We start from the raw sequence: 72,089 nt of genomic DNA on the forward strand, positions 1-72,089 counted from the left end.
TCCTGAAAAAAATAATATATCTTGTAATTTTTCATTTTTGTGTCCATAAGAGAGCAACCAAACCCAAACCTTCCTTATTCCTCATTCCAGTGCTAACTTTTGGACCTCTTTTTTGTAAATAAAGTTTATTGTACTGTAATAGTCAAACTTATTAGAGATTTCAAATCTTTTTTAATCTGCACTAATATATTTATAAGGAATGCCACTATTTATTTGCTTTTATGTTCCAGTTGCAAAGTCTTATAGATTTTGAGTGGTCTTGCCTCTCCTTGATTTCCCTAAAAAGCCCTGACATTATTAATGTGTGATTTTGCAAAAGAACTAAAATTTTATTTAGGAATTACTATTTTGTGAGATGATAGAAATGCCTGTATTTTATATGAATAGATGCCCTCATCAAAAAACTTAATTCTATGTAAGAATTGACAGCATAACCTGTCAATGATAATTCAAAGTTAATTCATAATTTTCAATTCAGTTCAGTTCACTCACTCAGTTGTGCCCGACTCTTTGTGATCCTGTGGACTGCAGCAGGCCAGGCCTCCCTGTCCATCACCAACTCCCAGAGTTTACCCAAACTCATGTCCATTGAGTCAGTGATGCCATCCAAGCATCTCATCCTCTGGCATCCCCTTCTCCTCCCACCTTCAATCTTTCCCAGCATCAGGGTCTTCTCAAATGAGTCAGCTCTTCACATCAGGTGGCCAAAAGATTGGAGTTTCAGCTTCTACATCAGTCCTTTCAATGAACACTCAGGACTGATCTCCTTTAGGATGGACTAGTTGGATCTCCCTGCAGTCCAAGGGACTCTCAAGAGTGTTCTCCAATACCACAGTTCAAAAGCATCAATTCTTCTGTGCTCAACTTTCTTTATAGTCCAAATCTCACATCCATACATGACTACTGGAAAAACCATAGTTCTGACTAGATAGACCTTTGTCAGCAAAGTAAAATCACAGAAGCAGAGAATTGGATGGTATCTTGTTGATAAGTTTATTAAACTTTGAGACTAGAAAAGACAACTTCCCTACTATTTGAAGATTTCTAGTGAAGAAACACTCAAAACTTTAAAACACCGCCCATTCAATTGAATTCTTCTAACCATCTATGGTTTCTAAATTTTTTGAAGTATATTTAAGCCTCACTTTTTCATTTTTACTTTCATGTATACTTATATTTTTCTCTGAATTTGCATATTAAAATAGATTCAAAATATTCTTTAATTAGGTAAAATAAGACTTGAGAAGAGTGACTAACAGTTTGTTACAGTGAAAATATAGAGATAGAGAACCAATAAAATTCTCTAAGGAAATAATGGAAAATAAAAATCTGATCTAGATAAAGCAACCCAAATGTTTGTCATCTGACAAATGATAAACACAACATGGTATATCTATGCAATGAAATGTTATTGCACAATATAAGAAATGGTACAATATGGGTAAGTCTTGAAAACATTATGCCAAGTGAAAGAAGTCAATTAAATATACACATACATACATACATACATATTATGACTCTGTTTTATGAAATGTCCAATATAAGCCAATCTATGGAGCAGATAATAGATTAGTGGTTGTCAAGGACAATCAGTAAGGTGTAACGTACAGTGACTACCAGTGGATTTCTTTTTAAGGTGATAAAACTTTTATATTAGATATTTATGGCTGCACACCTCTATAATATACTAAAAACTACTGAATGGTACATATTAAAACATAAATTTTATGATACATAAATTACATCTCAGTAGGTGGCACAGTGGTAAAGAATCTTACTGCAATGAGGGAGACCTGGGATCAATCCCTGGATAGGGATCCCCTGGAGAAGGGAATGGCAACCCACTCCAGTATTCTTGTCTGCAGAATTTCATGGACAGAGGAGCCTGGTGGGCTCCATGGGGTCACAAAGAGTCAGACATGACTGAGTGACTAACACTATTACTACTAAAACTTATAAAACACAAACACAACACAAAAACAGATAAAAAGCAAAGCAAGATCCATGTGGTACCAGCAGCCATGAGAAAGGAAGTAGGGGGATGGCAAAATGAATTTGGATATACTTGAGAGCCTGAGAATTGCACATCATCTACAGACAGATAATACTCTTTAAAATCTTGACAAGCTAATCACAGTACAGCAGCCAAAACTAGGTTAAGGCTGTACACACTCTGATTCAAAGGCATCTGTAAGAAAACTGTCTAAATTCTGTTGTGGAAGACTCTGGACCCTATGGATCCTTGAGACCCAGTAATCAGATGTCCTCTCCAGAACAGTTCAACACTGAGAGAAGCCACAGTATACAGAACTTAAACTGAGAAGGTTCAGAAAGAATCATGAAAGAAAAAGAGAGACAACAGATTTTTAAAATACATGGATATATATATTTTAACATCTATAAAAATAACAACTGAAGTTCTAGGGCCATGAAGTTAGGTATGTTATCTTGATATGTTCTCTTCTTTAAGAGAACAGAAAGGAAGACTAACTTCATTGTACATGAGCAATGGAAAGGACTGTAGCAAATCCCATGCAAATATACTATAATTTAAATACAAAAAAGTAGAATAAATAAATAAACAAATAAAGTTAGAACTGGACATGGGACAACAGACTGATTCCAAATAGGAAAAGGAGTACCTCAAGGCTGTATATTGTCACCTTGCTTATCCAACTTGAATGCAGAGTACATCATGAGGAATGCTGGGCTGGAGGAAGCACAAGCTAGAATTAAGATTGCTGGGAGAAATATCAATAACCTTATATATGCAGATGACACCACCCTTATGGTAGAAAGCAAAGAAGAAGTAAAGAGCCTCCTGATGAAAGCAAAAGAGGAGAGTGAAAAAGTTTGGCTTAAAGCTCAACATTCAGAAAACTAAGATCATGGTATCCATTCCCATCACTTCATGTCAAATAGATAGGGAAACAGTGGAAACAGTGGCTGACTTTATTTTTCTGGGCTCCAAAATCACTGCAGATGGTGATTGCAGCCATGAAATTAAAAGATGCTTACTCCTTGGGAGGAAAGCTATATCCAACCTAGACAGCATATTAAAAAGCAGAGACATTACTTTGTCAACAAAGGTCCGTCTAGTCAAGGCTATGGTTTTTCCAGTAGTCATGTATGGATGTGAGAGTTGGCCTATAAAGAAAGCTGAGCCCAGAAGAATTGATGCTTTTGAACTGTGGTGTTGGAGAAGACTCTTGAGAGTCCCTTGGACTGCAAGGAGATCCAACCAGTCCATCCTAATGGAGATCAGTCCTGGGTGTTCACTGGAAGGAGTGATGTTGAAGCTGCAACTCCAATCCTTTGGCCACCTGATGTGAAGAGCTGACTCATTTGAAAAGACCTTGATGCTGGGATAGATTAAGGGCAGGAGGAAAAGGGGTATGGTTGGATGGCATCACTGATTCAATGGACATGAGTTTGAGTAAACTCTGGGAGTTGGTGATGGACAGGGAGTCCTAGTGTGCTGCAGTTAATGGGGTTGTAAAGAGTCAAACATGACTGAGCTACTGACCTGAACTGAACTGAAAGCAGAATAACTTTCCTCCAACAAATAACAGCACACCAAAAAAACAAAAAACAACAACAAAGAAACAACTGACTATTTCAAAACAAGCTAAAGAAACTTAATAAAAAGACAGAACAATGAAATGAAAACTTAGAAAAACTAGTATATGATATGATTGGAGAAGCCAGAATTGCAAAAGATTTTACATAATATAAGAAACAATTAGAAGGAAAGAAAAAAAAAATTTCAGAAATATAAACTATATTAGAAGTTTTATACTTCCTCTTAAGTAGAAGATGGAAAGTAGGGAACTTTTAATCAAAAAGAAGAGAATAAATATATACAAATTACTTAAAAGATATTGAGAGAGACAAATTAAAGCAAACCAATGAAATGTAATAAACATTAAAAACTATAAGAAACATTTTTTTGAAATGAAAAAGACTTGAAACAACATGCTGAAATGGCAGACTACATATTTGGGGAAATTGACCCAGGAGAACCAAAACGAAACATACCCTGGTAAAGCCACTGGACCTTAAAAGAGAGAATTTTTCTTTGCTTTTAGTCAAAAAGACCAAGAGACTTAAAAGAGGAAGAAAATCAGATTACTACCAAATTATTCAACCTTAACATGCCAGAACAAAATAATATATTTCTGAAACTCAAGGGATGAAAATATGAGCCAAATATGACCTACTTTCAAGTCAATAAACTACAAAGTATTAAAAACAAGGAATACTGTTCTTAATGAGCCCTTCTCTGAAAGCATCTCTGAAAGCATTATATATGAGGATTTGTGTGTGTGTGTGCGCATGTGTGCTCCATTGTGTCTGACTTTTTGTGACTCCATGGACTACTTGTAGGAAATATCAAATATAAACCATACCTAAAATTGGGCTTCCCTGGTGGCTCAGCTGGTAAAGAATCCACCTGGGTTTGATCCCTGGGCTGGGAAATTCCCATGGAGGAGGGAAAGACTATGCACTTCAGTACTCTGGCCTGTAGAATTTCATGGACTGTATAGTCCAGGGGTCTCAAAGAATCGGACACGACTGAGCGACTTTCACTTTCACTTTCTTCATACCTAAAATGAATGATGATTATAAGGAAATTTAGTAGTATATGATGTCTGTATACTGTGAAAATATATTATATACCTACCAAAAAATAATGTGGGGGAATACAGAGAGTAAATGAAAAAGTAAATAAACTCACAGATTGCCTAGTCAATACTAACATAAAGTAAAATAATAATATTTTAAACTAGCTCCTGTGGGGATTCACTATAGTTTTCTCTCTGCTTTCATATGTTTGAAATTATTCATAATAAGAATGCTAATAAAAGAGGTAACTTTGAAGTTTGCAGTTTATAGAGTCGTGCAAAAAAGCAAATGAGAGACAATGAAGACTGGAAACATGTTAGTAAAGAGAGGAATAGAAAGGAGAGAATGGATGTATTATTGGATAGAACTGGCAGAAATCTGTGACCTATGGAGGTAAAAAGGGTAGAAGTGCCAAAGATGACTCCAAGCTTCTGGCTGAGAGGACTTAGTAGATGTGAATATCTTGAGACATGAGACACATGAGGAAGTGATGCAATTAACTTAGACCGAAGCACAGAAGAATATGTTTTGCATAGATGATGATGAGCTATATCTGGAGAGATTAAATTTGTCAAAAATGTTAAGGTAAAATTATATAATTAGGTACCATAATGATTGGAACCCTATGTCCAATTAACAATAAAATCTATCAAATGACTTCAGAATTGACTCACTCTCTTCCTTCCTGTCTACTTTGGTTTGTGAAGCTCTTTCCTCTGTTAATTCATCTTTCCTGCTTCCTCTTCTGTTCTTACATTTTAAGAATGCAATAGAAAAGAATTGGCCTGCCAGTGCAGGAGAGGCAGATTCGACCCCAGGAAGATCCCTTGGAGAAGGAAATGGCAGCCCACTCCAGTATTGTTGCTGGGGATATTCCCATAAACAGAGGAGCCCGGTGGGCTACAGACCATGGGATGGCATAAAAGTCAGTCAGGAGATAGTGACTAAATAACAGCTTAGATATTTAAATTTGTCTGGAAAATGATCTGTCCTGGTTTTACAATTTCGAACAATAAGGGGAAATGTTAAATGTTGTAAATAAACAACTGCCTTCTAATTCTGCTCCCCAGGAGTTGGAGACATGAAGCTCTTTAAATTGTTTACCCTGGCACTTATTTTTCTATTTTGAAATTATAGGCAAATTCTATGAACTCTGAATTTATCAATTAACAAATTACTTATTGTCTCCCATTAAAATAAATGTTTAGTTCTTATACTCACTTATCCTATAATCACAATACAGTTATGTCACATTAATATTATATCAGCATATGATGCTTTCATTATAAGCAGTTAAACGTGGTTACCCTTGACCCAGTCAATGCACTCAAGTTACATTTCGTTCTTTTTAAACAAAGTTGCTTTGTTTTTCATGAAGTTTGTAATGATTACCTCTTTCGTCCATATTTTTAGTTTACTGTGGTCCTTTATAATGTGCCTTGTCTCATCATCCAGTACTCCTTCAATGAAATTTTCTCTTTTTACATTTCTTTAATTGAAAGAAATGAAAGTAAATCAGTGAACTAAATTAACTGTAAGATCAAACATCACATGTTCTATCAGTTTTCCTTAGCCACCAAAAGACCTGGGGAGGCACATGGCTTTCAAAGGATTCTGCATAGTTATGGCCTCAAACACCCCATTACCATAATTCTGAGAATTTACTTCCCGATACTGCATAAGGAGAGGTATGTTGTAGGGTTTACAAGCACAGATTCTGAAGTCAATTCTAACCAGTTCAAATCCTACTCCTTGGGGGGTGTTACAGGATATAAATGAATAATATGTATAAAGTGTCCAAAGTTGTTAGTTTACAAAGGGAAAGACAAAGAGTATTTTTTAAATAAAAATTTTCTTCCTTCATTATATTTAGGGTGTCTTCTTTCTTGGCTCCCTCTACTGTTTTGGAGAAACAGATGTTTCAAGAGCTTCTTGAGAAAGGATGGGAGATACATTGTTGAGATGTTGCATGTTGAAAACTTACTTCTTCTACCCTTACACTTGCTAAAAATTCTAGTTTAAAAATATTTCAATCATACCATTAAGTTAATTAAAATTGCAATAAGTCATGTGATTAAATTCAATGCAATTGGGCAATTAAAGTGTTTTTTAAATCTCAACAAAATAGCTTTAGGATTCCCTGCATCAAAAGCTAACACTAAATTAGTAAATTCTGACACTGAAGAATTTCAATGATTAATGAGAACAGAGAGACACAACAGTGACCCCAAGTATGTTATGAGCTACATTATTGCAAAGGACATGGAACCTGATACACAGAAAATGAGCTACCTATATTCTTTAAAGCTTTCCTGTAATTTAACTATCTCTCAACCACTGAAAACTAAGTCTCCAGGAGTAACAGCCTACATTCATCCTCCCTGTTGATGATAGTGTGTAGGTAATGTACTTGAAAGTCAATTTGGATGTAAATAAAATACTTCACTCTCTCTTTGCTGAGAAAACACAGTCTAACTACCAGCTATCTATCAATATGGTTCAAATTAAGTCCTTTTCCTTAAAATAGAGTGGAAAATCTAGAAACATCAAATATTTCATAATAACAATAACATTAAAGGAAGTTTTTAACCAAAGTAAAAACAACAAGCAAAACCATCAGCATAAACAATTAAAAAAAAAAAAGAACAATTAACCAGAGTACAGGAGATGAAACTAATGAAAATAATAAAATTGAATAGAAGAAAAAGGCTAAAATATTAAAATAAGTAGGTAAAAGATTAATTTTATACTAAGCTTATATTGTACTATTAAAATAAGTGAAACATAAAATAATTTTTAAAGTAAATAATAAATAAGCAAGTAAGAATATTAAATGAGTAAAACTTTAAAAAGATGATAAAATTTTAAACTAAAAATAAGAAAAATGGAATATTTTTTAAAACTCAATTAATAGAGCTCAAAATCTAGTCTCCCACACACAAAACAAAACAATAACATAACTTGATTTTTTTTTTTTAATTAACTCAACTAAGACTGCGCCTCACAGGTCAAACCGTGACTGTGAGGGAGACAGCAGGACGCCGGGCACTGGCCTCTCGAGCAGCAGTCCCGGACACTGCCAGTCAGAGACTCTCACGCAGGAGGGTTCAAAAGCCAGGGGCTCTGAGGGATCGGATGTGCCAGGACGGCTGGCCCCCCGCGTCCTGGCTCCGCTGTGGGCTGTGTAGTGCCCACACCCATGACTGTCCTTGCACGCTGACCCTAGGCGAGGTCCGAGACACCCGCGACCTTAATATACACTCTAAAGAGTAAATGAGACAGAATTGTATAGAAAAAATAAATTGGAGAAAACAGCAAAATATTTAAAAATAGAAATTACATGCTAAGATATATGGCATATGCAGCCACACTCCATTGACAAGATTATATTACATCCATTAAGTATCCATTCTATTACATAAGATTGGATAGGATGGAGGGGGAAAATAATCAAAGAAATAGTGTGAGAAAATACCTGTGAACTGAAGGAAAAAAAAGTCTTTAGATTGAAAATTATCACCAAATGGCAGAAGAAAGTAAAGAAAAAATCACCTGAAAAACATATAAATGTGAAAACATTGACTAGAAAGATAAAAAGAAAATTGCAAATTTTCAGAAAAAATACACACAAAGGAATAGACAATTTCTTATAATATCTTAATTACCAAATTTGATGAAGAATATAAAAATATCTGAATAGAACTGAAAATTAAGATAAACTTGAAAAGGTAATAAAAAATCTTCAACTTTTAAATAAATATTTGATTAAATTCAGCACCTTTCTACGATATTATATTGTCATCCAACATAATCTACAAATGATAAATTAAAATAATTTGAGATTCCAAGATAACAAGCAAGTTTACATGCTTATATGATTCATGTTTATTGTTTCACTTAGCATACTGGCAACATTTTTTATAACTGAGATCTTAGAGAAATGGGACTAGCATACATGTAAGTTTTAGCATATATTGGTACACACTTTTAGAAGGACGGTTTTAAATGTGCATATTCTTGCTCCAAGAAAGGAATCTTACAGAAATACATATACATATATATGTATATGTATATGTATAACATTCCACCATATATCTTATATATGTGTGTGTGTGTGTGTGTGTGTATATATATATATATATATTCGTCAGAGGATGAAATGATTGAATGGCATCACCAATGTGATGGACATGAGTTTGAGAAGGCTCTAGGAGTTGGTGATGGACAGGGAAGCCTCGAGTGCTGTGGTCCATGGGATCACAAAGCATCAGACATGACTGAGCAACTGAATTGAACTGATGAATATGTGCATGTATATATATATGTATACACACACACACATACAATGTATGTTTTTCACAGTATTATAAGAATGAAAATCTGAAAAATGCTACATGCTCATCAATGACAAGTGATTAAGTAAAATATGATATTTTCATCTTAAAACAATCTGAAGGTTTAAAAAGGTAAGTATTTTACTTATAAGTTTGTCTGACATATTTAAATTTTGGTACTAGGCATGGACAGAAGAGCCTGGCAAGCTACAGTCTATAGGGTCACAAAGACTCAGACACAACTGAGCACACACACACTACTACTACATTCATCTATGCAATATATAGGAGAGATACATCAAAAAAGGACTTACACGTTTTTCTCTATAAGCCTTTCATTATGAATGCATTTATTTTCATACTAAGCATATATTTACTGTTTACTTTGGTTAAAATCCTTAAAAACATGTAAAGAAGCATGATAAATGTAGTTTCCAATTTCTTATTATCGTTAATGGTTTATCTTGTAGTATTGTAATTATCCTGTTTTACTGCCTATTAGCTGCTCTAGTGCCAATTACTTTGGTACTGCTTTACTAGGTAAACAGAGTGAAATAAAGTTCACTAATGGTTAGTAATATGATCCAAAAAGTTTAGAAGTGATGAAATGAGCAATATCACTAAACTGCTGAAACTGTGCTGAGATTCACTAAGTGCTATACAAAAGAAAGCAAACAAACAAGAATTCATTACACAGTTGGCTAAGCTCTGCAACTGACAGGCAATCCTCATTGCCATGTGACATTCAGGCTCTCATTAGTGATTTCAGGCCAGCAGAGGAGACAATAAAATTTGATGCCAGCTGTCAAGCTGAAGTTTGAAGAGTTATGATTCTGAATTTATTGTCAAGAATCATATAAGAGTAACATAGGACAAACAGATTTAGAAATGTCTTTACACAAGAAATTAGGTGGCTATGGTCCTAAGTCAAATCCAAAAATCTTAACATCTTAAAAAAAAAATCAGGAAAACACATAAAAAAATGTTATATTAATCCAACTTATATTTTTCAGAATTCTTTGTATAAAAGATAATGATAATCAATGAACAATGGTAATGCCTATAATTGTCCATTATTTTCTCATAAATTTGACTTTAAGAAAATCATACTAGCTATTCTTAGGAATAAGATAGATAAACAAAAGCTCTACAGGTACCTGCAAATAAAATAAAACCTTTAGTAACATCTCTTGAACTGGAATGCAATCAAAATCTAAATCTGTATATCACCATGACTTCCTGGGCTAGGGAAGCAAATAATAGGTCATATTTTTAATCTTTTAGCATGGGGAGAGAGCCTTGTAAAACCAAACAGATTGCCTGGCAAAGGTTTCTGAACTTGATTTTTTTTTTTTTGTAATCACAGAGAACTGCCAGCTATCAATAGAAAATCTAAACCAAAGGATTCATAGAGCTTAATCTATTAAACAGTTGTAGTTAACAAGGCTCTTTCAGTCTAAAGAGAGGTATAATAATATGTTAGAGGTGTTAGTAAAATTTCTAAAACTTACTGTTGGCTTTCTAAAGTTGTGGTTAATATTTTAGCTTCTAGCAATAATTTTATCATGGTCCTATTTACTTATCTTTCTGAAAATAGAATTTATCATTATGTGATGCATAATATAAAGTTCTTTGTTAATTTTTAAAAAAATTCTAAGTAAACTATACTTTTTTCTTCAGAATTTTACTTTCTGTGAATTGCAATAATTATAAAAGCATATCATGTGAAAATCATGAGGTAGTAATTTTAATAATGAAACAAAAGTATTGTAAATGTACTACTATTACATTCTCAAATAACTAAATAATCAAAAATCATAAGATAAAATACATGTATTTATTAACTACATAACATCAAATATTTTTTCACAAAAGAATCTGTTTTTTAAAAATGTGGTCTTAAAATATTCTGCTTTTCAGTTTACTTTAGTATATTAAGTGCCTTACACTAAGCAAGAATCATTTGAAAAAAGCTAAAGATACAGAAAGTGTAAATGCCTAGAGAAGATTGTAATTTTAAATTAAGAAGACAAGCCCAGTAAGATTAAATAATTTTTATAAAGTCACATTTAGAAGAGGAGAAGGTAGATCTAGAGTCTATGGTCTCCTGACTATCACTATATTTTCCCACTCTATTATTATGGACTATCATTTTCAATTAAATGTTAACTATGTTAAAACTTTGTGGGCTTCTCAGGTGGTGTTAGTGGTAAAGAACCCATCTGCCAATGCAGGAGACATAAGAAATGCTGGTTTGACCCGTGGGTTGAGAAGATCCCCTGGAAGAGGGCTTGGCAACCCACTCTAGTATTCTTGCCTGGAGAAGTCCATGGACAGAGGAGCCTGGTGGGCTATGGTCCGTAGAGTCGCAAAAATTGAAGTGACTTAGCACACACAGATGCATGCATGCTAAAACTTTACATAATTGTAAAGTTAGAGAAATTAGAAACAAACTATTGAATATCTTATAAACTGTGTTTATCATTGTTAGTAATCTCATAAATCTTCAGTAAAAAGAACATTTATATTCACAAGTTTATCAGATATCTTGAACTTTAATGAACCACATCATGGGACAGAAAAGCATAAATAAGGTAGACACATAAAGCAAAACTTTAAACTTTTGAGTCTAAAAAGCAAGTTTCATATTATGTAAGCCTCATATTTTAAATTTTTCCAGCCATTATGAACTATTATTCAAGATACCGAAGTTTGTTGAGATTAGTGGTATTGTTCATCAGTCCTAAAATGCAATACTCTGTGTGTAGTCTATTTAAATCTACTCATTCTATTGAATAATTAGCTCTGGAACCCCAAAGAAAATTGCCCTAAAGATAAATATGCACTGAGGCAGAAAGACTGCTTTTTACCTCTTTTAAAATCACCTTAACTTATACCTTTCTTAAACAAGTTAGGACTGGGAACATTCAAAAGTTACTGAATAAGGAACTGTTCACATCATTCAACAAAGAACCTCTTTCACCCATCTAGCTGGTTGTCTCTTCTCAAGACCAGCCCCTACCAACCTTCCACTTAGTCATAAACTATTGTAAGTACAGTTCTTTGAGGCATTGATATAAGGTGATTATGTTCTCAAATTCAAAGCAGTTCAGCTCATTGAAAAGGCTGACTCAGAGCAATGAATGTTTCAGCACTAGGCTCTTCACTAGCAATGAAAACTGTGCTGCTGCCTGTTGTTATAGATCAAGGTCAGCGATTTGCAGGTAAATAGCTCCCCCCACTGGCCCAACCGTCATTCTGCGCTCTGACGTCTAAAACCCAAGTCTCCTACTACCAAGTTTGCAAACAGAACACAGAATGCTAGAGCAGCTAGAAAATTTAGAAACACTGAATTTATAGGTGTCAGCCAGTAACTAAGAGGTGGCAACCCTTTGAGTATTAAGATCTAAATGGAAATTTAACGAGTTGAAGGAATACATATCAATGCCTGTAAATATGAAAACACCTATAAGGGAGAGCAAGACCTGAGACCGGAAAACACACTCTAAAGAGCAGTTTGCAGTTTTGAGAGGATAAAATGATTACAAAAGGAGTACCAGTGATCTCTAAACTTCCATATAGTGGATCCTGGGTCTAGTTGGGCTTTTGTTTTGCTGGTTGGGTATTAAAGTTTAGGGGTTACTCCGTTTGCTTGGGTCAGAATTGTTGTTAAAACTTGCCTTCTCCTAAAGAATATATATGCTTTCAATTTGAGAGGATACTCATCATTAGCCTATCTATGGTGTATATATTTCTTTGTCATGATATTGTGCAGCCAACTTCTTTATTTTACAAGTGAGGAGGTTAGAAAACATGAACTAATTTACTAAAAATGTCCTTTTCTAAGCTCTAGCCAGATCACCTGACACTTAGTCTGGTATTCTATATAGGAGAAGAGTGTTTCTTGCAATGTGTAGTCCCTGGACCAACAGCAACATCATCATACCTGAGACTTGCTAAGAATGCAAATAACAGGCCCACCTCCCAGACCTATCAAATCAGAAACTTGGGGCAAATGAAAGAAATCTGGGTTTAAGCAAGTCTTCCAGATGATTATGATATGCATTAGAGTTGGACACTTTACTTGACATATATAATTACTTTAAATTATTTAATAACATTAATGAATATAATTTAAATTTAAATTTTAAATTTATGTACTAAATTGTAGTGCATAAAATCAACTTATGAGTTATGTTCAAACTGATCCTCTTCAGTCAAAACTGGATAAATTGTTCCCATCAATGCTGACTGTATCCCTTCCAATGTTCCATTCTATTTTGTCCATAAATACTGTTCATTCTTCTGGTTCACTCAAAGTACAATTTCTGTGTATTTTTTTTCTTCTGTAACTCAACTAAGTTGCAGATCAAACTGGTCTTGTCCTATTACTATTTGGTAGAATAGTATTACTATTCTATACAATTATTATTACTATTCTATACAGTTACTATTACTATTCTATATAGTTACTATTACTATTCTATACAATTACTATTTGGTAGAAAGTTGCCTACTTCTACAAAAACAATTTTAACACTTCACCTACTCATTTATAATAATTTATTTCCATTATAAGATTCTAAATGTTTGACAGGCCAAAAGGTGTTGATATACCACCAAATTTGGAGAACTCAGCAGTGGCCACAGGACTGGAAAAGGTCAGTTTTCATTCCAATCCCCAAAAAAGGCAATGCCAAAGAATATTCAAACTATCACACAATTATACTCACTTCATATGATAGCAAGGTAATGCTCAAAATCCAAGCTAGGCTTCAAATGAAAGTAAATTGAGAACTTCCAGATATACAAGCCAGATATAAAAAAGGCAGAGGAACCAGAGATCAAATTGCCAATATCCCTTGGATCATAGACAAAGCAAGGGAATTCCAAAAAACACCTGATTCATTGAGTACACTAAAGCCTTTGATTGTGTGGATCACAAATTCTTAAAGAGATGGGAATTTCACACCACCTTACCTGTCTCCTGAGAAATCTGTGTATAGGACAAGAAGCAACAGTTAGAACCAGACATATAAGAATGGATTGGTTCCAAATTGGGAAAGGAGTACATCAAAGCTGGATATTGTCACCCTGCTTATTTAATTTATATGCCAAGTACATCATGCAGATTGTTGGCTGGATGAATCATAATCTGGAATCAATCAGCAATATTGTTGGAGAAATATCAACAACTTGAGATATGAAGATGATACTACCCTAATGAAAGAAAGTGAAGAGGAACTAAAGAGCCTCTTGGTGGGGTGAAAGAACAGAGTGAAAAAGCTAGCTTAAAATTTAACATTCAAAATCTAAGATCATGGCATCTGACTCCCATCACTTCATGGCAAATATATGGGGAAACAATGGAAACAGTGGCAGATTTTATTTTCTTGGGCTTCAAAATCACAGCAGATGGTGACTGTAGCCATGAAATTAAAAGGCACTTGTTCCTCAGAAGGAAAGCTATGACAAACCCAGACAGCATATTAAAAAGCAGAGATATATCACTTTGATGACAAGTTCAGTTCAGTTCAGTCATTCAGTCATGTCCATCTCTTTGCGACCCCATGGACTGCAGTATGCCAGGCTTCCATTACCAACTCCCAGAGCTTGTTCAAACTCATGTCCATTGAGTCAGTGATGCCATCCAACCATCTCATCCTCTGTCATCCCCTTCTCTGCCGACAAATTTCTGTCTAATCAAAGCTGTAGTTATTTTCTCCAGTAGTCATGTATGGATGTGAGAGTTGGACCATAAAGAAGGTTGAGGGCCAAAGAATTGATGCTTTTGAACTGTGGTGCTGGAGAAGACTTTTGAGAGTCCTTTGAACTGCAAGGAGCTCAAATCAGTCAATCCTAAAGGAAATCAATCCTGACTTGGAAAGACTGATGCTGATGTTGAAGCTCCAGTACTTTGGCCACCTGATACGAAGAGCTGACTCATTGCAAAAGACCCTGATGCTGGGAAAGATCGAGGGCAGGAGGAGAAGGGGAACGACAGAGGATGAGATGGTTGGATGGCATCACTGACTCAAGGGACATGGATTTGGGTGAATTCCAGGAGCTGGTGATGGACAGGGAGGCCTGGTGTGCTGTGGTTCACGGGGTCGCAAAGAGTAGGACATGACTGAGTGACTGAACTGAACTGATCTGAATCTCAATAAATGCAAAAAAAGCCTTTGTCAAAAACCATCACCCATTTATGATTAAAACTCTTCGAAAAATGGATGATGGAGGATGAAATGGTTGGATGGTATCACCAACTCAATGGATATGATTTTGGGTGGACTCTGGGAGTTGGTGATGGACAGGGAGACCTGGCATGCTGCGGTTCATGGGGTCGCAAAGAGTCAGACATGACTGAGCGACTGAACTGAACTGAACTGAAGTCACTAATAATTCTCTGCTCAATTAAAGAGGTTAAAAATTACTGATGTTTCCATCCCTCCCATACCCTACCAAAAGACTTTGTTCTAATTGTTATGGAATGTGGTCAAGGCATCAGAAGTTAAAAAAAAATTACTCAGGTGATCTTTAATGTGAAGTCAAAGCTAAGAACAATGACCTAGAATGATCTCCAAGGCAATATTAAGATTTGTTTAAAAATAACAGTAATCAGACTTTGTTTTAAAATAACAAAATGAGAATATCAGGAATTTGTTTTAAAATAAGAGGAATAACAGGAAGAGAAGGGGATGACAGAGGATGAGATGGTTGGATGGCATCACTGACTCGATGGACATGAGTTTGAGTAAACTCCAGGAGTTGGTGATGGACAGGGAGGCCTGGTGTGCTGCAGTCCATGGGGTCGCAAAGAGTCAGACCCAGCTGAGCGACTGAACTGAACTGAACTGAACTGAACTAAACAGGAATCAGTCTGTACTATTACCTCTACAGGAAACTGGTAAAAAATATCTCTGGTTTAGGTCTACTGAACTGGCTGACTGAGTTTACCATTTTCATATAGAAAGAAGAAAAATATGCTTACAAAGTCAGTGTTTATAAAGCAGTGACAAAGGCAAACATTTCTATTAATCAAAATGCACACTAATCTCCCCTAATATCTTACTTAGATCCTTCCCCAGTTCCACAAATGACATACTGTAGTACTATTTTTACAGACGAAAATCTCGCAAGCCTCTGTCTCAGTTAACAATAGTATTTTGGGATTCCATACAAGATTTATTTGCTTGGCTGGACAGTTTCTCAGAACCACACTCTCGTTCTTTAATGAAAATGCTATTCCTGGCATATCAATCCTTAGTGCCAACTATTTGAATAGATTTCTAATGGACTTCTAATATAATGTTAATACATTCTCACTTAGCACCCTTTTTGAAAAATGTCAAACACTTTGATCATCTGGTCCAGAAGTTTCACACCGGTGCTCTCAGATATGTGAAATGTACTATATTCAAAAAGAAAAAAAAAAAAAGGAAAAAGACACTAACAAAAACAAACAAACAAAAACACCACAGAAAGTCAGTTGTTTCATTTGAGAGATCTCATCTAAAACATGAACTTTTTTTTTTTTAATAGACTGGAATGTTTAGCAACACTGGACATCAACTTTTCATGCTATATGCAAATGAAAACCACAAGTTCTATCTCCAACACTTACTGCTTATACTCTTAAGTCTGCCACAGTCCCTATGAGGATTGCTAATGCCTTTATTAACTGTCTGATTCTTGATATACTACATTTAGCTGGACCTCAGGTTTCATTGATGAGGGTATTAATGCTAAGTGGAAAGATGGGGATAGGGAGAAAATTTAAAGTTGAATTCAGTTAAGGACAGTAAAGAGATTTCTCCCTGTGAAGTCAACCTGATAATCTCATCTTTTTTAAACCCAGTTCTACAAATATGATCAGGGTCCCATGAAAGGATCAATCTTACATTAATTGTACATAGCCCAAACGTGATAAAAAAAGGATGAAGGACAACATGTCCGAGAAGAAAAATGAAAAAAATCTGGTGAAATGAAATTTTAATTTAGAAAAAATTTCCCAGAGTGTAGAGATGGCTTAAAAATTCCAAATGTCAAAATGTGTTTTATAATTCAGAAATGACTAAATAAGTCAATTTATACACATACATGTGCATACATTGTAGGAATTATTTCCTCATAGTGAAATCTTTCTTTGATCTTGCTTAAATTTCAAATGATTGACACTTCCAGTGGCTTTGTTTTATGTTTTATGTCTTTACAAATGCTCTGATCTGAATGAATACAGCTTTTGAAATATATTCCTTGTTATAATCCAAAATATGTCAGATATAGGAATCTAGCCATTCTAATTTTCTTTTGAGCTAACTCTTACTTCACTAACTATATTTTCTTTGACCCCCTTTGATCACTTCCTCTGGTATTTACTATCTACCTTGTCTCCCTTTTAAAACTAGAATGTTCACTTCAGGTAGTTAGCATTCTATGTCTAGGAATCACTAAGGTAAGAAAGAAAACAAACTCTCTCTCTCTTTTCCTCTCATTCTACCAAGGGAAGAGTATTTCTGAGAAACATTTACATACATAAATTTCAGTCTTTTTCTCTTTTCATTGTTTCCCTCAACACTGACAAAGGATCAAAGATTCAAACCTAATCATTTTTAGAACTTCAGGATTTAGCTTTGTACTGTATCAACTTTATCTCATTATCAATTTTTTGACACTGTTGTTTTGGGTTGATTTCAGAGTGAAAGTCATTTCTTTGTCTATTCTAGGTAGAACTAGAGAATATATACTTCATGGAAGAATACCTGGCAACCAATATCAAGGTGTTCTCAGAGAGTATGGTGACAGACTCACCATAGCTTTTCTAGTCAGTAAAAGGAGGGCAAGTGTTCAGGATTTCCAGGAATCACAAATATATTGATTCACTGTTGTTTTGCTAAGTTGCCTCAGTCATGTCTGTCTCTTTGTGACCCCATGGACTGTATCCAGCCAGGCTCCTCAGTCTATGGGATTCTCCAAGCAAGAATACTGGAGTGGGTTGCCATGCCTTTCTCCAGGAGATCGACCCAGAGATCAAACCAGAGTCTCTCATGCCTCCTGAGTTGGCAGGCAAGTTCTTTACAGTTAATACCAGCTTGGAAGCCATTGATATGCACTATCCAGCTATCAATGCACATGAATACATAACCACTCCATTCATATATTAACTTATTTAGTCCAGAGACTCAAAATCTAAGTGCTATTGACATCGTGGGCCAAACAGTTCTTTGTTTTAAGGGACTTTCCTGTGCATTATAAGATGTTTAACAGATCTCTAGCCTTTACCCACTTTCTGCCTGTAGCACCCCCAAAGTCACATGCTGATAATCAAGAATGCTTCCAAAAAAAAAAAAGAATGCTTCCAGACACTGCCAAATGTCCCTTGGAGGGAAAAACCACCCCTACTGAGACCATTAATTTAGTCTGTTTTAAATGAATATGGTTACACATTTCCAAGAGACAGATTCTGGAAATGAACTTTAATGAAAGTTTTTGAAAGAGTATTCATATCTAGTAATAGTTTTTAAGATTTATTTATGGATGTGCTGGGTCCTCGTTGTTGCAGGTGAGGGCCACTCGCTAGTTGCATTCTGGAGGCTTGTTACTGCAATGGTTTCTCTTGTTATGGAGCACAGGCCTTAGCATATGGGATTCAACAGTCAGGGTTCCTGGGCTTTATAGGGAAAGCTAAGTAGCTGTGGTGTGCAGACTTGGTTGTTACACAGCATGTGGGATATTCCTAGACCAGAGATCCAACCTGTGTCCCCTGTCTTGTCAGGTGGATGCTTTATCACCGAGCTGCCAGGGTGTACTGGCAGAAGTACTGTTTGAGTTAAATTGTAAATCACTATAGACATCACAAGTAAATAGTTAGGGAGCATCAATATTCAAATTCTATTCTTTTTGGCCCTATTAAAATTAGATACAGGATCAGACTTAAGTGATGGCTTAATCATGCATGACATGTTTTTAGGGAGTTGGAAAGTTAATTTTAAACCAAAAAATGTCTATCTACTGATTATAATTTGCACTGTTTTTAAATTGCTTAATTTATAAAACTAAAGACATTTTGGCTTAACAAGATTTTTTATATTTCAAAATATAAATGTCATGGTAATGATAAATGTTTGATTCATTCTCAGTTTTACCTTGATTTGTATATTCTGATTTGTGTTTTTACTACTTCTGTAGTTAAGATACACATACCAATAGCATGTCTTTTTGACAGAGTCAGAAGATAATGAAAGGTTAAAATTTATTCCTGTATGTCTTTTAAAGGAAAGAAGATTGTAATGACAATGTTGAACTTTAGCTAAGATCTGTGCTCCCAGAAAACAGAAAAAGTAAAGACACCACCCAACCATTTGTGTTCAGAGAAATAGCAGACCATATTGCCCATGCACATTCTGAGATGAAATCCATCTCCATCCTTTTACAATCACTCCTCTGCTTTATGAAACCACTAGTTGTCTTCTTGTTTGAGACATTCACCAGTGATGAATCTTCTCCCTACTGTAAAAGTCAGAATAAAATCACATCTTTAATTGACTGGTATATTCTTGTCTTTCACAATGTCTTTCATGGTGCCTTTTCATTTTTTTTGTTTGTATTGCTTTTTCCTTCATTTTATTTTTATTTACTTGTATTTAGGTGGAGTGAGTGGAGGAGTCCAGCAATCTCTAAAGATAATGAGGCAATCTCACAAACTATGTTTGAGCAATCATTTGTCATTTAATAAGATTCCCAGATTATTCATATGCACATTCTAATTTGAATTGCAGTATCTAAAACTTTTCCTAAGCATTACTTGTAGTAGTATATAAGTTGTTGCATTTTCTATCTTTCCTAGCTTTTATTTATATCTTTTGCTATTAGAATTCAAAGTGGGTAAAAGTATACTTGAACCACAATGAATATCATCATTTCTATACCATATCAGGTTCTTTCATATTAGCCTTTGTATATGTTTCTCAGCCTAAAATGATTTCCTCTCTTATCAAATCCTACTCATTATAATACATCATTATACATATTTTTTTCCACTAGATCATGACCATACTGGAAGCTGAGACTATGTTTTCTTTATCTTATCACTAGCACTTAGGAAAACAATTGGAACATAGTGCATGCAGATACTGTTTCTGGTGATTGGATAGGACTCCAAGACAAGCAAGATATAGAAGGTTCTGACCCACAATTAGCAATTTCACATCATGATATATACTTTGAAGTAATAATAGCCATGAAGTTGATAAAACTGATATTTAGAAAGCATCTGGTTTACATACAAGAAAGCCCCTTTAAAGACAGGTTATTTGAGCTAAGACTGAAAAGGGCCTGATGCATATATATGGAGAGGTAAGTGACAGTGTGTCATAAGCAGAGGGAAGAAGGGCTAAGACCCAGAAGAAAGTAGTATTTTCAGCTTACAGAACGGAGGCCAGTATGGTTGAATCATGAAAGGTTGATGAGGATAAAAGAGAAGAGTGAAAACGCTGGCTTGAAATTCAACATTAAAAAATCTAAGATCACGGCATCCAGTGCCTTCACTTCATGGTGAATAGATGACGGAAAAGTGGAAGCAGTAACAGATTTTCTTTTCTCGGGCTCCAGAATCACCGCAGATGGTGACTGCAGCCACAAAATTAAAGTACGCTTGCTCCTTGGAAGAAAAGCTATGACCAACCTAGACAGAGTATTAAAAAGCAGAGACATTACTTTGCTGACAAAGGTCCATATACACAAAACCATGGCTTTTCCAGTAGTCATGTACAGATGTGAGAGTTGGACCATAAAGAAGGCTGAGTGCCCAAGAATTGATATTTTTGAACAATGGTGCTAGAGAAGGCTCTTGAGAATCCCTTGGACAGCAAGGAGATCAAACCAGTCAATCCTAAAGACAATCAATATTCATTGGAAGAACTGATACTTAAGCTGAAGTTCCAATATTTGGCCACCTGATGCAAAGAGCAACTCACTGGAAAAGACCCTGATGCTGGGAAAGATTGAGGGCAGGAGAAGAAGGGTGCGACAGAGGGTGAGATGATAATATAGCACCATTGACTCAGTGGGCATGAATTTGAGCAAACTCTGTAAGACAATGGAGGACAAGGGAGCCTAGTGTACTGCAGACCATGGGGTCACAAGGAGTTGGACACGACTTAGTGACAGAACAATAACAACAACAATGGGAGTATTATGAACTAAGAATGGAGAACGAGATTTAAATTTAAAACATTACTATTACTGCTGTATGCAGGAAGGAGGGGAGGAAAGAGTAAAAACAGAAAAAAAAAGTAAGATAGAATATAGCAAAGATCAACTTTACCTAATTTGTAATTTTTCTTGAATCAGTAGTGTAAAAGGATAAAATGACATTCCAAAATAAAAGCATTCACTGCATAGAGGGAAAAGCAGGCATAGTCAAGAGAAGACATCTCTTGTCATCTCTTTACCTTGTCATCTCTTGTCTCTTGTCAAAACATCTCACGTGTCACCAGGAGTTTGTCTGCCAGAGACTAAGAATAAGGTCTTTTAGACTGGTACTTCTCACATATCAATGTGCATTGGATCATCAGGCAATCTTGTTAAAATGCAGATTTTGATTCAATAGGCCTGAAATAGGGCTCCAGGCTCTTCACTTTTAACCAGCTGTCTGTTGAGACTAATACTGGTATTCTGCAGACACATTTGCAGTAACAAGGTTTTAGATGACGGCCAAACCAAGGTAAAAAGATATAATATGCTATGAAAAGGAACAAAGGATTAAGGGGTTTTGAAAACAAAATTGAATACTATGATGATTGGTTTCAAGAATTCTCTACGGATATATCAAAGTAGTCAGGCACCAGGGCTTGAACAAATTTGGTTCTGATTTATGTAAGCTACTGTTAGAGATGGAAAAGGAAATGGCAACCGCTCCAGTCCATGGGGTCGCAAAGAGTCAGACACGACTGAGTGACTTCACTTTCTTTCTTTCTGTAGTTCCTTTCAGAGGAGGAAATGGCAGCCCACTCCAGTGTTCTTGCCTGGAGAATCCCACGGACAGAGAGGCCTGGTGGGCTACAACCTATGGGGTTGCAAAGAGTCGGACACGACTAAGCAGCTAAAACACACACACACACACACACACACACAGTTAGAGAGTGGCCAACTTTTTTTTCTCTAATTATTACAATTCCCTATTCTGATACCTTTAAAAGAGACATGGAGTCTCAAAACCACTTTAAGACTTACTGGTTTTTCAGTTCCTATAGTCAGTCTTGTGAAATCATCTCATAAAACATTACTGTAGGTATTTCCTTTGACCCCTCAGGTGGGCCAAAGACACAGATATTCTATTCTCTAGTACTCTGTGGTGGGGCTCAGTGATTCTTAAAACCATTTCCTCCTTAAAAGAATCACTTATCTACTAATTAGTTGTTGCTAGAACACTGACAGAACTGGGGAAATACACGGGCATGAATAAAGATAAACACACTTTTACTAAAATGTATTTTTAAAAAATTAGTTTTACATCACATAGTTTTATACAGAATGAGTAAAGTAATGAAGTTAACCTTAGAAGAAATAAAGATTGACATTCTGACATTACAGCTTAATTTATTGATTTGGACCTATATAAGGCACCATAATACTTAAAAATGGACAGTCAAGTTTAGGAATTAGTCACATTAAGTTTAACATTTACTTTCTACTAATTGAAGATAGTGATTAAATGAATGGCTTCTAGTTTCTCTCATGGTGTCTTGAGTTTTGTAGTATATATTTCAAAGACTATTCTAAATCAGATGCTATTTTTATGATTAATATACTTTCAAGCTACAGACATTATCTCAATGTTTTATATATTATATACTCCTAGGTTTCTCTCAGTAAAACTGTCAAAATAACACACTGGAGATTAACAAATTTTCTATATTTTCTAACACATTTGGGAAATAATGCAGTTATAGGTAAGAAATCCTTGTTTTCAATATTACACAGACAAAGATATCACAATTAAGAACAAATTGCAGTGAATGCCACGCTTTAGAAATTTGCAATTCTAACAAAAGCACATCATGATTTTTTTTTAAAAAAAGGTTAATACACAGCATTAGTATTTTGAAATTCATATATTCATCTTCATTTAACTTTATAAAAACTAGCATCGAATATCAAAATGGTACCTTCTGTTTGGCAAATTAGAATTCATTGTTTTTGGAAATTTTAATCAATTAATATTACTCATCCATTTTCCTTTCTGAAATATCTTCAAACTTAACATTTCTTTGTTCCTTTCTTTACAAAGTACCCAGCATTTTACTTCTCATTCACCATAGTGAATAATACCAGAGTGAGCACAAAGTTAAGCACACTAAATTTCAACTCAGAACGTTCGTTAAATTCAATATACAGGTCAAACAGAAAGACCTCCAGGTCATCTGAAAACTTTTCAGAGACAGTCAAATGTTAAAAAAAAAAATAGAGATTAATTTGACTACAGTAATGTGGACTATCCCTTGATAACAGTGCCTGTTACTGACACACATTCATCTACTTCACCTCAGGCCTTTCAACCAACGGCTTCTAGTCTTCTTTCTTATAATTTATTGATGGGTTGAGTTAATAAAGGTAGGTCAATCTTATGACTGACAGTTAAAATGGATTTAAGATGATCTTCACACAGCCTTTTAGAAATATATCTAAAGCTGTGATTTGAATATAGGAGAAAATAACAAAGTGAGAAGCCTCAAAAAAGAAAGAAAATGGCCCAAGAAGTAGGAGGAATTCATTATAGAATAGGCACTGTTATGTCATGTTAAACTTTGGAAATGCTGTTTGAAATTATAATTTGTATTTTCTTTAAGATTATATAATTTCTTTTTCTTTTTTTTTTTTTTCAGAATATCTAAACTCAGTTTAATACTCAGAAGTCAAGACTGTGAGCTTTTAACCTTAGTTAACTTTTTTTTTTTTTTTAATTTTTATTAGTTGGAGGCTAATTACTTTACATCATTACAGTAGTTTTTGTTATACATTGATATGAATTAGCCATGGATTTACATGTATTCCCCATCCCAGTCCCCCCTCCCACCCCCCTCTCCACCCAATCCCTCTGGGTCTTCCCAGTGCACCAGGCCCGAGCACTTGTCTCATGTACCCAACCTGAGCTGGTTATCCGTTTCACCCTAGATAATATACATGTTTCAATGCTGTTCTCCTGAAACATCCCACCCTCTCCTTCTCCCAGAGTCCACAAGTCTGTTCCATATATCTGAGTCTCTTTTTCTGTTTTGCATATAGGGTTATCGTTACCATCTTTCTAAAGTCCATATATATGTGTTAGTATACTGTAATGGTCTTTATCTTTCTGGCTTACTTCGCTCTCTATAATGGGCTCCAGTTTCATCCATCTCATTAGAACTGATTCAAATGAATTCTTTTTAATGGCTGAGTAGTATTCCATGGTGTATATGTACCACAGCTTCCTCATCCATTCGTCTGCTGATGGGCATCTGGGTTGCTTCCATGTCCTGGCTATTATAAACAGTGCTGCGATGAACATTGGGGTGCATGTGTCTCTTTCAGATCTGGTTTCCTTGGTGTGTATGCCCAGAAGTGGGATTGCTGGGTCATATGGCAGTTCTATTTCCAGCTTTTTAAGAAATCTCCACACTGTTTTCCATAGTGGCTGTACTAATTTGCATTCCCACCAACAGTGTAAGAGGGTTCCCTTTTCTCCACACCCTCTCCAGCATTTATTGCTTGTAGACTTTTGGATAGCAGCCATCCTGACTGGCGTGTAATGGTACCTCATTGTGGTTTTGATTTGCATTTCTCTGATAATGAGTGATGTTGAGCATCTTTTCATGTGTTTGTTAGCCATTTGTATGTCTTCCTTGGAGAAATGTCTGTTGAGTTCTTTGGCCCATTTTTTGATTGGGTCATTTATTTTTCTGGAGTTGAGCTGGAGGAGTTGCTTGTATATTTTTGAGATTAATCCTTTGTCTGTTGCTTCATTTGCTATTATTTTCTCCCAATCTGAGGGCTGTCTTTTCACCTTGCTTATAGTTTCCTTTGTTGTGCAAAAGCTTTTAAGTTTCATTAGGTCCCATTTGTTTATTTTTGCTTTTATTTCTGAAATTCTGGGATGTGGGTCATAGAGGATCCTGCTGTGATTTATGTCGGAGAGTGTTTTGCCTATGTTCTCCTCTAGGAGTCTTATAGTTTCTGGTCTTACATTTAGATCTTTAATCCATTTTGAGTTTATTTTTGTGTATGGTGTTAGAAAGTGTTCTAGTTTCATTCTTTTACAGGTGGTTGACCAGTTTTCCCAGCACCACTTGTTAAAGAGGTTATCTTTTTCCCATTGTATATCCTTGCCTCCTTTGTCGAAGATAAGGTGACCATAGGTTCGTGGACTTATCTCTGGGCTTTCTATTCTGTTCCATTGATCTATATTTCTGTCTTTGTGCCAGTACCATACTGTCTTGATGACTGTGGCTTTGTAGTATAGTCTGAAGTCAGGCAGATTGATTCCTCCAGTTCCATTCTTCTTTCTCAGGATTACTTTGGCTATTCGAGGTTTTTTGTAAGATTATATAATTTCAAAGAAGTAAATATCAATTTTGATTCTATTGGAATATATTTACAACATATTTTCTAGTTTTCCCAATATAGACACAATTGGCTGAAAGAATTCTTGAGACTTCCCAGATATACAGTAGGGATTTAAAAGGCCATCCTTAGGATTTCTGTTATTTATGAAAATCAAAGCAGAAAACATCTCCTAATTTTCAAGTGTTAATTATTCAAGGCCTCTCATATTGAGGATTATGTAACTTTTACATGTAACACAGAGTACTCATGGCCTATATTCATGTTTGAGATTCACTGCTTTGTTAAATTTTTTTAGTGTGGGTATTCCTTTTCCTAACTTTGAATAATAAGTCATTTAGGTTCCTAAAAGTTTTCAACTCACTCTCAAATGATACAAATGATACAAAGTAGCCTGGAGTCACAAAATGTTTAATAATTAAAAGTCTATATTTAATAATTAAATGTAATTAGCCTTCAACTAATAAAAATAATTGGGAAAAAATTTTAAAAAATTAAATGTGAACTTTTGAATATTTCTTTTGGTCAAGACAGAGTAACAGAAACCTAATTCACCTTCCCACCTGAACCAAACAACTGAGTTTCATATATAAGGTTTTTTAAGACAATGAGAATAAGACAGTGGACAGTAATATTTGAGAGAAAAGACCAAATAAGTAAGAGAAAAAAATAAGCTTCAATTCAGATTAACAGCTTACACAAAAATTGACTAAAATTGGATCATGATTTAAATGTGAGAATTAAAACTGCAAAACTTCTGGAAAAAAATAGATAAAAATCTTTGTGCCCTTGAGTGAGACAAAGATTTCTTAGATGCAATACCAAAACCAAGATCAAAGAAACATCAAGTTGATGTTTCTTTATCACAATTTAAAAACTCCTGTTCTTAAAAGACACTGGTGAAAGAATGAGAAGACAAGCAGAGACAGACAGAGGGACAATACTTGTAAACCATACAACTGATAAAGGACTTGGGTATAGAATATATAAAGTACTCTCAAAAACAGTAAGAAAACAAGCAACTTAAATTAGTAAAGATTTGAACTTTGCCATTGAAGATACACAAATGGTAAATATAGTTATGAAAAAGATTATGACAAAGATTTGTGAATAGAGGCTAGGCTCATGAAAAGGTGGTCAACATTTGTCACTATGGAAACTATACACATATTTGAACAGATAACATTTAAAAGACAGACCAAACCAAGTATGATGAATGAGGTAGAGCAACTGGAATTCTCACACACTACTAGTAGGAATGTAAATTGGTAAAACTACTTTGGAAAATGGCAATAAAAAGTCTGGCAGTTTCCTAAAAAGTTTCCTAAACATAAAAATTCCTTATGATCCAGCCATTTCACTTAGATATCTTCCCAAGAAACATGCCAGTGAAGTGACTTGTACACGGATATTCAGGACATTTTTATTTGTAATAGACCCCAAATGCAAACAATCTAAATATCCATCAATAGGCTCATGGATGAACAAAGTATAGTATAGTTATATGATCGAAAACTACTTAGCAGCAAATGGAATGAATTGCTGATACATACAATAATATGGTTAAGTCTCAAAATACTCAAACTGAGTGTGGAATACTAAAAGAGTTTATAATGTATTTATCCATTAACATAAAATTCTAGAAAATGCAAACTAAAGTGACCAAAAGCAGAACAGTGCTCATCTGAAACAGAGAAGGAAAAGAGTAGAAAAAAGGGAGGGATAAAAATAAGACATGGGAAAACTTTGGGGAGTAATGAATACACTCAATATCATGAGTATACTGATGGTTCATGGGTATGTACATATGGTAAAATAATAAATTGTATACTTTTTACATACACCGTTGACTGGATGTCAATTATATCCCAATAAGATTGTTGAAACAAAAAGTGATCATTTTAAGATGTTTCTGGTTTCACTCACAATGTTCTAAATATTCCACTTCTTTCAAACAATTTGACCCTTTTATTTTCATTTAAGGAAATATGCTTCCATATGGCAACAAATAGTTAGGGCTGATTGCCTTTTAGGAAGGGAATATAGGTGGCTTCTTTTTTCTCACTCAATAGCTAATGTTTTTGACACTTGGGATAGGACTGAGAGTAACTAAGAGGTGTAAAATGTTCTGATTTGATTGCTAATATCATGTAATGGATTGGCAGCTTCTGGGTCTGACAGAAATTTAAAGCTTTTTCTCTCAAGGACACTTCTGTAGCTTCTTTAGAGTTGAACTGTCCAATATGGTGGAATTTACCTATTTGAAGCTACTGAGCACTTGAACTATGGTTTGAAATGTGGTTACTAGTAAAATGCACACCAATATCAATAGAAGGAAAACAAATGCAAAGTATCTCATTGATACTTTTCATTTTGACTATAATATTTAAATAAAAATATATTAAATACCATATATTTCCAATTAGAAAAATAGAAAACAATTTAAATTAGTAAATGCCTTTAAAATAATTGCACTTATTTCTTTTCCATTTTTAAAAATGTGGCTACTAGAAAGTTTAAAATTACATATGCGGGTTCACATTATAACGGACAGCACTGCTCCAGTTAATCCCTTCTTAGGCATCCTCATACAATTGCCTCGGCATTGGCAGTGCTCTTTTTTTAGCTGCTTACTTCAAAGACCCCCTTGGCTTATGCCCCACTGATACACCCCTTACACTTCCTCCCAGAGTCTCTTTACATTGGAAGGCAGAAACTCTAGGCTGACATTCCCTCTGTGGGTTCCTGAGCTAGAACTTGGGATCTGTGATGGAAACTATGATGCACAGGCCAGATTACCCTTCAAGAAAGAAAGATTTAATCCCCAACTTAGTTGGAGGGTTTACTCTATCAGCCCTCTTTGAGGATGTCTTACCTGTGGTCACACTTCCTTCCATGGACAACCAGTGTCCAAAGACTGATTAACAAGGGGATATAATGGACCTGCCCTCTAGTACTATTTCAGGTAAACTCTGAAGAGACATTCAGCCTCACAGATCAACTTCTTGCTCAGCCCAAAACTTCCACAGGTGTTGATCTTAACAGTATTCAATAGTAAAAGCATTTTTCACAAGCTACCCAATCTTTGTTCCAGAATTTGCTTCCTGGGAAGGCAACGTTCAACACTGTGGCACATTAACTCAAGAAAAACAAGTATAGATTCTTTCCACAAAAAATAAGTTCACTCCATTGACACTAGTCCCTTTAGCCTAGTTTGTCTTGCCTCAAGCACCAGCCCATTAAACCTCTCAGTTACCAAGGAAACACATCAAGCTCTTAGAGCAACCTCACTGAAATCCTTCTCATTAGACTTGAGGCTAAGTGCAGACATTCTTCTTCCAACTTAATGGGAAGATGGAATTTATAGCACAACTCTCTCTAAATGAATTCTTTTCAAAAATCCTCTCCTTATATTATACTCTTCTGTCAGTTATACTCCTGTATATAATCAGTTATATTTTATGCCTCAAAATAAATTGAGGCAAGAAAGTATAAAGGAGAATTAAGCATTCAGTTACTCATATACAGTCTGATAGTTCCATGTTTCCTCTTTTATAAAAATACCAGAATAATACAAACACAGTAAAATTATCACAAGACCAAGTGCTCATCAAAGAAAGTTTGTGCAGATTCAAATTACAGTTTTAAATAACTTTTCAATATTACAAATTTATAGTTATTATTAAAAATACTTCAAATTTTCTTTTTTGAATGACAGCATTCTTAAATTTACAAAATGCACATGCAGAAACAAATCTGTATAAGACTAGAAGAAAAGACTAAGAGCCAACCTGAGTCACATCCTCAGTTCAGTTCAGTCGCTCAGTCGTGTCTGACTCTTTATGACTCCATGGACTGAAGCACGCCAGGCTTCCCTATCCATCACCAGTTCCCAGAGCTTGCCCAAACTCATGTCCATCAAGTCAATGATGCCATCGTACCATCACATCCTCTGTCATCCGCTTTCAATCTTTCAAATGAGGCAGTTCTTCGCATCAGGTGGCCAAAGTATTGGAGTTTCAGCTTCAGCATCATTCCTTCCAATGAATATTTTGGACTGATTTACTTTAGGATGGACTGGTTGGATCTCCTTGCAGGCCAAGGGACTCTCAGGAGTCTTCTCCAACACCACAGTTCAAAAGCATCATTTCTTCGGGGCTCAGCTTTCTTCACAGTCCAACTCTCACATCCATACATGACCACTGGAAAAACCATAGCCTTCACTAGACAGACCTTTGTTGACAAAGCGATGTCTCTGCTTTTCAATATGCTGTCTAGGTTGGTCATAGCTTTCCTTCCAAGTAGTAAATGTCTTTTAATTTCATGGCTGCAATCACTATCTGCAGTGATTTTGGAGCCCCCAAAAATAAAGTAAGCCACTGTTTCCACTGTTTCCCCATCTATTTGCCATGAATTGATGGAACCGGATGCCATGATCTTAGTTTTCTGAATGTTGAGCTTTAAGCCAACTTTTTCACTCTCCTCTTTCACTTTCATCAAGAGGCTCTTTAGTTCCTCTTCACTTTCTGCCATAAGGGTGGTGTCATCTGCATATCTGAGGTTACTGATACTTCTTCTGGCAATCTTGATTCCAGCTTGTGCTTTCTCTAGCCCAGCATTTCTCATGATGTACTCTGCATATCAGTTAAATAAGCAGGGTGACAATATACAGCCTTGACATACCCTTTTTCCTATTTGAACCAGTCTGTTGTTCCATGTCCAGTTCTAACTGTTGCTTCTGGGCCTGCATACAGGTTTCTCAAGAGGCAGATTAGGTGGTCTGGTATTTCCATCTCTTGAAGAATTTCCCACAGTTTATTGTGATACACACAGTCCAAGGCTTTGGCATAGTCAATAAAGCAGAAATAGATGTTTTTCTGGAACTCTTACTTTTTTGATGATCCAGCGGATATTGGCAATTTAATCTCTGGTTCCTCTGCCTTTTCTCAAACCAGCTTGAACATCTGGAAGTTCACGGTTCATGTATTGCTGAAGCCTGGCTTGAAGAATTTTAAGCATTACTTTACTAGCGTGTGAAATGAGTGCAATTGTGTGGTAGTTTGAGCATTCTTTGGAATTGCCTTTCTTAGGGATTGGAATGAAAATGACCTTTTCCAGTCCTGTGACCACTGCTGAGTTTTCCAAATTTGCTGGTATATTGAGTGCAGCACTTTCACAGCATCAACTTTCAGGATTTGAAATAGCTTGATTTCAAATCAATAGGTGATTCTATCACCTCCACTAGCTTTGTTCATAGTGATGCTTCCTAAGGCCCATTTGACTTTGCATTTCATAGTATAAAAGGTAGAAATTCTATCATCCACTTTAATACTGTGTTTTATTTGCAAATAAACTTTTATGCTATTTTATTAGTTTTTTACCCACAAGATCCTGGAACATATCCAAGACAAGTATTGCTTCCTTTAGTGGTCTCAGAAGTTTAAGTAACTTGTTTAACATTACATAATCTGTAAGTACAAGATAAATTTAGAATTCAGGTATTTTCATTTACATATCACTAACCATTTCATTCCTTATTTGTGACTAAACTTATTTTTCTTATTAGCATCATCTCTCCTCTCAATTCTGGCTACATAATTTTATCATAGAATTTAGCACTTGATTCTAACAGTAATTGTTTTCTAATTATTATAGTTTAGGTTTTTTTTGTAAACAAGTATGTTATTTTCCCATTTTCTTCATTGTGAGAAAGTTTAGCTAATTTAATAAAGTCTCTGGAATATTTTTACATATTTTATGTCTAACAATTGTGTACCTACAGTAATGGGTTTTAAAAAGCTACTTTGCATTTCATATTATTCAGTATCAACTCTGTGTATGTGTTAGTGACTTAGTCATGTCTGACTCTTTGTGACCCCATGGGCTGTAGCCTGCCAGGTTCCTCTATCCATGGGATTCTCCAGGCAAGAATACTGGAGTGGATTGCCACCTCCTTCTCCAGGGAGTATCAACTCTATAACATTATTAAGTCATGATGAAAAATGAAATATGCTTACTAAAATATTATTGCATCTAACTTAAAGTATTTTTAAAATATTTTAAATCTTTTTCAAAATTGGATTTTATATGGAGTAACACTTTGAGAATTAGTATCATTAAGCCTTGTATTTCAATTTTAATGCCATTGCAAACTTTGATGACATGCGTCTCTGTTTTCCCTCAATATATAAAACATATTTTTTTAGGCATGAATTTTTAAATTTCAGTTCTTAATTAAAAGACCACATTGATTTAAATTTCATTTTTTTCTATCTAAATAAATTACAGTTTGAAATAACAGGTCCCTTGGATAAGTGTTCCAAGGTGAGAAGTAGAAGATAAGCCCTACTGCTAGAAAGAAGATTTATAACAAAGCTACTTAAGGATAGTCTTTGATATATTCTTTGGTAATTATTTTAAAAGCTACACTTCCTTATATGGTAAGCCAGGAAAGAATGATAAAGTTACAACCCAAGTTGAATTTATATGTAACACTATTTGTAAGACCAACCATAAAAACACTGCCGATTTTCCAGTGCAAAGATGACATTTTCTGACCCACTACCAGGAATGAATGCACTTTAGATTCTTTTAAGACTAATGATGATGGATTTGCAGTAACTGATCTATATTCTCTCACAGGTCTGGGTCAATGTCCATGAAAGAAGAGGAAGCTGACAGAATTAAATCTCCACTATTGGCCTCAAGAATATGTTTCAAAGAGGTGAATCATCAGTCTTAGAAACCATATTAGAATTGTTATATTAGTAATAGTAGTAATACTAATTTTACTATTTGGTGTACAGGTAAATCAAACAAGTGCCTAGGTCCATGATCCAGTCTATTCTTTTATTTAATAAGTCTTTACTGGGTTATTATATTAAACTCCATGAGAGAAATAAGTAATATGGACCCTGTTCTCCAGAAATTTAAAATTCCATTATTAAATAACACATGAACAGAAATAATTTCAAACAGTAATTAAACAGTAGTGATGTTTTTCTAACCATGTTTATGATCTTCAATTTCATTGATCTACTTCCATGACCATAGCGGAATAATACCCAAATCCTTAAGAAACACATACTATACAAGTCATAAAGCTAGTGATCAATAAACTCTCATCCCATACTCATTGCACCATTTGGGGATGAAATACACTTTCTTACCTCCAGGATTCCTACTTATCTTTCAGAACTTATCTACATACGACCTCTATTGAAATCATCCCCAAATTCTCTAAGGAGAATTAATTAAAATTTGAGCTTTGCTTTAACAACACCAGAGAGGTACCATAATGAAAAAGGAAAAGCACAGGCTTTGGTGTTGGATTGCTCTTATGGATTCATTACTTTCATGATATTCAACCTTAAGACAATCATAAGACTCAGTTTCCTCTTACATAAAATGGAATCATTCACATGTGAAATCTAAAAATATGATACAAATGAGTGCACATGCAAAACAGAAACAGACTCAGATACAAAAAACAACTTGAGGTTACCAAAGGGCAGACGAAAGGGAGAAGGGACAAGTTAGGACTATGAGAGTAAACAGGTACAAATTACTATGCATAAAATAAACAATAGTATATATTGTATATCACAGGAAATTATAGCCATTATCTCATAAAAGCTTATAGTGAATTATAATCTGCAAAAATAATAAGTCACTATGCTGTATACCTGATAATATAATATTATAAAACCACTACCCTAATTAAAAAATAGAATTGGTAATATACATCTTAGGTACTGAACAAACATACATAGTACATATAGCCTAGTACATGATAAGGTACACAATAACATAAAATATCATTATAAAATTATACTATAAGTAAAATACCTGGGCTACAATAGAGGGACAGTTGCTGCTGCTAAGTCACTTCAGTCGTGTCCGACTCTGTGCGACCCCATAGACAATAGCTCACCAGGCTTCCCCGTCCCTGGGATTCTCTAGCCAAGAACATTGGAGTGGGTTGCCATTTCCTCCTCCAACGCATGAAAGCAAAAAGTGAAAGTGAAGTCGCTCAGTCTTGTCTGACTCTTAGCTTCCCCATGGACTGCAGCCTACCAGGCTCCTCGGTCCATGGGATTTTCCATGGAAGAGTACTGGAGTGGGATGCCATTGCCTTCTCTCTAGTACTATTTAATTATATAAATAATAACAACAACATTTAGGTCTCTATTTCCTTTATTAGCTTTTATTGGGATATTTATTACCCTTTCATTAACAGAATTAAAGATAAAATCTGTATCTTATTTTATTTCCTTGGTTCAGCTAAGTCTTTCACTTTAAGTAGGTATTTAATGAATATCTATGGAATTAATGGGTTAACAACTGATTGGCACAAAAGCTGAAATGATATGTTTTGGTAAACCAGGTTGACTTGCGAGGTAATACAATAAGAATATGCTGAAGAGTAATGGACGGGGAACAGGGATAGAGGATGAATTAGTAACATTCGATTATGGAGACTCTGGTGGCATGGGGAGGGAATATAAGTTTCATTATGGGACAATAGTGGTCAGATTGCTTTCCTTGCTCTTAGTATTCTGGTGACTGTATCTGTTTTATTCACCACTGTGTAAGAGACTCTTGCAATATTTATTCTAAATAAAAATTTAGATGTATTGTACAAGAGGCATTTAGGTACTGTTAGGGTAATAAGGCAGTATGGGATAGTAGAAATATCCCTGAGGCTACAAGACAAACATACAGCTGATACTTGCCAAAACTGAAGCAACCACTAAAATTAAGTCTCACCAATGCTGTTTTCCCCACTCTTGCCCCTTTCCAGCTCTGATTAGATAAAAGAGGACACAGGTTCCTGGCCATCCACAGGCAACCACTATCTAAGAGGATCTGGATGTATGTATGTGTGTGGGGGGGCTTCCCTGGTAGTTCAGCTGGTAAAGAATCCTTCTACAATGCAGGAGACCCCACCTCAACTCCTGGGTCAGGAAGATCCCCTGGAGAAGGGATAGGCTACCCACTCCAGTATTCGTGGGCTTCCCTGGTGGTTCAGATGGTAAAGAATCCACCTGCATTATTGGAGACTTGGGTTCAATCCCTGGGGTTGGGAAGATCCCCCGGAGGAGGGCATGGCAACCCACTCCAGTATTCTTGCCTGCAGAATCCTCATGGACAGAGGAGCCTGGTGGGCTACAGTCCATGGGCTCACAAAGAGTCAGACACGGCTGAGGAACTAAGCATAGCACAGCGTGTGTGTGTGTGTGTGTGTGTGTGTGTGTGTGTGTGTGTGTGTGTATTAGTGCTCAGTTATGTCTGACTCTTAGCAACAGTATGGAACATAGCCCACCAGGCTCCTCTGTCCATGGAATGCTCCAGCCAAGAATACTGGAATGGATTGTTATTCTCTTCTCCAGGGGATCTTCCCGACACAATGATAGAACCCAGGCCTCCTGCATTGCAGGTGGATTCTTTACCATCTGAGCCACCAGGGAAGACCCCATAGATATTTCATCTATTATTGTTTATATGGACTTTCTGAGTCTATGACTATCTAATATCAGACAATTTATGTTCTGTCTCATTTTTTCCATCTGTATAATGGGAATAATAACATTCCTGACCTTGAAGGATTAATGTGACAATTAAAGGAGGTCCAAGACACTTAACACTCAAGCATTTAGTACTCAATAAGCATTGAAATATTACCTACCATCAAAATTATAAAGACCCATTTATGTATAGGAACAAGATCCTGTTTTATTTCTAGCTCTACAACTGGAAAGTTTGTACTTAATCTTATAACTACACTGGATCAGAAATCAGGGTATAGGATTTCTACTCTGCTCCAGTCACTAACTTGTTAAGAGGTCTTGATTAGGTCAAGCTTGATTTAGCTTCTCTAGGTCAGGAGTTGCTTATCTGTAAACTAAATAATACTTCAACAAAATGGTTTCTGCAGTTTCTTCTCACACTGTTCATAACCTGATGTGCTGTTAAGAATGATATACGAAGCCACTCCTGTCAATGCAAGGTGCTGACCTTTTCTGAGATCAGTGGTCTATAGAGGGGTAATATAGAAATGAGGGTTCAAGAATTTAATAAAGGGAAGATACAAAGTGGAAATAGAAGCACCAAACAGTTTACCCCTAAAGGAATGAGTTAGAAAGACTTCAAGAAAGGAGATAGCAAGTCAAACTAAAAAATTATAATTCAGAGGACACATATCTATGTTTGAAGACAAAAGGAAGATATTGCATTTTAAAAAGGTTAAAATGCATAACTTTCATATCTGTCAATTTTCTAAAATTAGTCTACTACTTATCTTTCTATCATTTTCAACAACTAAAGATTTTTTGTTTCCAGTAGTCAATTTTTTCAGAACTTTTCTCACTTTGATTTATTATTCCAGAATGCCCAATCAACAAGCAGTGAATATTGTTGCCAACCTAAGAAAGTTAACTTAAAACTAAAGGCAAAATTTAACAATTTTCAGTGACATTTCTTTTGCTCCATAGAGGCATAATACCACCAGAAGAATTTTATCAAATAAAGTTAAAATAACCTACGATCTTCTTACTCTCTGTACTGCTCTGTGCTTTAAACATAATGATATACTTGCTCATTTTAGCTGAACTAAAGATGATGTCATTACTGAGGCATAAGATAAGGAAAGGAATGAGAATGAGTCAAAGGAAGGAAAATAGAGGTAAGAGTTTAGAAATGAGAATACATATACAACCATACTCTGGCTGAGAAACAAAAGTAATTTAAGTAAGGGGAAATATCTGAAAAAGAACTGGTAAGATTGGAAACCAGTATTTTACCATTATAGGTATGTTCAGAATCTCTAACAAAACAAACACTTGGTATATAATAATACCTTCGAGACAATTTAAAACCATTAGAAGATAAATATAACGGAACATGTTCCAATTATATGAAAATATATTTTCCTTGAATACCAATTTTACAGATATTATTTTATGACAGAACATTGATCGTTGCTAACATTTATATTTGGAGAAGGGCACGGCAACCCACTCCAGTATTCTGGCCTGGAGAACCCCCATGGACAGAGGAGACTGGCGGGCTACAGTCCCTGGGGTCGCAAAGAGTCAGACACGACTGAGTGACTAAGTATGACATTTATATTGAATACTATATTGAAGGTAAGATTGAACTTACTTTCATGTGCACTCTGCTTAGTCGCGTTCAACTCTTTGCAAGCCCTTGGACTGTAGCCCACTAGGGGGGCTCTGCCGTGGAGATTCTCAGGCAAGAATGCTGGAGTGGGTTGCCACGCCCTACTTCAGGGACCCAGGGATCGAACCCAGGTCTCCCGCATTGCGGGCGAATTCTTTACCGATTGAACCACCAGGGAAGCTCAAGAATACTGGAGTGGGTAGCCTATCCCTTCTCCAGGGGATCTTCCCAACCTCGGAATAGAACCAGGGTATCCTGCATTGCAGGCAGATTCTTTACCAGCTGAGCTTCACTTTACCAGGGAAACCTGAACTTACTTTCATATATCATCACATATCAAAAGAGGTAGATGATAGACAGATAGATTACAGGAACCTTAGTATAGGGCAAGCACTTCAATAATTGGGGAAAAAAAAAAAAACATATCCTTTAATTCTCATTAAAAATTTACAAAGTAATATTATCTTTATTTTACAGGCAATAAAATTAAGACTCAGAAATATCAAGCCATGTTCTCAAAGTCATATAACTAGTGGCACAGAAGAGAGTCAAACATTTGTCATTATTGAAAAAAATATAAATTCCGGAAGAAACAAGAGAAAATACACTTGAGAAGTGTTGTTTGTTAAAAATTCAAATTCAGGGCACTTCAGTGATATGCCAAATAAGGAAATCATGGGCAAAAATAGAAAACTGACTGGAAATATTTCAAATAACAGAAATTTTGAAGAAGAATCACACTATTTTAAATCAAGACCCTCCTGGTTAATTTACACTCATTGAATGCATTTGATGCTACTAACTAGAGACTCTCAAATGTTAGCTGTGGCAGAATTAAAAAGAAGGTTGTTAAAAGAGACTGCTGGATCTCTCCCCAAGAGGTTCAAGGATAGTGCCTCTTGGGAAGGGGTCTGAGAACTTGCATTTCAAACAAGTTTCCAGGTTATGCCCATGTTATTGGTACAGGCACATCAGTTTGAGAAACTACTGTGTAAGCTATTACATCTGTAACGTCCACTTAAATTAGGCTACTTAAAAGCTCCGTGACATCACGTACAGCAGAAGTGATTTTATAAAATAATTAAATAAAGTTTATAAACAATAGAAATACATAGCATTTCTTAAATAACAAAATGCTCTGAAAGTTCACTTTTTTATATAATTTTGTTCAGAATATCATTTCTGTAATTTATTTTTAAAGTTGAAATACCAAGCAGAATAAAGGAAGTGGGATCACACAGCAGAATTTTCTCTTTTAATTTACCTTCCATAAATAGACTCAAGTACTAAAGAGAAATGATGATGCTCACTGATCACAGGGATTCAGGAGAAACACTTTACATGAGAAAATAGAAATCACTCATCAATGGAAACACAACTGTCCCTCATTAGAGCCATAAGGAAGTAATCTTTTATATACAAAATTAAATTACTCTGTTTTAAATACCTTCATATAATCACATAAATTATAAAATGTGTGGTTTAGTTCATGTCTGTTGAGGCCAATCTTAAAAGAAAAAAAAGCCTTAACAAAAATAATTGAAAAGAATAAGAAACATATAATGTTGGCTCATAGGCCACAATGTAGTTAAACTAGAAATCAGTAACAGAAAGATAACTAGAAAATTCCAACATATGTGGAATTCACACAACACACTTCTAAATAACACAAGGGTCAAAGACCTATCAAGAAAAAAAATTTAAATATGTTACACTAAATAAAATGAAAACATACCATCAAAATATGTGGATTGCAGAGAAAGCAGTGCTTACAGAGAAATTTAGAGTATCAAATGCATACATTAGAAAGGAATAAAGATCTAAAATCACCAATTTAAGTTTTAATATTAGAAACTAGAAAAAGAAGAGTGAATTAAATGCAAAGAAACAGAAGGAAAGAAATAACAAGAATTAGAGCAAAAAATCAATGAAATTGAAAACAGGAAATCAACAGAAAAATCAACAAAACCAAAATCTGATTCTTTGAAAGGATCAATAAAATCAGACTTTAGCCATGTTTTTTAACTATGGAAAAAAGACAGAGGACACAAATCTCTAATACCAGAAACGGAGCAGTGATGATATCATTGCTGATACCATGCAAAATAAACACTTTGCACAACCTCATGGCCACAAATTTGATAATCTAGATGAAATGAACCAATTCCTTGAAGTTAAAAGTTGCCAAAACTCACATGAGAAGAAATAAACAATCTCAATACCTTATATCTATTAAAATAACTGAATAAATAAGGAATGCTTTTCCAAAACAAAAAGTACTTGGCCTAGGTAGGTGCACTGGTGAGTTTCACCAAACATTTAGAAAGAGCACACCAATTCTCCATAATCTATTTCAGAGGATGAAAGCACAGGGAAAAAAACTGTCATTCTGTGAGGCAAGCATTATTCAAATACCAATGCCAGAGAAATATAAGAAAACTACAGATCAATATTTCTTAAGAGCATAAATGCAAAAATCCTCAACAAAATATTAACAAATCAAATCTAAAATGTTTACAAAGAATTATAAACATAACAAAATGTGATTCATTCTAAGTATACATAAGCTGGTTGCAACATTTGAAATCAATTAATGTAATTCATCACATCAGACTAAAAAAGAAAAATCAGGTAATCATATTAATAGATGCAAAAAAGCACTTGAAAAATCTAATACCCATTTATAGTAAAGTTTCTAGATAATGCACTTAAACAAGGAAAGGAAATAAAAGGGGTACATATTAGGAAGAAAGAAATAAAATAGTTTTTACAATAACATGATCATCTATGTAGAAATTTTTTTAATGGAAAAAAAATACTCCTAGAACTAACAAGTGATTATAAGAAGTTTGCAGAATACAAAGTAAATATACAAAAGTCAATCATTTTTCTGAATACTAACAATGAACAAATTAAATTTGAAATTAAAAATGTAATTTAGAGTGAAAGAAAATGAAAGTCAAAGTGTTAGTTGCTCAGTCGTGTGTGACTGCAACTCCATTGACTGCAGCCCACCAGGCTCCTCTGTCCATGGTATTCTCCAGGTAAGAATACTGGAGTGGGTAAGCCATTCCATTCTCCAGGGGATCTTCCCTACCCAGGAGTCAAACACTGGTCTCCTACAATGCAGGCAGATTCTTTACCATCTGAGCTACCAGGGAAGGCCAATTTATATTAGTGCTTCCCAAAATGAAATACATAGGTATAAATGTAACAAAATATGCATAAGATCTATGAGGAAAACTACAACAATCTTGGTAAACAAAGGCAAAGAAAAACTTAAAAAAAAAAAGATATTCCACATTCACAGACAGTAATACTCAATACTGTCAAGATATCAGTTCCTCCCTAATTGATCTACAAATTTAATACAATCCAAATCAAAATCCCAGCAAGTTATTTGTGGATATCAACAGGATGATTCTAAAGTTTATAAGAAGAGGTACAGTGAACTATGATAGTAGGGCGAACCCTGCAGTATTCATGCCTGGGAAATTATATCAACAGAGGAGCCTGGCAGTCTACAGTCCGTGCGGTTGCAAAAAGTCAGACATGACTTAGTGACTGGGCAAATGAACAATATAAATTATACAAAAACCTCTTCCCTGGTGGCTCAGTCAGCAACGAATCCGCCTGCAATGTGGGAGACCTGGGTTTGATCCCTGGGTTGGAAAGATCCCCTTGAGGAGGGCATGGCAATCTACTCCAGTATTCTTACCTGGAGAATCCCTATGGACAGAGGAGCCTGGCGGACTACTAGTCCATGGGGTCGCAAAGAGTCAGACATGACTGAGTGACTAAGCACTCTTAAAACTAAAGAATAAGAAGAATAACCCAGTTAAAAATGGGCCAAAATCCTCCAAGACATATCATCAAAGACCAAAGATAATATACAGATGGCAAATAAGCATATGAAAAGATGCTCTAGATCATATGTCACCAGGAAAGTGCAAATTAAAACAGCAAAAAGCTACCACTACATGCCTATTAGAAGGGCCAGAATGAGAACACTGACAACACCAAATGCTGATGAGGATGTGGAGCAATAGGAATGCCCACTCACTGTTGGTGCGAAAGCAGAACTGTATACTTTGGAAGTTTGTACAGTTTGGCAGTTTCTCAGAAAACGAAACATAGTCTTACCATACAATGCACTAATTGCACTCCTTAATATTTATTCAAAGGAGTTGAAAATTCAAGTCCACACAAAAACCTGGCACATGAATGCTTACAGAAGCTTTACTCATAATTGCCAAAATTTGTATGCAACCAAGACACCCTTCAGTAGGGGAATGGATACCATGGTACATAAAGACAATAGAATATTAGTCAGCACTAAAAAGAAGTGAAATATTAGGCCATGAAAAGACACAGAGGAATCTTAAATGAGTATTACTTAGTAAAAGAAGCTAATCTGAAAAAGTTATAAACTATAAACTCCAACTATACGACATTCTGGAAAAGACAAAACTTTGGGGACAGTAAAACAATCAATAGTTGCCAGGGATTGAGAAATAGTCAGCGGAACGTGGAGGATTTTGAAAGCAATGAAACTACTTTCTATGGTAATGTAATGATGGATTTATGTCATTATTTATTTGCTGCTAAGCACAGAATGTACTATACCAAGAGAGAGTCTAAGGTAAACTATGGATTTGGGGTGACTATGTCAATGTAGGTTTATTAATTGTAATAATGTGCCACTTGGGTGGGGGATATTTGATGACGCAGGAGGCTAAAATCTCCACATTCTGCTCAATTTTTCTATGAACCTAAAATACATCTTAAAAAATCTTTTTTTTTTTTAAAGTAAAATTAAGGGGAAAAAAAAGGACAAGGAGGAAGGAGAAGGAAAAATTAAGTTACTGAAGTCTCATATTTTCAAAAATGTGTTATCAGGTTCTAGTGGTCTTTGCTCAGGTATATGAAAGTCGTTCAGTTGTGTCCAACTCTTTGCAGCCCCATGGACTGTCCATGGAATTCTCCAGGCCAGAATACTGGAGTGGGAAGCCTTTCCCTTCTCCAGGGGACCTTCCCAACCCAGGGATCGAACCCAGGTCTCCCGCATTGCAGGCGGATTCTTTACTAGCTGAGCCACAAGGGAAGTCCTCTGCTCAGGAAATCTTTGCTATTTCTATAAGACCCATCTCATTTTTATCCTGCCTATCCCTGCTCTGTGGCTCACTCCTTCATCTTATATTTATCAACTATTAAGATAGTTAGTAATCTCCACTATAAAAGTCCAATGCTCTTCTGGTGTTTTCTCTCAACACTTCAAGGTTATCAAGATAAAATTTGCAATTATGAACTTTAAGAGAATAGACCCTAAGAGTTCTCATAATAAGAAAAATATTTTTTCATTTTCTTTAATTTTGCGTCTATATGAGATGATGTATGCTCACTAACCTTACTGTGGTAATCACTTCATGATATACGTAAGTCAAATCATTATTCTGTACACTTTAAACTTGTATTGTGCTGAATGCTTTCAAATTTCAGAAGAGTGGGCAATGGGAGAAAGCACAGGAGGTTATCAGTGTAGGAACACATAGCAAGGTTCTGGTAATTCTCTGCTTCTTCAGGTGGTGTGTTCAAAGATGTTCAATTTATCACTAATCTTTGAACTGAACATATATATACTGTGTATGCTTTGTACATGTAATATATTTCACAATAAAATGTTTTTAAATAAACCACAAAGAACAACAAAAATAAAACAAAATAAATTTTTCATCAGGCTAATTTTGACTTGTTGAAATTTCATAAATGGGCTTTGGGATAACTGAAACAACTAAATCAAGGAGGCTTCCCTTCGACTCTTATCCCTGTGCAGACCGAAGATAATTTCTTGTTTGATAACTTCATCTCAGGGTTACAAAAAAACTCTTTCTTTATGAACTATGATTGGGTTTTCTGTCTGTTCCTGTTTCTTCACGCCTGCAGAAATAAATGGTCTCAGGGAGAATGTGAGTTTATTTTCTAACTAGAAGTGGACTGTTATTTGAAGTAGCTTTAAATTTACATTGTCATCTTTAAAGGTGCAAATTACATATTTAGGGCTTGAAGGGCTTACACTTAAAACCATCCTTGGATCATACCTTGATAAGGTTTAGTTCTCAAAGAGTGGAGAAGTAGGTCGAAGGATTTAAGGGATGGTGTAAGAAAGCAATAATTTTTCACTCTGTATTACCAGATATTAGTAGGCATCTTAACTCCCTCAAGAAAACAGAACACAGCACTGGATGGCTAGAATATTGTAAAACCAAAGTCTTTGATTCCCAGAATCTGATTTTTTGACTAACTGGAGTACAAGTCTAGAAAAATTCCAAAGACATCTCTAAATGAAATGCTTAAAATCATCTAGCACACTAATATCTGCTTTGGATAAGAATTATAAAACAGCTTTTCATTTGCAACAATATACCTAATGGTTAGCATTATCTATCTCCTTCATCTCCCAAATTACAAAGAAAATGTCTTTGGTAATTTTCCATTTACTTTTTTTAATAAGAAAGTGTACTTTTACATTTAATATGTGATTCAGCCTACTTAAAATATAATTAGAAATACATAGATAGATGATTTAATAGCATTAGCTCTTTGGACTTTTAAAGACAGTAATTTGAATTCAAATATTAATCCATGAATTATATTTGAAGGTCTGCAGGCTTCATTACAAACATAAAAATACATCTTTTTTTCTTTTATCAACCTTTTATTTGGGCATACTTAATAGTGGAAAAACTGTTTTAATGTCCATAAACTGCTTTTTTCTCCTTTAAATGTGACGTTTGACATGAAATTAATGTCTTTGGAGGAATTAAAAAATTATTTTTCTGTTAATTTACTGCTTCAAAACCTTCTGTATCACTTAGTGCTAAATCTTCATCCCATTCAGACCAGCATAATCGCTACTCAACCTGTCTCTGACTCACCATTTCTTGCTATAGAGCCATCCAACATACTTCTCTGTTTTTAATTTTGTTGAAGTTATATAATATAGAAACATATTTTAATATTTATGCTTTGTGTATAAAGGTGATATATTCATTACATAGCATTTGAGACTATAAATATTGATAATAAAAAACATCAATCATAATTGTCACATTAGAGGGAATTCTTTAGATTCTGGTATCTTCTATATCTAGCACTAGATCTATATTTGTATGTATCTACCTCTGTCTATAAACGGCGATGTCATATTTTGTATTAAAATTTGTACCCTGCTTTTATCACTTAACACTACCTTATCACTTAATAAAAATCATTCTCCCCATGATGATATTTCATCCCATTTTATAAATGGAACAAATTTTATCTTACCATTTTGTGTAGGAGGATTACATTTGGAAGTTTTGTCTCGGAAAAGCTGACCATAATGTCTATCCATATGAGTCTTATTTCTATAGTACTCCATAAAAATAAAAAGACCTTTAAGTGAAAAAGTAGTTGGAAAAGCACTGAAGAGAAAATCCATAGCACTATGTAGTCACATTAACTCTGGACTAAACGTTATTCATTTTTGTTAATGTCTTGAGCAAATATGTCTGTGGGGTATGCAGGTCAGCTGTGCAGATGGCGTGAAACTGGGAGAAATTAAAAACATGTTGGATGATGAAATCATGATCCAAAATGATCAGGCAGGTGGAAATGGTGAAAAGGAGAGTGTATTTTTAAAAGGATGAGTGTAAAGTTCCATGCCTGACTTAGAAACAAACAAAAAAATTAGTGGTATATGATATGGAATGTGACTTAACAGGAAGTTCATGTAAAATAAAAAAGAAAGTGATATAACGCAGCTGACAAAAAAGCTAATGCACTTTTGAGATATTTTAATAAAAATACTATCACTAAACCCAGGAAACTGAAGATTTCTTTTCCTCTAAACCGGACAGGACAACATGAAATTTGCTCAGTTCTCTGGTTTATACCTTATGAAGGATATTTCAAATGGTCACCATCTAATAATGTTCACGTTGTAAAAGTCTCACAATATAACATATAAAGATAAATTGAAAATAATAAGGATATTTAGCAGGACAAAATAATAGTGAATTCTACTATAAATCAATTCAATAGCTGTATTAAAATATGTGAAGTGATTTAGGGACAGTAATATGATTTACACTTAGAGATTTATTTTGTGTCTAATGAAAACAAAATTAAGACCTAAACAGGTTCTGATACAATTTCCAATGCATGTGGGGACAGGGAGATTCTCTACATCAACAAATGATTCTCACGGTACCAGCTGGGTACCTTCCAATTCAACTCAATTTGACATTATCTCCCTGGAGATCATAGTCCATAGGTTAAGGCCTCAGTCCCACTAGGCCACCCTCCACTCCAGAGACCAGCTGCAAGGATGTCTGTGCTTCTGACCCTGCCAGATACAAACTGTAGGTTCCAGTGACCACTCCAGATCAGGATGCCAACTGCAAGTCCACGCTCTTACCTGTACTTCTGACAGACTGGCTATAAATCAGAGGTTCTTAGGACTCCCACACTGGATTTGATTAATTTATTAGAATGACTCAAAGAACTTAGGAAACCTATTTACCGACTAAGTAAAAGTGTCAGTCACTCAGTCATGTCCGACTCTTTGTGACCCCATGGACTGTAGCCTGCCAGGCTCCTTTATCCAAGGGATTCTCCAGGCAAGCATACTGGAGTGGGTTGCCGTGCCCTCCTCCAGTGGATCTTCCCAACCCAGGAATCGAACCCACATCTCATGTCTCCTGCATTGAGAGGTGGCTTCTCTACCACTATCACCACCTAGGAAGCTCCCTAAATTACCAGTTAATTACCAAAGATATTAAAGAATAGGAATCAACAGTCAGATGAAGAGGTGCACAGGATCTTGTGTCCTTGTGGGGCTTGGGGCCTGGCACTGTGGCATGTCAAAGTGTTCTGGTTCTCCAACCTGGAAGCTCTCACAAACACCTTCCCTTTTGGGTTTTTATGGAAACTTTTCCATGTAGGCATGATTGATTAACTCACTGGCCACTGATGGTTGATTCTACCCTTAGCCCCTCGCCCTTCCTGGAAATCGAGATGGGACAATGAAAGTTCCAGCCCTTTACTCCACGGTTGGTTCCCCTGGTAACCAGCCCTCATCCCTAAGTGCCTCCAAAAGCTCCTTTCATTACCATAAACCCACTTTTGGTGAAAAGGGCTTGTTATATATAACAAGACACTCATCTCACCCTTATGTCTCTGAAGTCTTTTCAGGAACTGAGGACTAAAAACCAAATATAATAAAAAATGTTTCTAGTGCTCTCCTGCTCAGGAAATTCCAAGGATTTGGGGATTTGTAAGCCAGGAACTCTGGACAAAGACCAAATATGCATGAGAAATATATTTTCATAATCTGAATGACCATATATACGTAAATCACAGTATCACAGGACCAAAGAATGAAAGGTATGAAAATAATAATTTTGGCTTGACATGGTTCAATATATAAAAATACATGACAGTAATAATCTAAAGCATTTGAAGTATCTAGAAATAGAATGGGCTGCCTCAGTCTATCTCATGAATTTAGGAATTTTCCGTCTCTGGAGCTGTTCAAGCAAAAAACAGATAACTATATAGTCCTCTATATTCATTCCCTGCACAGTCTCATATTCTCACATTGCTTAAATTGCTATTATTGATGATTCTAAATATTGATTTCAAGTTTCACCTGTATCCTAAATCCCAGTCACACAATTGCACCAACCTTCTGTTGTCTCTATTTCAGTGGCTCTCAACTGAGGACAATTTTGTCCATGCCTCAGAGAACTCTTGGAAAAGTCTAGAGCCATTTCAGGTTGGCACTAGTGAGAGGAGTGTCACTTGCAACTATTTGGTAGAGGCTAGGGATTTTGCTAAACATTCTACAATGCACAAGGGAGCTCCCCACAATAAAGAATTATCCTGCCCAAAATGTTAACAGTACCCATGGTTAAGAAACACTGCTTTACATGTATTTCCACAGGTAGCAAACAGAATGACCAATTCAAAACTCATTATCTCCATCCTATTATCCCATCTTCACTTTAAAATCTTAAAGTGTTAGTTGCTCAGTTGTATCTGACTCTTTGCGACCCAATGGACTGTAGCCTGCCAGGTCCCTCTGTCCATAAAATTCTTCAGTCAAGAATACTGGAGTTGGTTGCTTTTCCTTCTCCAGGGGATCTTCCTGACCCAGGGACTGAACCAGGTCTCTCGCATTACAGGCACATTCTTTACCATCTGAACCACAGGGAAGCCTGAGGAAAATCTGAAGATTCCTCTGAAACAAGCTTAGTTGCTATCCCCTATTATGATTAACAGCATCATTAGCTACCCAGTCACATGAGCTAGAAATCTCAGAGTCATCCTTAACTCCTTACTTTCCCTTGTCTGTTAAGCTACTTTTCAAATGTCTTTCTAAATATTCTCCCTTCTTTCCATCACTACTGCCACTGATTTAGCTTGGTTTCTCATTTTCTCCCAATAAGACTTTTTCTTTCCAATTCATCCTTCACATTGTTTCCAGGATTATCTTTCTGAAACATAAAAGCAGTAACCCTATTAAATCATGCAGAAACCACAGGTAAGCCTCCAGTGTCCAACGAATAAAAGCTCAAACTTAGAATCGACATCAGAGGTGCTAAATAACCTGGTCCCAAGTTCTCTTTTCATCCCATAATATTACCTCCTTCCCTGGATGCTAGACTGTAATACTTTTAATGTCCTTTTAAATACAATGGTTTCATAGCTCTAATATTTTTCACGTATAGATAAAAAAGATAGCAGAATTCACATTAAATATGCCCCACTACACTACCTTTATATGAGAATCCATTATCTTGTTTCTGGTGAGGTTTCAATTTTGAGTAGATATTCCCAGAAAGAAATATATCAAGAACAAGAAATGTACAATGGTCTCTTTCCTACTATAGTGATTATAACTGTTTTATATGTTTGGTAATCAAAAGAGGATGAAATGGTTGGATGGCATCACTGACTCAGTGGACACGAGTTTAAGCAAACTCTGGGAAATGAATGACAGGGAAGCCTGGCATGCTGCAGTCCATAGGGTTGCAAAGATATGGACACAACTGAACAACTGAACAATAACAGTCACAAGTAAGATGCTAGCAGATATTTATGTTTTGCTTTGTCATATGCTTAAATATTTAGATTTTACAAATGCATACTTCCAAAGATCAGGGATCCATAATGCCAGCACATATATTCTCCCACTGGAAGATTGAGAGGATCACTATGTATGGTACATTTTATTTTTATGAAGTGATAAAATTTCTTCAGGGAAGGTTAAAAATGTAGCAGTCCTTTGAGGGAAGCCCTGAAAGGAAAACAAATATTTGATTATCTAATGTGTGTAACCAGGGTGAAGTGACTGAACATACAGATGGATAAACGTTTTGCATGAAGCTAAGAAAGACCTCGTGAAATATATTTGAGTATGTACTGCATTGAAATACCTTAAAGGTACACACATCTCAAAATGTCTTTATAAAAGGTAAAAAAAGAGGCATGTTTGGGGAAGCACAAATCAGTGCACCCAAACCCTTTATATTTGCCTTTGGAATCTGGATTCATTTATTCTTTCACACACATGTACTCAAACAGTCTCTTCCTCTGTGTTAAAGCTGAATCCTTCCTAAGGAGACCCTACACTACTGGCAGCCAAGAACAGTTAGGTGTTCCAGAGAAGCAAGTCTGGGGTTACAGCCAAATCTCTGCAAAGCAGAGAGTTATCTAAATAAAAAAGAGTTACTCTGATGGCAAAAGGCTTCTTGCAGGTGCAGATGCATGCATTTTGAAATGTAGGTTAACTCTTTCAGTTGCTTCTCCTATGCCACCTGTGCAAGTATGCTTAGGACCTCAGTGTGTCCGACTCTTTTGAGACCTCATAGACTGTAGTCCACCAGGCTCCTCTGTCCATGGGATTCTCCACGCAAGAATACTGGAGTGGGTTGCCATTTCCTCCTCCAGGGGATCTTCTGGACCTAGGGATCAAACTCAGGTCTCCTATATCTCTTACATTGCAGGTGTATTGTTTATCTGCTGAGCCGTGGGGGAAGTCCTATTCCACCACCACTCCCTTATTTTCACAGTGTTCTAAAATTGCGGGAGTTCTTCACACAAGAATTTCTTTACTCAAAACTGTTCAAGGTGTGGGATGGAGAAGGAAAGCAGTGAAGACAAAGGAGGGTGGTATACAGAAAGAAAAGCAAAATAAAGTAAGAATGGGGTGGGGGTAAAGACCTTTCTGCTATTTCCCAGGCCTTATCCTTACCTTTATGCAATATAATTTGAAGTATTCTATTCAGTTTTAATACATAAAAACCAGCCTTCATGCACATTTTGCTGGCATTAGAAAGTGGTAAATCAATAGACTACCCTATCAAAATGAAGCCCCAGATGTCAATTAAGATATGTGCATCATCACTGCCATTTTTTAAAGAAAGCATATTTCCTGGTGTTTTAGTAGATAAAATTATTTTATTCATATTAATCTCTACTTTCCATTCATCTTTGTAATAAATTAGTTTTGATATCATTTAATTTTTTAATCAGATCCTAGGAAACTACTGAAAATAACAATTTTAGAACACTTCATTCCATACCTGGCATACAAGAAACTTCCTCCTCAACAATGCTTCTTAATAAAAAACACAAATAGCAATTAATCTGGTTAAGTAGAGTTTTCAGCAAAATTAAACAGAGCAATTTCTCAAGCTCTGCAGTTTGCTTATTAGAGGTAAATAAAAGTTAAAAATAAAGCAAAGCAATCCACAAAGCATCATTTTCTGATATTTAGCATAATAGTTACACAAACCTAGTTTTTCTTGTTTTTCTCAATGTGATGAAGTGAAGTGACATGAAAGTCGCTCATTCGTGTCTGACTCTTTGCAACCCCATGGACGATACAGTCCATGGATTTCTCCAGGCCAGAATATTAGAGTGGGTACCCTTTGCCTTCTCCAGGAGATCTTTCCTAACCAGGAATTGAACCCAGGTCTCTCTCATTGCAGGTGGATTCTTTAGCATATGGGCCACCAGGGAAGCCCAAGAATACTGGAGTGGGTAGCCTATCCCTTCTCCAGCGGATCTTCCCGACCCAGGAATCAAAACAGGGTCTCCTGCATTGCAGGCAGATTCTTTACCAGTTGAGCTATCAGTGAAGCGCCTCTCAATGTGATATGGATCATCAAATCAGACAAAAAATACCCTTACCTTATTGATGAGATTTTTCTTGCTCACAAACTCAGTACCGTATCTCTTTGGCCATTTGTAATTTGCCCATTTTCACAGTACTGGCTGAGGCTAGGGTGACTACTTTTATTTTCCAGGAATATTCCAATACAGAACAGTGAAAAAAATATATCTGCAAAGCTGACAAATATTTATTCCAAAAAATGGAATAAAAAAGTGCCTCTAAAATTGACTTATGAATCATGCACATAGTTCACAATAACTGTTGCAATGAACTAGACCCAATTTTAATAAACAGGCATAAATTTGACAAAGCTAATCTATAATGAATCTAATTTCCCATATGTGACATATCTACAAAATAAGCTCCATTTGACATTAACTAGAAGGTTCAGTGTAGAAAGTGTCAGTGAAACCTTAGCAACTTTACCAAACTAAAAAACCTGTGCACATTATCAGAGTAGAATGTACCTTACAAAATGAGAAGAATGAGAAAATCGTGGACATTTTGGTGACTAGAACTGGGCAGGACAAAACTATGGTGCAATACCTGATGAGTGCACACTATAAGGAAGAGAAACATCAGGTCAGATTTCTAAGGTGAAAGACAGGTCTTTACTTCTACACAAAGTTATTACTCAGGAAGCAGATGAAATGATCAACATGACCATGATGGGGAGCAGATTATGCCCCTCCCCAAAATGTGCCATTTGAGCATTGGGTTATTTTGAGCTGAAGGCAAACAAGACCCAGCAGACCCAGGAAAATCTTCTGCCTCTCCCTTAACTGCCTAAAAGAATTTAAATAGAGGGATTGGGCCAGAAAGAGGGCTATTACAAAAGATAAATTTTTAAACTTCTGATATCAAATACCTGCTTTTCTCATTTTCCTGTGAATTGCCCTGTTCCTCTTTGAAGCCCTGGGACCCTATTTCTTTTTTTAGCTCAGGAGGATAGCATATAAGCCTCATTTGTCTGATTCCTTTTGGGTCCCATATTTTTACAGGACTCTCATATGAGAATAAATTTATTCTGCTCTTATTAATCTAAATTATGTCAACTTACTTATTAGATCAACTAAAGAACCTAGAAGGAAGGGCAGAAAGAAAATTTTTCTGCCCTGACAATCATTTAGTCAGACAATTTTGTTTTGTTTTTTTTTTCCAGTGTATTCATAATATTACCTATCACCAATATCGTTATCAGGATTCAATATACAGCAAGTGAAGGGTAATGTTATTGCTACCGTCACATATACACCTCAAGGGCAAGGTTTAGTCTTTTGCATTATTTATAAACCCATTTAATGTTTGGCATAATGCTCTGCATATGAATACTGTATGCCTAAAGGACAGTGATGATAGGTGTCTCTGAAATTTACATATAAAATCATGAGTATATGAAATCGTACTCAAAGTGTTTTTTTTTTAAAGATTCAGTTGTCATTTTTTTTTTTGTTTTTGATTGTGGCTTGGCAAGAGTGGAAAGGCAAGAAGTGACAACTAATAAAGAGTTTAGATAAAGCTAAACCAGGGAAAATGATTTTTAAAACTTAGAAATAAGAACAAGGAGACCTGGAAAAGCCCCTCTTGTAGTTACCTCAGAAGCATGCAGCACCCTGCTCTGGACTCTCTGCAGAAGGAAAGAGCCAGAAGAGCTTAGGCGATGTAGGTCATTTGTCTGAATTACTTGCTAAGACAGATTTTGATAATAACTTTCTAATATTTAAATGACACATATTACAAGAACCATGTGATTCTAGTGATTTTCTAAGTCTCTACTAAGGTCAAGCAAGAGGATGTGGGTCTGTGTAACAGCAAGAGAGATTTCAGAAAGAGTTTAGGTAAGAATTTCACAACAATCCAAGTAGCTATACATGGTGGTGAATAAGCAAGGGAAGTTAGTTATAGCATAGCTTCTTTGAAAGTGTTTTGAAATTGAAGAGATTCTCATATCATCCTGAAAATCACTTCTTAAGCTCTTCTTTAGCCCTCTAAGATTTTAAGATTATATGTTAATGACCAATTCAAAAATACAACTATAGAGAACTGGTTATATTTAACCAGAAAAAGTCTATTGATAAACTAGAATATCACTTCTTATGAGTCAAATATCTAGCCTTCATTAGTTTTTATTTGGTAATAGACCAATAAAATTGGTTGGAACAACTGAAAATTTTTCTTTAGCTGAAGGTACAACAAGGAATTTAATACCTTCAATAACAATTTTTAAAGAAACCATTAGGCAGTTTACTAATTCCCGAGGAAAAAAAATCCACAATTTTAAAGAACATTGGTGTTACATAGAAAGTAATTAACCTTTAGCTCTTCAGAAATTAACATCAATACCCAAAATAGAAAAAAAAAAATGTCCTAAAATCTTTGGTATAATTTTAAAGAGTTAGCAGTACATGTGTCCCATAAAAATATGTAAACAGTTAAAAAATATTTCAATCTAGTATTAAAGATAATGACAATATGGGTTAAAAAGTAACTCATTCAAGAGCTTTTCCTTACAAACCCTTATTGAATGGAGAACCCTGTCCTCCAGAAGCTCCTCATGCTGTGGGCAAGACCAATTTTATCAATTACTACACAATATGAAAGGCTGGAAAAAATCCAATAGATATGCAGAGAAGGTAAAACATAATCTTAAAATGCCACATTTTTTTAAAAGTTAAATCAAAAATTCAAGTTAGATTTTTCAGTTTAGGTAGTATATGTCTGATTATGATACATAGACATCAAAGATCCAATGCATTTACTTTCAAAATCAACATTCTTTAAAGCATATCCCACCGACCTCAGTAAAACTTTATTGTCTACCATTTCTGTTAGTCAAACTGAGTTTTATTTTTGGTTTTGATTTCAAGCTCCTTTAATGTGTTTTGTATTTCAAATGACCGACCTAGGAAAATGAGACCTTCAAGCCCTGAGCTGGTTTTATATCCTGACAGTTTCCAGACGTGCTATGCTCTCCCTGGGGGCTGGGAGATCTCAGGAGGAGGCTCCATCTATTTCCAACTAATATCTGACAACTGTCAAATTTCTGTGTTTCATCTTAAACTTTTCATCCTTGCTTCAGCCTCATTTTTCTACTTGCCTATATCTCTGCTTTCCACTTAATAAAATATCATCAGAATCACCAAGGGAACTTGTTAAAAACATAAACAGTGACCCATAACAGACTGAATCTCCTGGATTCATGCATGGGAATTTGGATTGTTAACAAGCCTTTTGCCAGCCCCTCAATTCCCAGGGGATTCCCAAGTTCTATCAGTGTGAAAGAGTACTTTATGACATATCAGCCTCATTACTAACATTGAGCCCTAGGACATACACTTTAAGATCTCAGTTCCATATAATTTTCAAACTAATCATCACAAGAATTCTATGCAGTGAGAATCATTGCTTCTATGTTACACAAAATGAAACAGAGGCTCAAAGAAATTAAGTATCATGTGGAGCTATGAACACTGCCAGAATGCTGTGTTGACTGTATGGTAGGATGAAAAAGATAAAGGGTCCAGAAGTGAGCCTTATATTTGAATTCTGGCAATGCTACTACTCAGGGGGCTTCCCAGGGGGCACTAGTGGTAAAGAATCCGCTTCCCAGTGCAGGGAACATAAGAGACATGGGTTCGATCCCTGGGTGGGGAAGATCTCCTGGAGTGGGGCATGGCAACCCATTTCAGTATCCTTGCCTGGAGAATACCATGGACAGAGAAGATTGGAGAGCCACAATCCATGGGGCCGCCAAGAGTCGGACATGACTGAACGACTTAGCATGCACACGCATAATAAAGCTACAGCAGCCTGATCTTGTCATTCGACCTTGCTGAGCCCAGGTTAATCGCAGGAAAGCGGCAATTACAATGCTGACCTTTATAGCTTATAGCATACCGAGGTCACTTTAGAAATGTTAACCCACTTCCATCTACAATTCCATTTTTTTCCTTTTTTATCTCCTTAAGCATGAGCCCATTTTAAAAGTCTTCTTTTAGCTTCTTTACTTATGAGTAAAAATGCATTACCACTTTTTAACAACCTTATGTTAATTAGTCATCTAAGTATGATTATTTGGGAGGTACATCTGTTATGTAAACCACCATAACAAGCCTGTTTAAATAGGCTAAAATTGGAAACAATAGAATTTCCAAAATTAGGAGACTATTAAAGAAAGAGAAATTATTAATTAAAATTATAAGGCCAGCCACACAGTGTAATAATATACAAGCACTAAATATTATAATTTTTAAAGAACTGCTGTCAAAATAATAGGCATAAAATAAGATGTGAATTATATTACATGATTTCATTTTAAACTGTATGTACACATGCATGTGTATATATAAACATATATATTGTCAATTTTGCCAAAAGATAGAAAGGAAATATCTCAAAGTAGTAATAGTAGTTATCTTTGGGTTTAATAATTATGTATTATTTTTGTTTTCTTGTTTGTAGCTTTTCTGATTTTATACATTTTCTACAAAATTATGTGTACATTTTACAGAGAGAAAAAGTAAACATTATTAAAATAAAATGTATAAGTAAGTTCAGTTCAGTCACTCAGTCATGCCTGACTCTTTGTGACCTCATGGACTGAAGCATGCCAGGTTTCCCTGTCCATCAACAGCTTTATTTACTTATAAACAAAAAAATGCTTCAAAATATTAGAATTGGCCATGCAATCACTTGCTTCTTTTTATTCTGGCACCCATAACAAAAATACATTTCTTACAAGGGTTTTTTTTAGTTTCTGTTCTACCCAATACTGTAAAATACGTAATAAAAGATAAGGATCTTCTCTCAGATTATACACATTAGTTTTTCTCTGACCACATTTGGCTTCCATGAGAATTCTACAAATAAAATATCTGCAACAGAAGGCTCTGAAATCAGGGAACAAACTGTTCTTAACTGTGTGGGGTAATTTTTCATTTACATGAGAATCAGCCTTCCCAAAATAAAATGGCAATATTCACTCTATCCTGGGCACTGTTCTTCTTTTCTTCTTCTTTTTTTTTAAAATTATCCTCTCTGTGACCTTAGGCAAGTAATTTAACCTTTCTGTGTCTCTATTTCTTATATAGAATATAATGATAACAGTATCAACTTGATAAGCCTTTTCATTTGAGGATTAAATCAGTTAATATTTAGAAAGCCCAGAAGAAAATGATCATAACATAATAATGATCGTAATAATAATAACAGATACTATTTTTAACCTTAACAACCACCTTTAAGAGGCAGGTATACCACTGCTCTAGATAGTACATGGGGATTTGGAGACTAAGAAGCTGAGTTACTTCTCACCTTACACGTGACACTGAGAGTCAAATGCAACTTTTACTGACATCGAAGCCCACACATGGTCATTAAACCATCAGGCAACAGACAATATTCATAAATATTAACCAGCCTATTGTAAGCCAGACACAGACACTGAACAATACTGTGCAAGACTCAGCTCTTGCCTTTAGTCTAATGAGAAGGGCTAGCAGGTCTTTGAGCATGAAGTGGGACGGCAACCATGAGGATATGAGGCCATAATAGCAGAGAGAAAGGTGTTAAGTGTATTCTACAGAGGTCAGACAAAGCAAACTGGAGGAAGCAGCCCTTCAGCAGAGATCTGAAGGATGAGCTAGAGTTAGCCAGCAAGCTGGTGAGGAACAATAATCAGTTGGCATTTGCTCCCTGGCGCTCTGTGCTGGAACTCCGGAGATGCCAGCGTTAACTTCATGCCAGGTGAAAAATGATCTGAGTGCCCACAGCTGCAGCTGTGGCTTTATGTCCTATCCCTCCTACTTCCATCGTTAATGAGCCTGAGACCAGAAAAGAATACATCTTAGTAACTAAGGGCTCTTCTGTTAGTCTTTGGTCCAGAGACAGAACGAAGTTCTTCACTTCTCTTAACGAAACAGCCACAGATCCTTTGCTACTTTGCTTTAGTTCTTTCTAAAATAGAAGTTTGATGCCACTAACTCTCATTTTTATACATCTTGGTGGCAGGTGGCTGTATGCTCATAAATATACTGATTATAAAAACACATGAATTTTTTCCCCCTAGGAATGGTTCTAAAGCATGTCAAAACTTCTAAGGTTCCTTAGGTTAATTCCTGCTGTTAGGAACTCTTCTGATTTGCCTGAACTTTTAGCAGTTCTGACTACTTGTAGTTACACAACACCCCAGAGACACAGGCATGCCAGAAGGTATTTATTCCAGATGTAAATAACTTTACTGAGTCAAGGTAAGTTTGGGGCCTTTATAGATATCTCCATATTTCAAATATTATTTTTTAAAAAGATGTCTCATTTCAAAGTTTTATTTGAGGAGAAGCAACTTTCTTTTTCTGTTGTGGTGTGTCAGATATAGCCGCGGTATACAGAGTTTAGAAAGATTTCCATTTTGCTTTTAGAAGTCACTTCTATATGACTCAACCACTTATTTGAATTTGTATAAAAAAAAAAAGAATTTCATCTTTTATTTACTTAATCATCAATAAACAAACTTCAGTGCTGTTCTGGGCTGGCAGTGTGAAATAGGAAGATTCAAAGAAAACACAGGATTCATTTCCTTTCTTTAAGGAGTTTGCATTATGGTGGAAAAGCTAAAAATCATCTTAAACTGATTTGGGGCACTGACCACAGAAAAGAATAATATCAGGACACCAGAGGAAGAAAACTTTTCTCTACACTAATAGGAGCATAACATGGGATCTGGTAGCAGCAGTTTTCTATTGTTTATATATTTTTTGTATCAGTGTTTTTTGAATCCCTAGTTTTGCAAATAAAGAAAAGTTTCTAGTATATTTTTCAAGGCAACGTATCTTTCAAGATGATCACTTAAATAAATTTTAAAAATGTACTCTCCTGAAATAAGTTTTTAAAAATGTATGTTAGAGAATCTTCACCAAACTAGTTGCAACATACCAAGAAAAGTATATTTCAATTGTTACAAGAAACAGCAGCTTTAATTTTACCACTAGGGGGGAAATCCTGCAGTACTCACTGCAGTATATTTCTCTGAAGCTGAATTTTTAGCTTTATTTGAACAAGGTATGCTTCCCCTAAGCCATTATTCTCTAGCCAAGCCAAGCTCCAAGGCTTAAAATAAGGTGAAAGTCTTGGGTCACTATATCTCACTACTTCTTCTCATATGGATTAAAAATAAAACAGTAACAGCAGATTCAACCCCAAGGAATGGTGTGGAAATTTGTCTTTCGGACACAGGAGAGAGAAGGCTCCTGACTCTGTGCAGATGAGTTCACAGAGAAATTCTGCATCCTCACTTCAACTGACACTTAAAAATGCCAACAAATTTTTTTAAGTTGAAGAATTCCACTCTTGCATAAATTTGGAGACATTATATAAAATCAAATTAAAATAAAAATAGCATCATCAAAGAAGAGAGGTCTATCTTGGACAAAAGGGGAAATTCCAGGTCTTTGTATAATTTTTAATGCTGTGGATTCAATGACAATGTTTTGTAGCCTCTTTATTTGTAAGATGCTACCCATCTATCTATAATTTGAGTAGATAACATTTATGTTTCTTTAAAATGTTTATTTTTATTTAGTGTCATCTTTTCAAATGACACAAGTTTTTCTTTACATATGCCTATCACTCTCCATACAAGGTATAGATATCACAACACAAAGACAAAGAAAAGGAAAGCCTGTGTGTGGAGGCTGGGACCCCGAGAATGATACCTCAGTGCTCCCCAAAACTATGCAAGCCAATACCTAAGGATCTCACAAGAAATTACTTTGGACTCCTACAATTGTAAAAGAGCTGTAGAGAGTATGACCTAAACCATGTTATGGACAACCAAATATTTGATCTTCGTGTAAAAAGAGAAGCTTTTATTATAGGATGCAAAAATAGTCCTCAAACTCTTCAACTGTTTCCTTAAATGAATTGCTTTAACATGTGTTATATATCTACTCTATGTCTACTGAAGAGATGTAAAGATGAGCTGGTGAATTCTGCTTGAATAATTATACAGTTTATAACTGTCTTAATGACATTTTTCAAACCATGAAGGCAACACTATGCATGCAAGAGGTTAAAGACAGAATAAGATTAAACATCAATAGTGGCTATCCTAGCCACTATTTTAACTTACTCTGCCTTACTTGAGCCATAAAAGCAATCAGCTAGAACAGCTCCAAAGAGCTTGGCAAATTTTGAAGTTGTTCATCATTATTGAGTATTAGGAAATCTACATGTAAATAACATAGAAACCTGGCCTTGTCTTCATTCCACCATTCCTCCATTATGGTAGATAAACACTTTTCAAGAAATGTCTAGGTTCTGTGGATATAATATTGAAAGACTTTGTGTTTTGGAACTTATATTCCAATATGGTAGATACACAATAAATTAACTACAAAATTACTGTAAAAATCTCATATTGGCTCTCACTGTTATGCACAGCCCTCAGTGTTTCTAAAAGAGTACTGAATGCCTATATTGTTAATGACACTGGGCACAAACTAGTGATAAAATCCAAAAATTTCAGTCCAATATTCAAGGCCATCTCCAATATTGCCTCACCCACCTGTATGATATGATTTCTTGCTGCTCACATCTAAGACCAATGGAGAAGGCAGAACCCAACACAAATGAAATGTACAATCAGACATTATCATTTTCACCCACCAAAATTGCTCTTTCTATCCATCCCTTGAGAGGACAGCCTTCCAATGTAATGTCTACTAAATCCCTAAGTCCAACTTTTCCCTCCATTTAAATGTTATACACCTTGTGCAGACTGTTCTCTAGTAGCGTTTATTTTGATTTGTAATTTACTGGGTACTCATATTCATAAATATGCCCATCCTAGTCATCTGACCACTTTTTGAGGACAGGGACTGCCTCTAACTTTTCTTGGCATCTCAGGCTTTTTTTAGCATATTATCTTACATAGTTAACCCTCATTTCACATTTTTCATGTTGAATTATGTTATATTTGCTTTTGTGCAATGGCAGCACATAAAATTCAGTATCTGCTTCATGTTACACATCTGTTACAAGGGAATACATACAAGTTTATAAGTGGTCTAACAGTTTTAGAGTATTAATACTAAGTATTAATACTAATACTAATACTAATAAAACCTCAGCAACTCAACGTCTGATATTTCCAATTTATTTCTGAACTTTTGAATCTTTCATTCTCTGACTAGTTTCTAATATGAACTCCAAGTCAGCACTCTCAAGTTTTCAGAGTTTTTGTGCATTTTGGCCATCTCAATTCTAAGGAACCTGAATTTATATATCTATGCACCCTCTTTTCATATAATCATGTCAGCCAATATTTTCTGTTCAAAATATAAAAACCAACATTTCCCCAAAGTTTAAAAGCAGAAAAAACTAAGCATACAACTGAATGAAACAGTGAAACAAGTACATTCTTTAAATTTCATATTTTTCAATAGATAATCTTCAGACTAAGTTATCTAGCTAGAAATAGGTATGTGTATGTAAAGGTGCAAAAACCCATCTAATATCCAACAAATTCATTTTTATAACTGTGCAATATTTCTGCACCAGAGTCACGTATACATGCTACTGACTACACACACACAACACACATTTACATGACATATTAGACCACACAAAATGTATATACACAAAACACGTATTTTCCATCTTCATTGTTTTCATAGTTACACAACATTCTTTCTGGCACACAAATGTGAAAATCACTCATATTTCACAGGTGTGTCCATGCCTACACCTACAGGTAAAAGTGATTTAATATTTAGTCCCTGGATGTTAAACATAATTTTTTTTTTTGGTTTTTAAAAGTCGATCTGGTAAAATTACATGGTAATATGGTTTAGGTTTACTTTCTTTTTTTCTCCTCTAACAAAGAAATATAAAAGTATTTTGGTGCCACTGTCACTGTGCTTCTTGAGACCATCATTCGGGTCATATTTTATCAGTAAACAATGTTCTGTAAAGCTTTTATTATATCATGTTGGAAAAATTAAAGATTGTTATCCCAAGCCCCCATGATCCAGGTGAAAATGAAATGAGTGTATACACACAGGCACAATTCAGGACAGAGACCGTTTGGTACACAAAGAATAATCAGATGGGTTCCTACCCAGCACAATTCCATTCAGGAGTTTCTCTTGCACGTACCAGCTCAGCTGCCCTCGATCCATGCTGCTTTTAGATACTACAAAGCAATTTTCACTCCAGTTGCCGCCCGCTCAAGTTCTTCCTTTTGCACTCAGAAACGGATAGGCTTGGACAGTGAGTGATGCCCTGTTGCAGCTGCCTCCCTGAATCCTCCAGCAACCCACCTCAGAGTAGCGCCGGGTTAAGCCCTGCCGCTAGCTCCAAGCTCCTTCTCCCCGGCAGCTGCTGGTGTTCGGTCGGCCACTGGGCGGAGAGATCGAGCACTAGGGCGCCATCTGGAGGCGTCTTTAGGCAGCCGCAGCCAGTTTAAAACAACCGGGTGGAACAATAATGTCAGCAAATTCTTTGTTAAATAAGCATACCGTTCTATACACTTTCCTGCGGACATTTTTTTAAAAGACAGAAAAATGTAAGAGAGCCTCATTCTGTTCCCTATGAGCATGCTCTTTCTTTTACACATCACAATATAGTGAAAACTTCTATCTCATTTTGGCACAAATATCAAGAGATGCCAAATTAATTATCTGCTTCTTCTTGTCTTATCTCAAAAGAAAATAATCAACATTGGCTACTATCAGAAATGTTCAATATTTTAGTAGCTAACTCAAAGGCAGCTTTTCAAAAGAGAAATATATGCCTCCGAACTAACGTAATGTAAGCATGTTAAAGATGCTCTGCTACTTTAAAAATTACAAAACTTACCTCCGGAAATGTTTAGTGTGTTCCTTATCAATGCAATATATTGACTTGAGAATGATAACAAGGAAAACCAGTTTCGGTTCTAGTGCATGTGATAAGGTGTTCATATGACTTTAATATTTCAACAAAAGCTCTTTGAATTAATTTCCCTCTAAATATCTCCCTAAGCTTCTTTCCCTTAAAGAGGATAATTTGTATACCTGAATGAGATATAAGCTTAATTAATTAATTGAATGGAGCACTTAAAGTCTTATCTACTGTGATATGCATTTAGAAATGTGATTATTGGATGTTTCATTACTCCCTACAGATCAAAATGAATATGCATCACCATCCCCAATCTCCATTCAACCACTAGTCCTACTTCCACTAAGCATCATGATTTGGTATTTCACTTTTCCTTTAAAATTAAAATTTGACTTTGAACTATTTAGTAATAGACACATCTACAGTGATTTATAGTTTTCCAAGCAAATGTGGACTAGAGCTTGATTATATACTCTGTGAGACCCCTGTGGGAAATAGAAATTCTTAACACTCCACTTTCAAATCAGTGTTTGAGAATTTCTGTCAGGGTAAACAGAGAATAAATTTGTTTCATCAGTAGTTCATCTTAATTTTTATTTCTGTGTGTATGATAAATGAATGTACTGGCTTTTCAAAGGCATACCATTAAACATATTCTTATGAAAAATGAGATTTTCTTTTTCTTTTAAACAGAGCATGTACCAAATAGTCAAGCCATAATTTCTGTGAGTTTGTAAAGTTTCTAAAAATTTATGTACTGATGAGATTAAAAAGAATGTTAATTCTTCATGTCTCTATATCCTTGATTCTTACTATTGTGGAATATGAAAACATATTAGTTAACTGATTCCTAAATTATATGACTTACATGTTGCACTATGGTTAGCGTGGCACAGAACTTCTTAGACGACAAGACACTGAAATACATAGTTTAAGACAACAAGCAGAAAAATAATGCTTGGAAATTTACAAATAATAAAGTAATAAGCACTGACCAAACACAGATATGCCCAACTTTTACCAAGTAAAATTTTATACATGAAAATGTAAATGTAAGAAAGAGATAAGTTAGAGGATAAATTTTCCCAGCATAAATTTTTGAACTTACAAAATCATTCTTTAGGTAAAAAATCCCCAGAATCTCAAGAATGACTTCATTACATGCATAAACAGAAAAAAAAGAGATATTAATGAGAAGAGTAGATGTGTGAATTTCAAAGCCAGAGTTACTCTGTCTATCCACATCATCACCAAAAGCTAAAAATGATAGAAGATGGATGCTGCATGTAAAAGAGATGATTATGTGGCCAGAAGGAGAAGAAGAGTATTACAATCATGTGCTGTCCCCTGAAAAAAATCTCAAGACACTGAGAAAAGAGAAAAATATAGGAAAAGACTAAGTCCCCAAATAGGAGTATACTAAGGAAGTCAATTATTTCAATTTAGCATGTAAAACTTATAGAAAGCAAAAAGGTCCAAGTCAAAGTGACACACTGGAGTCTAAAAATGAAAGCAACATGTGGAGTCTAAACATCTGTCTTTTACAATGAACTAAGATAAAAGGTCTGCATTAGTGTTCTACTGCTATGTAACAGTAACAAGTTAAATTTATTACCTGTCAGTTTTTGTAGGGCAGTCACCCACAGACAAAACTTTGATGAGTACTCAGCTCAGAGTCTCACAGGCTGCATGCAGGTATCAACTGGGCCATATTCTTGTCTGGAGACTTGATTGGGGAAGAATGTTTCTAAATTAAATCAGGTTATTGGCAGAATTCATTTCCTTGACTTCTTCAAGGCCACCAGGAAAACAGGTCTTCATTTCAGGGAAGCAGCGATCTCTCTTTTAAGGGCTTTCACCTGAATAAGTCTGGCTGACTCAGAATAATCTCCCTTTCAAGGAATTCAAGATCAACTAATTTGTGACTTTAACTACATCTGCAAATATCTTAGTTTGTCTTTTTTTTTTTATTGGGTAGAAGCAAGTCACAGGTTCCAGTCACACTAAAGAAGAGGGAACTGTGTAAGGGTATTTACACACTGAGGGTCACCTTAGGGTGTGTCTACAATAGGATCTAGGTAGACACACTTGAGTTGTCTTGCTTACTGTCCAAAAACAGAGGGAAACAGCCTGATAGGAATGGGGGTGCATTTTGTTGCCTTTAGGAACAGGGCAGAAACATATCATAGAGGTTTTGTAGATGCATGGTTATATCTAACAAAAAATATAATAGCAACAACACCAAAAAAAACCTAGAGCAGTCATTTGATCAAGGACATGGAGGCAGAACGTAGGAGCCTTGAACTGAGGCGTGATATCAGACACATAAGCACGACTTGGGACAGGAAAGAGCGCTGCTGCTGATGCAGTTGAGATGGTTATTTGTACTAGACCTTTTGTGTTGCCTGTTTGCCTGTCCACATCTCCTCACATCTAGTCATCCATACTCAGAAGTGACTCAGCCTTGTTAGACCAGGAATATATGCCTGAAGAAAGAAGACATCCAGAGATGGGCCAGACACTTATGGGAAAAATATAAACCTGTCCAATTAGATTTTCAGGAATTTGAACTAAAGTAAAAAGGGAGAAGTTGCCAGTTGGTGGAGAACACTGCAGCTGAAAGGCCACATAGCAATTAAGAACCATGTGTTAGCTGATGCAGAGAAAGAATCTCAGCATAAGGGGGAAAAAAATGGTGCAGACTCAAAAACAAGTAGAGATTAGAGAAACCATTCATTCTCTTAATTCCTCTAATACATTCATATGGAGCTCCCATTGTGTACTAGGCACTGTCCTAGGTGCTAGGAATGCCACAATGACTAAAGCAAAGACCCTGTTTTTGTGAAGCTTATTCTTGTAGTGGGAGATAGATGGTAAATATGTCCCAGCAAATAAAATTATATTTCATTAGTTGAAAAAACTGTAGAAATAAAAACAAAGCAGGGAATGCAGTTTAAAAGTAATGGGGGAAATGCTACCTGGGGAATGGTCAGGGATATTTGATCATGTCTCTTCTGAATGGAAACTTGAATGCCAACGATGGTGCCAGCCATGCTGATATTTGTGGAAAAGGGATATTGGGCCGAGTGCATGGCAGGTACAAAAGCACTGAGACAAATGTGAGCTTGATGAATCAAAGCAATAGCAAAAGCGGAAAACTGCCTGATATAGTGAAAGCAAGAGAGCTGGCAATAGGATATGAAGTCAGATGTGGAGTGAGCGAGATCACACAGGGCTTGTGAACTTGTGTCAGAATGCTAGCTTTTACCTAGAGAGGTGAGGGTTACTAGAAGATAATATCAAGCTTACATTTTTAAGTATTACTCTGGCTATTGTACAGAACAGATGGGAAGTGTGGTAGGTGACTGGGAGGCTATTTGGACCCTGAGACAGATGAGGTCTGGCCTAATTTCCAGTTATGTTTCCCATGAGGTCTATATATTTGTTTCAGTCTTTGAATTTTCAGAAGCCAACACTGTATCCTTTTCTTTCAGAAAAAGAAGAAAAATCCTATTCTTAAACACATTGCTAAAGACTCTAAGGAATGTTAAAAGCATTCAAGATTTGGATATTTTGAATTTTTATATGCTTTGGCATAAGAGCTAAAAGGTACTAGTATTTTAAAGTCATGACACCTTTTTTTTTTTTTTAATAAAGGATAGAAAGTGCTTGCACATAGGCAGGTGATGTCAACCTATTGTTGACCAGAGTTATTTCTCCAGGGCATTGACTTAAGCCAGAGAAAGGTCAGTTCCTAAAAATTATCTTCTGATTCTTTGTGGCATGAGTGTTTCAAGAGTTTTCAACACCATGGATATTATCATCCAGTATCAATAAAAGAGTATTTAAGATATATATCTGAATTTTAATATTTTATGGATAACTATTTTGTTTGTTATACTATGTGTATGCTAAGTTGCTTCAATTGTGTTTAACTCTTTGTGACGCTATGGACTACAATGCACAAAGTCCCTCTGTCCATGGGATTCTCCAGGCAAGAATACTGGAATAGGTTGCCATGCCCTCCTCTATGGGGTCTTCCCAACCCAGGGATTGAACCCATATCTTTTATGTCTCCTGCATTGACAAGTGGGTTCTTTACCAATACTGCCACCTGGGAAGCCCTTGTTATATTATAGTTTTTAAAACTAGGCATGCCTTCCTTTTAGAAATAAAATAATTTTAGAGATAAAACAATTCAAATATTTTATAAAGAATCTATTAATTTCCAATTGTATATCCTAATTCACACAAATACAGAAACACAAGCAGATATGGGTCATTTGTATGTGTGTAGACATATTTTGGCTACTTTTCATGCATTTCAAATGAAATTTTACAAATCAGTCATAAAGTATTTCAAAATGAGAGGGAGTTGGGGCAGTTAGCAAACACTCTGTCACTGTGTTAAGCATATGAGACATCTCATTACTACCCTTTCAATAAAAATGTCCAGTTAAATAAAAAAATAAGAAAATTAGTGTTTGTTCAGATTATCCTTTGAAAATATTAAGAGCACATCACATTAAAATACATGCTTAAATATACAAAATTCATATCTTTTATTTACATTTTTGGTGAAGCTTTCTAGAAGGTATTTAATTACATTTTTTTAGAGGGGAGTAAATTTATAGCATCATCAGTTCCACATTGTTTGATAATCTTGTCATCATTTAAAACAGTGAATGATATCTTAGCTCTGCCACAAATGTTTATCTAATTTTTATTCTTATTTAAAGCATTTGCTAAAGTAACATTTATAATAAACATTTCCCACTCATCAAGTTCTTAAAAATACCAACCATTAGAAGAAATAAAATTTAGACCACTATCTATGAAAGAAGAGAATTTTGTTGGTACAAAGGTAAAAAAATAGCACCCATGCAATCATATATTTATTCTGAGATTTCCAAATGTAGAAGCACACACAAAACATCAATTTTAACATAAAAAAGACAGACTTATAGATAACAGTAATCAACTAAACATTGATTGGGGCCTTCCAGGTGACACTGTTGTAAGGATTTGGCCTGCCAGTGCAAGAGATGCAAGATCTCTGGGTCATGAAGATTCCCTGGAGCAGGAAATGGCAAATTCCTCCAGTATTCTCACCTTGAAACTTCCATGTTCAGAGGACCCTAATGAGCTATGATCCAGGAGGTCACAGAGAGTCAGACGTGACTGAGCACACGGCACACACACGAAACACTGACTGGCAACAGAAATATGAAGGGAGACTCATTAATAGATAGAACACAAAAATAGATATATTAATAGCACAAAAAAAGATGTCCTTATCATTACAGGGGACTAAAATGCAAAAGTACAAAGTCAAGAGACACCTGGAGTAACAAGTTTGGCTTTAGAGTACAAAATGAAGCAGGGCGAAGTCTAATAGGGTCTTGCCAAGAGGATGCACTAGTCATAGCAAACACTCTTCCAACAACACGAGACAACTCTACACATGGATATTAGCAGATGGCCAATACTGAAATCAGACTGACTGTATTCTTTGCAGCCACAGATGAAGAAGCTCTATACAGTCAGCAAAAACAAGACCTGGAGCTGACTGTGGCTCAGATCATTAGCTCCTTATTGCAAAATTCAAATTTAAATTGAAGAAAGTAGGGAAAACCACTAGGCCATTCAGGTATGATCTAAATCAAACTCCTTATGATTATACAGTGGAGGTGACAAATAGATTCAAGGGATTAGATCTGGTAGACAGAGTGCCTGAAGAACCATGGATGAAGGTTCATAACCTTGTACAGGAGACAGTGACCAAAACCATCCCCAAGAAAAAGAAATGCAAAAAGGCAAAATGGTTGTCTGAGGAGGACTTACAAATAGCTAAGAAAAGAAGAAAAGGAAAGATATATCCATCTGAATGCAGAGTTCCAAAGAATAGCAAGGAGAGATAAGAAAGCCTTCCTCAGTGATCAATGCAAAGAAATAGAGGAAAATAATAGAATGGGAAAGACTTTCTCTTCAAGAAAATTAGAGATACCAAGGGAACATGTCATGAAAGATGGGCACAATTAAGGACAGATATGGTATGGACCTAACAGAAGCAGAAGATATTAAGAAGAGGTGGCAAGAATACCCAGAAGAACTATACAAAAAAGATCTTCATGACCCAGGTAATCACCATCGTGTGATCACTCACCTAGAGCCAGACATCCTGGAATGTGAAGTCAAGTGGGCCTTAGGAAACATCACTATGAACAAAGCTAGTGAAGGTGATGGAATTCCAGTTGAGCTATTTCAAATCGTGAAAGATGATGCTGTGAAAGTGCTACAGTCAATATGCCAGCAAATTTGGAAAACTCAATAGTAGCCATAGGACTGGAAAAGGGCAGTTTTCATTCCAATCCCAGAGAAAGGCAATGCCAAAGAAGGTTCAAATTACCATAAAATTTCACTCACTTCATGTACTAGCATGATTATGCTCAAAATCCTTCAAACTAGACTTCAGCAGCACTCAAACTGAGAAATTCCAGATGCACAAGTTGGATTTAGAAAAGGCAGAAGAACCAGAGATCAAATTGCCAACATTTGCGGGATCATAGAAAAAGCAAGGAAATTCCAAACAAAAAAAAATCTACTTCTCCTTCATTGGTTACACTAAAGTCTTTGACTGTATGGATCACAGCAAACTGGGAAATTCTTAAAGGGATGTGAGTATCATCAGACAACCTTACCTGTCTCCTCAGAAACCTGTATACAGGACAAGAAGCAACAGTTAGAAATGGATATGGAACAAAGGACTGGTTCCAAATTGGGAAAGGAGTAAGTCAAGCCTGTATATTGTCACCCTGATTATTTAACTTATATGCAGAGTACATCATACAAAATGCCAGACTGGATGAATCACAAGCTGGAATCAAGACTGATGGGGAAAATATAACAAACCTCAGCTATGCAGATAATAACACTTTAATGGCAGAGAGTGAAGAGGAACTAAACAGCCTCTTGATAATGGTGAAATGGGAGTGAAAAAGCTGGCTAAAATTCAACATACAAAAGCCAAGATCATGGAATCTGGTCCCATCACTTCAAGGAAAATAGATGGGGCAAAAGTGGAAACAGTGGCAGATTTTATTTCTTAGGCTCCAAAATCCTTGCAGATGGTGACTACAGTCAAAAAATTAAAAGACACTTGATCCTTGGAAGAAAAGCTATGATAAGCATAGCATATTAAAAAGCAGAGACATCACTTTGCCACCAAAGGTCCGTCTAATCAAAGCTATGGATTTTCCAGTCGTCATGAACGTTGTGCGTGTTGGACCATAAAGAAGGCTGAGTGCTGAAGAATTGATGCTTCCAAACTGTGGTGCTGGGGAAGACTCTTGAGAGTCCCTTGGGCAGCAAGGAAATCAAACCAGTCAATCCTAAAGGAAACCAACACCAAATATGCATTGGAAGGATTGATGCTGAAGCTGAAGCTCCAATACTTTGGTTACCTGATGCAAAGAGCCAACTCACTGGAAAAGTCTCATGCTGGGAAAAAGTGAGAAGAAGAAGAAGAGAAGAAGAAGGCAGGAGAAGAAGGGGTGACAGAGGATGAGATGATTGGATGGTATCATGGACTCAATGGAGATGAGTTTGAGCAAATTCTGGGAGATAGTGAAGGAAAGGGAAGCCTATCATGCTGTAGTTCATGGGGTTGCAAAAAGTTGGACACAACTTAGTGATTGAACAAAACAACAACATAAAAGCTAAAAGAAGCTATGTGGCTAAGTAACTAAGCAGAGTGATATAGGGGAGGTAGCTAAATTCAGGAAAATAATTTTTTTTATATAAGTCACTTTAGTAATTACTAACATTTATTTATGTTCAGTGTTTTATAACATTCTTGTTCTATCCCTAAAATGCAAGGTCCTACATTAGATTTTCACTATCTGTGATTCTGAGAACATGATCATGTTAAAGCCTTTAATCTTGTCCCATAGTTTCTGGGGAAAGCATTTTTCATCAGGTTTATATTGAAACCAGTCTGATATAACAATATTCACTCCATATTCATGTTATCATTTAGAGATCAAAAATTCAAACACCATGGGAAATTTGATTTGACTTACAAACATCTACATGTATTGTTTTGGCTCTCTGGCTTCTCTAGCTGATGCCAAATGATATTCCTCTATGATGCTGCAGTTGATCTGAAATTACATTGAGGACACATATAGAACTTCAAATGTGGTCCCTTGAAGATTTCCATGAAAATTAGCTTAAATATTTTGAATATTTCAGAAATAATTTTTAAGTCCTATAAAGTCCTCTAACATTTTCTCCCTTTAATAGTTATTACAAATTCTATAGTTTCATAGCTTCACATCAATTAAAATGACTCCTTCTTTAACTCTAACTCATCTCTTGAAGATCTGGTTCTGCATTTCTACCTGCCAGGTGAGTTTCTCTGAGTAAATATAAACCTAACTCAAATAAATAGAAAGTTTATTACCTCTGATTTTTTAACAAATTCTCAAGAGGTAACTAATACAAATTAATAAGAAGTAGAAGATAACTTTTTATTTTCAGTTTGCTTAAACATTTTTCTATTGATTACAGTCCAAAAATAAAATGGGCTGCCTTGAAATGTACTATGCTCCACATCCTAGGCAATAACTAAACAGCATAGGCTAGATAACAACTTGGCAAGGGATGGTGAAGTAGGAGTTTGACTATCACATAGTTGATTAGACAAGATAAACTTTCGAGTCCCACTTAATTCTGAAGTTCTATTATGTTTAATACAATTACTCTTATGCTCTTCTTTCATTATATATTTTTTGAAAACACTTTTCATTGATAAAACTTACATGGCTTACATTTTTCCATTACATATAACACAGATTACTTATTTCCTGATGTATTATTCAACAATTTAATTCATTTCAAAAAATATATCTGCTCCTAATTTGATCTCTTAAGGATTTTTTTTGTCTCTTAGTAAATTTAATCTTAATATCTATAATCTGTTAATTCCAAATAAATTTAGAAAATCTCTTATAAAAGAAACAGTAACTTTCTAGGCCTGATCCAAATTACAATAAAAATCTGGAAATTTGTTTATACTGAAAGATTAACTAACACTAGGAATCCTAAAATAATTTACCTTTGAAATTAAAAGATATGTTTACTTCAAAAATAAACTGAGATTTCATTTGGCGGATGCCTATAAAGTGTGTCTAAATGTTTCAGTGAAACAGGATAGAAAAGATCACTGTCTAATTAAATATCTTGGAACTACTCCATATTTACAGCTTGTTAGTTATAATGAAAGTGCAGCTAACATTGCAAATCTAAGTTGATTTACTAAATTTTACAAGATGCTTTTGAAAAAAGTTATGAGTGCTCTTGAACTTTTTCTACATGATATAAAATGTTTGAAGCATGTTTCTTCTATGGAGGTTTAGAAAGATCTACACAAATAAATATTTATGTAAGAACAGAATCTCAGTATCAATTGATCAAGCCTTTGAATTCTCTCAATAAATACCAAAAAGCTCTAAAACAAAACAAAACTAAAAATATTTAATCTCTGTTTCCTCATACTTTTATTTGCCTATTTATTTTTGGCAGGCTAAATTCCCATTAAAAACTGTGTAAGTAACTGTATTTTCAATTGTTTCAACAATGGTCTAAAAAGTTGAGGAAATGAGGATACAATTAACATTTTTATAATTATCAAATATGTGGATTGTTGGCCTGAAAATTATTTGGAATGCACAAAGAAATAAAAGAAAGAAGTAGGGTTCACAATGCTTGTGCAATAGTTGAAAACAAATGAATACAATATCTAGATAATTTAGATGTGCTGTATATAATCATAAATTGCCACAGTTGGAACTTTCTTGGGTGACTGTTCCATAATACAACAAACTCTCTAGTGCTACTTCAATTAGTTTTAAATCTTTCAAAAGATGTATTTATATAATTTAAATCAGGGTAAGTAAAATATATACTAGACAAAAGAAATATGCCTCCTTTATGCATTTAATACTTTTGTCTTTTTCTAGAAAATGGCACAGTAGTAAAAAGGAACCTGTGAAGTACTACAAAGTCTTTGTAACTAAAAATAATGTCAATCAACATTATAAACATTTAATTTTTACTGAACTGAAAACTACATTTTGTATGTTATAGCTACATTTTCCCTTTATCCTTTATGCATTTTTAATAAAGAACAGTTTTTTTCATAAGAGTTCTCCCTTTTCACAATGTAAATTTATATGTAATTAAAACAAAACTAAGGACTTCTCAGGTGCCGCTAGTGGTAAAGAATCTGCTGCCAATGCAGGAGATGTAAGAGATGAGGTTTGGATCCCTGGGTCAGGGAAACTCTCCCGAAGAAATGAATGGCAACCCACTCTAGTATTCTCGCCTGGAGAATCCCACGGACAGAGGTGTCTGGTGGGCTACAGTCTATAGGGTTGCAAAGAGCTAGACACGACAGAAGAGACTTAGCACACAAAATAAAACTGTGGATATATAAAGGGCTTTCCCAATGGCTTCACAGTTAAAGAATCTGTCTGCTGCACAGGAGACACGGGAGACATGGATTTGATCTCTGAATTGAGAAGATCCCCTGGAGAAGGAAATGGCAACCCACTCCAGTATTCTTGCCTGAAAAACCCCATGAATGGAGGAGTCTGGCAGGCTACAGCCCAACAGGTGGCAAAGAGACTGACATAATTGGGCAATTAAGCATACACAAGCATGGACATATAAAGGCCTTCACAGAATCCACTAAAAACTCACAATACAGAATCACTCCAAGGCCCATCAAATTTACCTACCCTGCTGCTGCTGCTGCTAAGTCACTTCAGTCATGTCCAGCTCTGTGCAACCCCATAGATGGCAGCCCACTAGGCTCCTCCATCCCTGGGACTCTCCAGGCAAGAATACTGGAGTAGGTTGCCATTTCCTTCTCCAATGCACGCTAAGTCACTTCAGTCGTGTCTGACTCTGTGCGAGCCTATGGACAGCAGCCCACCAGGCTCCTCCGTCCACAGGATTCTCCAGGCAAGAATACTGGAGTGTGTTGCCACTGCCTTCTCCACAGCCTTTTTATAGCCTGAAAAATGTGTGTTGGAAGTACTTGACACTAACAACCTGCCTTCGCTATTCAGTCTTCTATGGCTCCCCAGTACCACCAAGCCATACCAAAATCTGCTCAGTATTACCATATTCAGGGTCCTCTCATCAACAAATAACTTCGAAAATCAAATAAAATGAAAAATGTT

The sequence above is a fragment of the Odocoileus virginianus genome, chromosome 4 (assembly GCF_023699985.2).
Source record: "Odocoileus virginianus isolate 20LAN1187 ecotype Illinois chromosome 4, Ovbor_1.2, whole genome shotgun sequence".
NCBI lineage: Eukaryota > Metazoa > Chordata > Mammalia > Artiodactyla > Cervidae > Odocoileus > Odocoileus virginianus.